This window comes from Argopecten irradians, chromosome 8, assembly GCF_041381155.1.
Source record: "Argopecten irradians isolate NY chromosome 8, Ai_NY, whole genome shotgun sequence".
Lineage (NCBI taxonomy): Eukaryota > Metazoa > Mollusca > Bivalvia > Pectinida > Pectinidae > Argopecten > Argopecten irradians.
Window position 1 is genome coordinate 27,073,691 of NC_091141.1, and position 63,427 is coordinate 27,137,117.

Sequence of the window (63,427 nt, forward strand, 5' to 3'; positions counted from 1 at the left end):
ATTATGCAATTACATTCATGTAAATGGAAGACCACACCTTATAAATTAATGCAGCATTCTTATTCAGCTAATTGGCTTAGTGACTTCGCCACGTTTTAAAGAAATAAATTCTTCCTTGCATTATGTCTAGTAAAGTACGTTTTAAATCAAATTAATAAATACTATTGCTATAACTTGTGATATGTCCTCTCTGTGATATTTTAGATATGAAAGACCATACCTTCTTTCAAACGTTCTTGTTCTGCTAATTGAAGTAATGAATTCACCGTTTTTAAAAAATATATAGTTTGTCATGCATTCTTCAGTATTATTTCTAGTAATGTACGTTTTTAATTAAGTTATTTATACTATTTATGTAACATATGATAGAATATATTCCTATGTTCGTGACATTTTTCGCGCTAGGAATCTAGAATGAAATGATTCACATGCTAAACGTGCTCTTGACATATCCCCGTGTGGCTTATATTCAAGGTCACGAGTAATTGCGATTTCTATACATTATAAATTTCTATATACTTGATTTCGGTCTATATCATACAGTTGTTGACTGAGGTTGAGAGCAACAGATGATTTGTTGGACCCGAAGACAAACTGTTGCCCGAGGCCGAAGGCCGAGAGCAACAGTTTGTGTGAAAGCCGATTGGGCTCATTTTGGTAGAAGAAAAAATAATCACATAATAACGCGAAACTTACGCGAAATTAATGCGTTATTACGCGGAACTTTTGGCGTTATTACGCGAAAGTTATGCATATTAACCGAATCATTTGTATTAGATAAGAATTTTCTCTGAAGAATGTCAAAAGGATTATTTGAGGTGCTTGTAACTAAACAAGAAAAAGGGTGGCCATAAGATAACATTTTATTACATTTGAAATTGGGGTGTTAAATGAAAATGTACATTGTACATTTTTCTTCCATTTTTTTAAATACCACTGGCACTGCATGTATTAAATTACTCGTTATAGACGAGTAATATAAATTTGCATACATTCACTGGTACATGTATCTAAAACATAAATACAGTAACTTACATCATAGATCTACATGTGCGTGTGATATAGGACATCGTCGGTATAGACACGACGTAATAATCAAAAGTGTCTTGTCGTGCTGTACCTATACCATAATTGACCGATTGATCAGGTGTAATATAGCCGCGCCTCGTGCTCACAAACGCACGTGTTTCTGTTCAATGTCGGAGCAAACATCGTAGCATACACAATACAAAATGCAAAGTCACGTGCTGTTTGATTGACAGCTGGCAATCCGTCAATTGGAGTAAGTTTACACACAGGTGTTTGCTTCTGGTTTTGAAAAAAAAAAATTAGCCTACACTACACGTACACCTACTCATAGTACAGAAGGTTATTTTCTACCACAGTACGTCATGTTATTCCACTCTCAGGCCATTGTATAAATGTGCTGGGTGTAGAGATAAGAATTTTCTCTGAAGAATGTCAATAGGATTATTTGAGGTGCTTGTTACTAAACAAGAAAAAGGATGGCCATAAAACACTACCCTGATAAACTCAATGTTTAGATAGTGGAATTTAAGCAAATTTTAAAAGTCCAATATCGATGCGACTATGACGTCACAACACTAATATTAGATTGATGTTTCTGAAAAAGTATAATCCGAGTCCATATGCTATACCTTATGTGGTTGCACGTAATTTAAACAATGTTTCAACATTTATTTTGAGTGAACTTCGGCATTCTAGACATCGTCATGGGTATAGATGACAAAGTTTTCCGGAATCGAAATGTGGCTTTCAAGGGCTCAAACAATATAATTATATATAGGTTTTTTTCGCGTAATAACGCCAAACGTTTTGCGTAATAACTTAAAATTTCACGTAATAACGCCAAAAGTTTCGCGTAATTACGCGAAAATTTCGTGTTATAACGCAAAATTTATTTTTATTTTTTTTTCTACCAAAATGAGCCCAATCGGCTTTCTTAGAATTGCTATTTCGTCGGCTAATATATTAAATAATTTTATTAATTTGCACGTAAAATATACCACAACAAAAAGGTTACTGTTGAGAAGAAATATATTTTTCTATGCAATATGTTAATTATTTTTCGGTTTTTGGATTTTAAATGGCATATTACCAAGGATACTATAATTATCTTATTCATCTGTTTTTGTATTTGTTGCCAGTGATATCGGCCAGTGTGTCTCTTGCTACATTCCAGTCCAGTCTGAAGACAGTGTTCACACCTAGCTGGTCATTCTATGTGGGTGCTGCTTCTTTAGGGTGTAAGGTACTGGCTGTGGTGACATACGTAGCCGCCCTGCTGAAAACCTGTTGTAAGACTAACTCGGTGACGAATGACCAGACTGCCCAGCCTGACTTATCAAAGTGTGAACAGAAAACTGTCATTGGAGATTGAAATTGAATGTTAAAAGATGCAACAATTCTGTCTTTTGTTTGATAAGATCATTGTACTTTAAAGATATACCCACAATAATGACAAAAATAGTTCGAATATATTATGCTTTAATTCCGATTGACTGTTACTGAATAACGTGATGATTTAAGTCTCTCCATACTCTATAGTGTTGCTTTCATACATGGCACTCTCGGAAACCTAGTGGCTAATTACAAACTCCACTACGCTTCGTTTATGCCTTGAGTTAGAAGACAAGGAAATCGGCGGTATATGTCTAAATATACCATCCAATCACAATACTTCACATAGGTGCCGTTATGGAATTAAGTGAAATTTTCGAAGGGACTTCCTTCGGGAAAACGATCGTATCAAGTAACCCAAGGTATTAGACTGCAAGGTAATGTAGGCTAATTACGTGGGTAACCAACGACACATACAAGTGCACGATAATGATACCATGTTGCAATTGTACAGTTGTATATTGTATAACATGTTTGAATATCGACCTTTTCAACGAAGATAAGCAATTTTTGTAAGCAAACTTAAATATTATTTTTATTGAAAAACATAGGTGGGTAAATTTTCTATTTTCATCACGGCGATTTCTCTACTCTCATTTTATACATCTTCTGAAAATGATCTTTTGGAAGGTAGAATAGATCAAAATTTATTTTTTTATCTCTCGAATCCTCTCATTTCAAACATCGCCTGAAAATTATCGATGGAAGATAAAATAGATCAAAATATAAATTTTATATCTCTCGAATCCTTTCATTTCATACATCGTCTGAAAATGATCTATGAAAGGTAGAATAGATCAAAATATAATTTTCATTATCTCTCGAATCCATGCTTTACAACGTAGTTTGTATCATTAATCAGTTAACAAAAAATGTTAGAATATCATATTGCGTATGAAACTTTGCGTTTACATTACATCATTATGTTAGTCTGAATCACCTGTCATATGATATTAGGAATAAAAGGTTATTTTAGTATTCATCCAGTTAAGTATTAAAATGTAGACCAGATACTGTCGCCTTCATTTCCGGTATAATATTACTCAAGTATTACTTGCGATCTCCTCAAATACGTTTGCTAATCAAGTAAAAGTAGAATTGTCTATGTAATGCTAACATTATACCCAACATCTAACGCGTAACTTATCATCATATCATCTTTGTTTCTTTTGTACCTTGTTTTGTTTACATGTTAAACCTTACTATTGTTCCTGTTGATTGTACATTAAAAATAGATAATAAATCAAGCTTCAATGGTAGTCTGTGTTCTTTTTCATTACATCAGGTTTTATATTTTACGTTCTTCGGTTGCAGTAATGATATCACTAAGACGAGCACAGAAAACTTACAATCATATATATCTTTCTAGTACAAGTGACATTTAAGAGCCCACCCTTATGTGTAATACGTAATTTGAGGTCACCTCAGACGAAGTCTCAAGTGACCTATTCTACGCGCCCTTTGTCCGTCGTCGGCCGTCGTGCGTCGTGTGTTCGTAAACAATTTACATTTCTTCGACTTTTTCTCAAACTTTTTTAAGCATATTCAATGAAATTTTTCACAAATCTTTTAAAGCATAAGGCCAATCAATTTTTTTTCAAATTTTGCAGCTACAGTATAGTTGTCATGGTAACCTTTCGGGAAAAAAAGCATACAGTAAGCGGATTGTTTTGCCTATTTTTACCTTTTCTTTTGGATAGTTTTTTTTTGTTTAACAAACAGTAGCGCAATTCTGAATATAAGGTAATTACTGATAATATGTAGGCACTTCAGATATATCTTCAGGAGAAATAAAGTTTGTTCAAGGATTCGCTCAGTGGTTTCTATATGAAAAACTTTGCAAAAATAGACCACAAATGATCAAATCATTTACGTTGCTTAATGCATATTTCTGATGGTTACCATAGTAACTATATCTGCAGTGATACAAGGGTATCATATTAATTATATCGAGGATGAATTTTATATTTGAAATTCAACAATTGAATCACAAATGTCAAAATTTAACAGGTTTGGGGACTTAAATGGACACGAGCTATACTTAGTCCTCCATACTAATTACTTTAGAAAATACATATCATCCCATAAATTTCTTTAAACAAGCAAAACATAATTTGTATTACATTATGTTGAGTTTATTGCTCACATGATTCAGATGTTAATTTTACAATCAAATTGCATAGATCACAATGGACTGGTAGGTGTACCTTAACTTGTTATAGACAATCAAAAGTCTATATTCCAATGTATTCTGTCAAGAGAACCATCTTATACAATATTGTAGTAATTCACATGCCCAAACTAAATATTCATTATCCTGATACAGATATGACTGAGTTTTGACATCGACACACCGATAAACGTCGGGTATGACTAGGAATAGCGACATTTTTAAATTCAGTCATTTCGACACATTACAATGCTGTATCACAGTGTTGTATACCCAGCAGTGCCGAAGTCGACATTGAGCATTAAACTTCGAATTTTGTAACAAGACAACTCGTACACTTTTACACCTTTTGTGTACTTATTCTGTCTGGTTGTATGATGGAAGTGACAGAGAACCTCAAGTATCAAATTTTCACTGGTTGTGTTACAAATACCATTACATATATCGGTATTGGTCTAGCAACATATACTTTAGGTTCACCGTCACAGACCACGACAGACAAGGCAAGTGATGTTGATTTGTCAGTTATTTGATTAATATGACGTCTGCACGTGTCAATCTACTGTTCATGTTTGTTTGACAGTACCAAATTGAGATTTTAGTCAAGGTGAAATCAAAACACAAATACATGTAACAAAGATGAAAGGAGACTGTACCTAGTTGTTTCACTAGAAGCTGGAGATTTAGCTTACATAGTAGTTTCTTCAGAACCATCTTAAAAGCACTACAGATAAAAACTTTCGTAAGGACTTTCTACTTTTTAGTTCCTGTGTTAATTTAAGTCATTATAATTAAAATCAGCTAGTAGTCAAATGAAAGGGCTTTAATGTATTACTTTAAAAAATGCATAGTGATTTCTCTTTCTGGTACAAAGTATCATGGGAAATTACGATGTCAGGAGTCAAATGGCAGCTCTATTGAAAACAAAAGTAAATTTATCAATCGGTTCTGCCAGATATATCAAAATACTTTTAATTGCTTGAAACAAATAATTAGACATAAAATGCCACAATTATGTCATATCTAAGTTGTGACATTTGCTTAGAAATGCAGTTACACAATATAATGACGTTACGCGTTTTGACTATTTTTGTGACGGATAAAGGTTGATATGGACAAGTTTTTCTCCCATACTTCACAGAGATATCCCGCGGTTGCTAGAGAAAAGATATCTCTATCTTACACAAGGGGTGACAGCTCACACGCGCTAAACAATAACGTGACGTCATCAATACATGGGGCGTAACTGCGGCGCGCATTGAAGATGACGTCATCAATTTTGACGCAGAACGACGTTCCTGCGATAATGGCGCGATGAAAAAGCTGGAAAACAAGTGGAATTTCGTCATTTTTCCTACTAAGTATGGGAGAAAAAAAATCAAACATAGGTCTGTGAAGTGGACAGGGATATCTCAACCCTCGTGAAAGATATTGGCCGTCAACCCTCGGCAAGCCTCGGGTTGACCGGCCAAAATCTTTCACGAGGGTTGAGATATCCCTGTCCACTTTACAGACCCATGTAAGATTATATTAATCATTAAGTAGACAATGAATCTCCGCAAGGTTTAGAAGAAACAGCGTACAGTATTAGCCAACTGAGCGCACATCACACTAATGATCTGAATTCTGACATTGCTATGATTTTCCAAGCAGCTTAATAATACCCGTCTTACGAATATAACTAACGTCCTGTAAATCTGAACAGCTCCGTAAACAACTGCTGATAACGCGATTGACGATGATCAAGGTCAAGGACAGATTGCAGTTACAAAGCTCTCTATTATTAAGAGCTACAGATCAGCATTGTGTAAGTGATTAAACCTGTATATGGGGTATAATAACAATGGGTTTATGTACCGTTATATGTTAACTATAGTTCTGCAAGTCACAGGAGGATTTTGATTAAAGATATTGTCAACAAAACTAATTCCTTTATATGTCAACGTCTTTGAAACAGAATAAAATACCAAGTGTACCAGAGAGAGCGTTTTCTGTCTTGGTTTATGTGATATAGTTTTGTTTTGATATTTTTAGTCCTAATATAATAGCCGGTCATTTCCGTCGGTATAACATTCCTCGATTTTGACGTAAAAATTTCAACGATTAGAACTTAGCGATTTAATACTAATATAGGACTTACTTATTATTTCGTAGGTTACAGTTTTCAAGCAACCATTATATTCAACAAAACCACGAAAATATCATCCCCGCGAAAATGACGGATTCACGGTATAATTGGTGTCGCTAACTTAGTGTTAATCAAGGCCACCAAGTCGATAAATAATCTTCTTTAGATTTAGGTGATACACACAGTTACTGTAGATACAGTTAATCATGTCCTAGCGGCCACCTCTGTATAAAGACCACCTCCTAAACAAACCACTATATTAGGGTCACAAATGGTCTATTTCAACACATTTTGCCCTGTTGTTTACTTGGTTATAATGATAAGTTTAGACAGGGTTGATTGTAGCGCCATCATATCAACATTCAATATCATTTCATTTTTCCTGATTAGATTTTTCCTAATTAGGGATATATAACCGTTCTCCAAAGTGTCATATACACGCATTTCAGCATTGTTGCCACCGTATACATCAGTTGTGCTAATCAAGTCAAGAGGACTTTTAACACTCCCATCGATTTCCTACTTGAAGACTTCTGACGTCACGTATAACAGTGTCCATGATGACAAATCGCACGTGACATCAATGCCTGAAACATAAAAACAACCGTTCTTATCATGACAGTAATTCTAGGAATATTCATATCTTGGGCACATTGGAAATTTCACTGCAAACGAAATAATCGTCAACTGCAGGAGAATTAATGTTTGGTGATATACGAGGCAACGGAAAGAGCAAGGATGACGATAGCCTAGAATTGATGAGATCAGTGACAAGGATCTACGATCGATAGAGCACGCACTAGGATGGAATAATCCAGGTATGATCAATTCATATCGGTGTGTGAATAGTGGTGAGGTTTGCTTGCGATCAATGGTGTAAATAAATCCATATAAGATGACGACGGATTAATGATGGCCGCCAGTACTTGACACTAACCAGAGGCAGTAAACATTGACCATTTCCATACTAGATGTAAAATGTAACAGTAAAATGATCATAAACAGGAAGTGGTACACCTGGATGCTATTTGTAAGGTACATGGTTAACACAGAAGAAATTTCTTCGTTTCGTTATTGGAAGGTGTATAAATATCTTCTTTTTGAATGCTGGTTTTCGACTTGACTGTTATCGGAAGGCGTATTATGATGGAACAACAACTTGCCCGTCCTTCTAACTATGAACATGATGATATCAGTTGCCTAGGGAAATGCTATCCAGATATGAGTTCGAAAGGTGAGAAAAAGAAAACAATAGTCACCAAAACATGTATGCAAATAGTAATTATATTATAATAGTATAAAATATTCATGTGATAACTAAAAGAATATTGAATTTTTTTTATTTTTTTTTTTAAATCTATTGATAAAAAAATGCATGTGTAACAGAACTTTTGGAGGGCAGTGTATATGTTATCGAAAGACTAAAAGTTGATCTCGGTCAGTTATGAAATTTAATTTCATGAATATTACATTGGATATAGTTACTTGTATGCAGCTTCAAATGTGTTTAAAATCACTTAAAATCATGATCAGCCTCATTGTTCGTGTGTCTTTCCAGAAGGAAATAAACAAACCGTTCTTAAATGTTTATATAAGCAACCAACTAAGCGACATCACTATATTGTAAAAAGGCAACCTAAGTTATTCACTCGAACTTACAATATAATATCACATTATATTGTGTACTATCGTTCTTATCTCTGTTATCTCAAGTGTTTATTCTATGTCTCTGTAAATACGATTCAGTGAGATAGCACTATATGCGACTGTAACACGGAGAGTCACAACATCAGCATACTGTAATAGCATACACGTTGGAGGCAATTTACTATTATATTTACTTACTGTTTTCAAGTAGCTGAATGGCAAAATAAATTTAAGCTCCTCTTTGTATGCGATGCTTCGTTTACATGTTTTGGAAACTGTGATATATTGGTATTTATTCTGTTGTATTGTCTTTTCATATTTTTAGCTATATTATTTTGAAGCTAATTGTCCAAAAAATATATACTATTTACAAAATTCTAATAATAATTTGATATGTTGGGGTAAAGGTGATTAAATAGATTGTTCTGTCTTCTAGGTAGGATGTTAGAATTGTGCCTCGATACACATTGTATTTGTTCTATTCTTCATAACGTCCCTCCTTTCCTTTGGCGTGTATATTAATATCATATCTAAATTGAGTTCTGTCCACGTTGTCAGTATGATGTAACCGGGTGGGTGTATTGCTTGGTGTCTTCGGCGGCATGATTCAGTCCTTAAATTATCCTGGCTGTAAATAGTACGTAAATATTATAAAAAATGAATATTGATTTAATTCAATCAGTTGTTTAACTTGTATCAAGGCTAAAGGGTACATAAACCACTAGAACAATGTCGGTTCCATCACGTTACGACGACTCTCCATTTTGAATCGAAGCGGGAGTCAATCGTATCACATAGTCTAGGCATTATGCTTCCGCGACTTTGGCGGACGATTTTTGCAATCATTTCTAAATCTATTTTAATTGTTTGTGTTTTTTTATTTTTTTTTCATCTGGATTACACTGTTAATATAAATATTAAATATTGAAATATATGAATTGAAATATAAAGATAGAAATTTGCTTAGGTCGATTAAGTTCCTCTTGAAACAATTTTAACATTAATTGCTTCGCAGTTGATTAATTCAATCCTTAAATGCGAGAGTCAATTAAATAAATAGGATATTTCAAGTATGATGTTTTATCAGTCTAGCAATGACGAGAGTCATTTGATTAAATTCTATATAAGTGTTTTCAATTTCAAGAATAAGAATTAAAGTTTTTAGTTATATTTACATTTTTACTGCAGTCCCTCTATGTAACCTTACCAAGACCAGTTGGCATTTATATAGTCTATGAACTTCCTTCGCTTATTGTAACGTCATTATCACTGTAACGTCATAATTATCGTACCAGCAATAACGGAAAACGGCTGTTAAAATGGCTGTTCCATTCTTGCCGATAACGAATGATTTGTTCATTATAGATGCAAAATCCCTTGGGATTTCATCATAAAATTGTAACCAAATGTAAATATAAACATTGGACGTCTTTCAGTTGGCTATGAATGCCAACTGAAAGACGTTCAATTCTTAAAAGAATACACGTAAGTGGTATATACAACATTACGATTGCGTTTTAAAATAACTATACTATATTTTGACACTAGAATAACAAAGATCTTTTCCAAAACTTTATGGACACAATATCTGCAGCAGAAAATAATCAATATCTAATTGGCGATACGTTGTGCGGATAATAATTATCTAGCATTTCGTTTAGTCAGGATTTCGTATAAATCTCCTTTTATAGATATGCTTACGTCATTCTAGAGAGAATATGTCGTAAACAAGTATCCTAATTTTAATCAAGGCTTTGAGTCTGTCATTATCAATATAACGACTTTAAAAAGCTGACATTTAGTTTCGGAAATATGACTTTATTTGAACAGCTGCCTTTGGCGTCCATTTTCAAAAATATGTGGGATTTTAATTTCATGATTTTTGACTTATCTCATTAGTTTGTTTGGAAGAATTATTCATTTGTAGGAATACATATGTTAATACGAAAATGAGCATTTGCCTTGTTTTTCGTGTAAAAAGAATGGTAACATCATTTACTTTAAAGTTTTTAAGCCTTTTTTGGTGTATGAAAAAAAAATAATTTAAAAAAACGGAAAGAAGTATTTGTAAATTATTTTGTGTGGAAATGTATAAATTTTAATTTCTGGTCATAACACACCTCAAGCAGCTAATAGATGAATAAATAAATCAATGAATATGATAATAATGGCTAAGAAGAATAGAAACTGCACATACTAATGTTATACGCTTCTTTTCTATTTCTCTCTTTCTATTGTCAACATAATCTATATCTGAATCACGAGAAATGTTTTATCCAAAATTAAGTAGAAATATCGAAGCATAATGAAAGCATATACCAGAGAATAAAACCTTGGCAAATATGTGTGTTCACAAACTATTATTTTTTATCGTTTTATAATGTTGTATTATAACAGTGAAATACGTTTATTAGAGCATCCCACCTAAAATGCTGTCTACATTGTGATAAAAACAATTTTAAAGTTAGCTTTAAATACTACACGTGCTACCTTAAATGTAAAAAGTTGCAAAATGTATCGTGAGACCCACTACTAAATGAAACTTTTCTCTACTTTGCCACTCTCCTCTTCCTAGGAACCATTCAATATTATTCTGAACTATACCAAACAACTCACCCCACCATGTCACGTTTTACCGACAAACCAATCCTTCTACAAATCAAATGTGGTGCTAAATATCAGTATCGAAATATTCAATGTAAAGTTAGATTAACGTTATACCACTACGATATAAATGGCATGTCCTGAAAGTTTCTATCTATATTATACAGTCATACTACTGTTATCATTGTCCTGACGTAATAACCATACGTTCTCCCTCCACCTCTGGGTTGCGAGTTCGAATCCTATGGGGCAGTTGTCAGGTACTTTTTTCGCAGGCTGTTCCGACTTCAACAAACATGTCACGCCATTAAATGATCCTGGATGGTAATAGAACGATAAAACAAAGTTATCAATACCATGGTCAAGATAGAATTCCACTGGAATCAACAGTTGCATCTATGACAACTAGCTATCTATGTGACAAAGAAGTAATTTCAACCGTGTGGATAAAAAAATGTGAAATTTTCGAGGCGATCTGTCCCTTTATCATGACACACAAAACGAACACGTTTACTATGATACGAACAATAATACGGGACAATGAAAGTAGACAAATATTTAGCAGCACAATGGAGAGGAATTCTAGAGACATAACAGTCACTTGCCAATAGGAAAAACACATCTATCAATTTAAAACACATCGGTATGGAGAAATAATAAACAAGACGGCATGGAGAAACATAAAACCAGACCAAATTAGCCATATGATCCGTCATGACTAACTTAACTATCTGTAGTATGTATGGGAATACCGGATGTGGTGTGTTTTGTGACGTTTGTGTTGTTAAGTATGGCATTTATGGGTATACTATTAGTTGAAAGAGAAAAATTAAGATCATATTTCAAATAAAATCTGTTCTTAAGTAATTTCAGCTAAAATTATGACACTGTTTCAGAGACAGTGCCATTTAACCTTTTACTTGTCTTATTTGAGTTTAAAAAATAACCTATCTATTTTAGGATCATTCAAAGGTTGTGATTGTAATTAACTGAATCCTTTAATGCAAAAAAGTATAATCCTGACTTTTACTTAAAGGCCCATTACCTTTCCGAAACGGCTTTTAACTTTTTAAAATGGGAATGTAAAACGAGATCGATAATTGTGTAGAGTCGCAAAAGTTATTAACTTACCGTTAATACTACACTCATCGTCATCTCCTGAACAAAATAATTAAAATAAATAAAATGTTAATTTTCATAACGCGGGTCGTCTTATGTTTCCGGCCGTCGTCCTAATTACCGCGCGGTAGTTGAATACTAATTCGCCAGACAGCAAAACAGCGAAATGAATATCAACAGTTTCATATATTACGCAGGAAATCTTGCATATGTTTGGTGTTGTACCCTCATCTTAGGCCATCGATATGTATTTTCTTACGTTATTAAACGTTTTTAAGAAACCTATGAAATTTGCTCCGGAAGGGTAGTGGGCCTTTAAACACATTCTAATGTAGATAGATTCAGAGGAACTTTAATTGTCTTTATAAGGTTTATATATAAGCATATCCCATCCCATTTTTACATGATAATGAATATGTGCGTCATATTAATCTATTTCTATTTCTACTTTTTTATAGCCCGACCAGCTTCATGTCTGTACGAATACACAGTCGATCACCAAGATTATGTTTGATCACAACTACACCATTCTGAGGCCACGAGGCTTGGAAGGAGATCGGCCATTGGTCCAAATTATACCGGAAGTGATTCTGCTCGGTGTGCTCTGGTGTATTAGTGTTATAGGGAACCTACTTGTATGTATAGTAATTTACCGGAGTCGACGTGTCCAGTCTACAACAAACTACTTTGTGGTCACTTGCGCATGCGCAGATTTGCTGTTTATATTCGTAGTTATACCATTGGAATGCGGAAGGATAATTTTGAGTGAGTGGGTGTTTGGTGATTTTATGTGTAGATGTGTACGTTTTGTACAGGCGGTTTTCCCTAACGTCACCCTGTATATCCTCACATCTATCGCAATTGACCGGTACTATACAATAGTATACCCACTAAGCTTTAAAGTCACACGAGAAATTGCAAAGAGAATGATCGTAATGTGTTGCCTGCTGTCTTGTCTCTTGTCAAGTTATAGTTTATATTTTTATAAAGAGATTGGTATATTAAGTAACGACAACGCGTCCAAAAGCGTTTGTCCGACCTTCGTGAATCCTATCAATAATACTAGTCTAGCTTTCACTCTAAGCTCTGTCCTACTACAATACGTTATCCCCGCGGTGGTGGTCGGAGTCATCTATTTCCGGCTGACAAGATTCATATGGCGGTCAAGTGGAAAATGTCTCCGATTTAAAAGAACAACGAATAACGTGCCTAGGACGAAGGAGAAGATGGTCAAAATGTTGATTGTTATGACGATAGTCACTATGGTGCTGTTTCTGCCGTTCTTTTGTGTTGTTTTATGGGTTGCCTTGTATTTACCGACAGAAATGAACCCAACTATTTTCATTGTGTGCCTATTTTTACTACTTCTCGCCACAGTTGCCAAACCCATGATATATGCATGCTGTAACTCTAACTTTCGGCGCGGTTGTAAAGAAGTGTTTTGTATGTCCAACTCTCGCTGTTATCGCAGTAGTACATATGCCATAACAACAGCCTCTGCATTTGGGAAGAAAAATCACGTGGGAATCATGAACGGTAACTCTGTTAGGAATTCCCCAACTAAAGCATTTGACAGATCCAATCATGTAGATAAGAGCGTGTGGCCTATTCAGGGGAGTTTACCCACAACTTATCTCTGACACAATTCTGTAAATGTTTGTGTTATTTATTCCATGTTTAGTTAAAATTGTCTGTTACATACTGATAAATGATTAAATAATATCATAAAATTATATCCATTTATTATTTATTTCCATCTAAGTTGCAGTTTAAAGATGCTCCACCGCTGACAAATGGTATTTTTTCACTATCAAAAACAGGAGCTGACGATTTAGTATTTTTCTTCAGTTACAAAAGTTACTTAGTTTACACCATTACCACCATTGAAAAGTTTGAGCTTCTTATTTTACTTCAAGATAAAAATATGAAAAATAATTAATTGCATCCCGAAAAAATTCCGCAGCACTATATCCTATATGGAACGAAGTACTGAATGCGCACGCACCAAAGGCGAAACAAACTGTTTTATATTATTTTTTGTGTTAATTAGGCATATATATATACGATTAAACACCAATTATTGTTCAAATGATGAATATGATTTATGTTCTGTCGGCGGTGGAGCATCTTTAATATATTTCAAACTTTACGCATGACCACATTGCAGATTCCGTGTAGATAGCTGAAGATATTTTAAGTTAATGTACGCTTTTACTGCTAATACATTCTAAGTAGATGCTATTCTTGTAATATGCTAACTTATGAAGAGAAATTTTTTATAACTAGCTTTGGTTAATTGTTGATAAATTTGTTGATTATCCTTAATCTCCTTATTTTAGTTTGGGAACTCGAAGTTGAAAGACGGCGGCCGTCTTTCTCTGCATTATAAAATTTGATGTATATAGTGAATGAATGTATCCTTTAAAAATGGCGATATGTTGTATTTTGCCTTCTTGAAACAGTGAAATGTAACTTATTACAAAACTTGTAAACTTACCTGATGTATTAATAACCTTATAGTTGATGGACATTTGTTGTGGTCTATATGGTGTTAAACTGACCTGGTACGATCAAATAATGACTTCGGGCTACGCCTTCCTTTAAGTTTAATTCTACTAGGGCGGTATAACACCATATAAACCGAATCAAAGGTCCTTATAAGTATGTAGTTTCTTTGACAAATGCAAATTATCTGATGTGCATGTTAATTAAAAGAAAAACGATGGTCATAGGACGCTACCCTGAAAAACTCAACGTAGATTTAGCTCGCAAAAGTAATATTGACTCGATGTTTATAAAATGAAAACTGGCCGTGCGTTCCATTTGCGGATTCGTACCAGTCCTGCCAAAGTGATATAGCACCGCCTAACCAAACGCGTTTGGATTTTTCTATGATGGCTGCAGCCATATCAGGGGGTCGAACGTGTCTTGGTATGCTAAGGTGTAATTTGGTATGCGAAGCAAATTTGGCGTCGAAGCTCCGCTTCGAGTGTCAACAGTGACTGGGAAATCACTCATGTCGCATTTATGCTTCATGCAACACTCTTATAGATGTTGCGTGTTGGTGACAAAATGATTGCAGTTTCTAAAAATGCAACATATAATTACTGTCCTCACTTAAACAAAAATCTATTGGAGAAAAACCACGCGATTTTCAAAAAACAGCACCTGGGCATGGTACAGGCCTTTGTTTGGCTGAATGTGAAATTGTAGTTCGTGAGAACAGCCGTATGATAGACAGAATACTGTAAAATACCCTCTCAAACAATGTTTGCCCTGTTTCCACTATGAGAAATGACTGAATTCACAGTACCAAGCGTTTTATTTCGGTGTACGCAATCATTGGTATAGGCAGTCGTTGACACCACCGGTTTTGGTATGATGTGATCTGTTTACATTCAAGTGATGTAGATATTTGGAAAGTGGTATAATTGCTTAAATATATGATGTAGGTATTTTAGAGTGTGCAACAATGTTTTTGTGTCAAACATTCTATAATGGACTAAACATCAAATTTATTAGTGAGCCCTTTTTGTCAGGCATGCTCAAGAAAAATCTATTAGAAAAGGTAAAATTGCTCGAAAAGCAAAAGCAAATACAGACATGTTCTTTGCCGACTATAACAAAATAAATTATGATTTTCCGTTCATATCATATTGCTCCATAATCATCGAAACTGAAGTAAATATTTCAATTAAAAACAAGAGGCCCATGGGCCTTAGCGGTCACCTGAGTTCGGATACAGAATGAAACAAAGACACAAAAACACTATCTGTTGGCCCACCAGGCCCTTGAAACCAGTCAGTGATTTTATAACTGACTTTTCAATCTATGAAGAGTATCTGGTTCCATCAAATCTGTGAATTCAGAAGATTTTTTTTTCTTATTTTAGTCATTTTGACCCCTTTTGGCCCCGTCCATCTACCCCTGGAGGTTGGCCAGGACCAATATGGATATGATGCTTAAATTCTATCACAGGGTAATAATTCTAACCAAGATTGACCTATTGAAAATTAAGCAAATAATGCTCATAAACGTATTTTTCCAATATTAATTAAAATAGATTTGACCCCTAATCAGGGGAAAGTCTGAGATGCCAGGGCCATGAAATTCACAATTTTTGTAAAGGGCCTTAAAAAGACCTTCCAATCTATTAAGAGTATTTGGATCCATCAAATTTGTAAATTCAGAAGGAGACTTTTGATATTTTAGCCATTTTGACCAATTTTGGCCCCACCCTCTGGCCCCTTGGGGTCGGCCAGGACCAATATGGATATGATGTTAAAACACTATCTCAGGCTAATAATTCTAACAAAGTTTGACTCATTTCCTATTACACATGACCAAATAATGCTCAAAAATATGTTTTCCCTATATAAACTATAGTAAACTTGACCCCCTCCCCAGGGGGGAACGTGAGACCCCAGGGTCTTATAATTCACAACCCTACATCAGCCTGTCTAATATCTTATAACTATGTTTTACATCGAAAGATTGAAAATTAACAAGATAATATCCTGCCATCCAATTTTAGCCAAATTGACTGGAAATATTTTCGCAAAGTGAAATTCAAATGATTGCAATAATGTGACACCATCATATTTGTGTAGCACATGTATATCTTGGTACAATGTCGTATATAATGCCATACTAAAATATACTGTCAAACATCCTGATTTATCATAAGAACTTTTAAATATAAACATATTTACTAATACTTTTTCGCGGGGCATTGCTAGGATCGAGACAATTGATGTACGGTGTATTACGACATATCATTTCAAATTAAAGAAACCAAATTGAAACCATTTGAAAGTTCAGATATGTTGGGAAAAAACAGTTGGAGTGACTTTTTTATCACATCAACTAAAATAATTACAACGTGAAAAAACAATTATGTACATATTACATATACATGTAATATAGGTCGTTTTAAAAGGTATTTAGTAACCTTGGCCGCAAATGCTCAAAAATAATTCACAACTAACTATTTGATTTTGATCTCTAATTCCAGGAACAAGGAAAAGACTTGTGATTTGAACTCTAAAATAAAAAGTTATGTCAAAACGACCTTTAAATTCCTTTTATATGAATAGCAAGCAATAAAATGCATAAAACATTGCATTTATTCATTACATTCACTAATGCAAAGTTTAGATCAGCTTGCACTCGAAACTCAAATCCAATTCCATAATCCTCTGTCATATATGCAAAACTTAAGAATGTGGGGATTTTCCAGATGACATTTGGAGTACAGTGCTTGTATGTGATTTCATACATGTCAACGATTTCGTCATTGACGAAAATCAATAAGCCTTTCATAGATTATATTCTTAAAAACCCGAGTGGTATCCGCTCTTTGTAGGTATCTCTTTTGGAATCTATTAACATGCAAAATACATTGATTTTATACTTGGATCGTAACAAATTCTATGGAGACAAGGATATTTGTGAAAGACAGTCTTTTGACAAGCGTATGGTCGATTATCAGGTGGCTAATGTGTCTAGTGAAGTAAGCACACTACTAAAAGGCCTGTACGCTAGAGATATATTCTCATTAAGGGTGATCTTCTATATAAATGGGATCATCTTACCGCTAAATCACTTTATTCTTGTCATTCTTTTTAGCATTATAGTCATGGTGCACATGTAGTTTTAAAACGATTTTTTTTTGTAATTAGTTTACAAAAGAAAATATACTAATCAATTTGACAAAGTTTTCTCATATAGCTATTAAAAACTATATTATTATGGAGTACATGTATATGGTCTATATAGATGCCAGAGCTTTGCAGACGATCATCTTAAAATGCGTAAGACCATAGATAGCTTGATGGTTAAATAGATTGCTTTCTGTCAGTGTAATAGTTAAAAAAATCAGTATGAGTATAATTTTCATCTGTACTAAAACAAAGGAATTATATGTAACTGAAAATAATATAAGAATTGTGATTTCAACCTAAATCATTAGAGAATATTTAATTGATACAAACAATTAAAAATGAACCATGACGTTGATTAATCTAATTTACATTGAAGACGTTGTAGCGAGGAAGGTGTGAACTGCACTTATGTTAAAACATATCTTTTGTCAAATACGATATATCCAACGTCATCTATCAATTAAACGAGTCATGAAATGCATGAACTAATTGCTTATCTGTTGAATTAAGTGAAATCTTCAGTTAAAGTTCAAAATATCAGAACTGTTTAAAAAGGCGTCTGGAAAGTAAACAATGCAAATAAATTTACATATGCTTAATAAACAACACGAACATGTATTATGCTTTCTATAAAAAATCGATTGTGTATATTCGAAAATCGTATGTTATAAAAATATATATAATTATATTCTTGTTTTGTAGCTGTTTTTGCCTGTCGATTTCATTGTACGCCTCTTGTCTGTCACATGGTGATATAGTGGTTTCGCTGGTCAATTTCAAGTCTCCGATATGTCCCATAAACAGCTGACATGGTCGCGGCATATGACATGCCATCTTTATGTATCATATCAAACTGACAGAAATGTACCATAAATCGAAAACTGCATGACGTGTTTTATACAACTCTTAATCAAAAAAATAATTAAATATGGGTTGTATATAGAAGTCTAACGCCATAGCTAATTATAGCGGATAACAAGATGCAGTTCATGTATAATGATAATGTTGCAGAGACATCTATAAATTTTACATTTATATCATACACGTCCTTTATGTGCGTTATACATGAATAATTAACAGCTTAACAACTACTGAACATAAGTGAGATTTTTGGACCTCGGTATTCGAGAGTGGTTTTAACCACTTTTTAAAATGTTAATCTGTTAAATATCGGCAGCAGGACTACAACATAATGGAAATGACGTTTACATGTTGGCATTGGAGATACTTGATTCCTAAGTAAAGAAAATAAAGAATGAAGTGAACTTACCTAGAATAGCAATTACATACCTATTTTAGCGGTAATCTTCCTAATCGGGTCTTCTATATAATGTTTACATATCAACTGTCGTATTATATCTGTTGGCCCTCCAGGAGGTAGAGTGTTAAAATCCTACCTGCTGACCCCATTGCATGATTGTAAAATGCGACTAATATCAGGATCTAATATTTACATAGTCTTTAAAATGATAGTGTCTGCATCTGCTAAGTGCTCAGCATACAGGGAGTGGAACAACGTTGTCAGTATAATGTGACTGGGTGGAGTGTGTTGCTCTGTATCTTCGACGGCATGCTTCAGAGATATAGCGTTATAAAAAAGGCAAGAGTTCCACTATACAAGAATACATCACACGAATATACGAATCTCCCTAAACACACACACTTCATACAAGCTACACACCCCAAACATGGCAGGCCATCCTTACATGACCCTGGCTGATAATAGGACGTTAAACAATCAAATAAACAAACAAATGATATTTGTGATTACTTGAATTCAGGTATGTCTCAATATGTTAAGGATTGAATTTGCGATGAATTTTGATTCCTCCCAAAATAACGTGAAAGTGAACGTCTACGTGTTCGATATTTTTTAATCCTAAGCAAGCTCACATTGAAAAAAAAATTCAATCAATAAATCATTATTTATAGTTTCTTAGTAACACACATGTAGTCATGTAACACGTTTGATTGTGTCGCATGTATTTAAGCCTCCCGGCGTCGGATCCTGACCATTTCTTGGAGCCTCCGCCATAGCGCGCGCGGACGACGCACAAGAGAAGAACGATTACGTAGCAATTTATGTTGCTACGTCACTATTCTGTGTGCACATTTTGGAATTTATAAGATATATACAAAGCTTATTTGTTACTGACGTCTGTTTCATCTATATCAAGCACTGAGGTATTTATATCAAATAATATATAGACAGGTTTGATTAATGGACCCACTATCGGTAAGTGACTTTTAGGTCATAGTTCAATATTATGACAGACTTATTAACTGATTACGTAATCTTACATTGAAACGCTATACCATTACACATACAGTACCATGTAATTGTGGTATTTAAATACAAATGTGTCTTAATGATGGAAACACTTCAAAATTCAAGCGTATTTGGATATATTATCTATATATATTGCAATTTAGAACTACATCCAGTATTTTATATTTATTATAAAAGAAAGAAAAAAGAGAAAGAACCCATTGATATGTTAATGTGTGTTTCTCAGGTAAACTATCATCGATAAAATCAAATATTTTGGTTGTGTCCTGAACAAGTCTGTGCTTTTTTATGACAAAAAATAAAGTCAACATCATTAACTCCAGTAATGTTCCTTTAAAAGAGCCGACTTTACAGAAATGGGTTCATCTTTTTCCTTTGAGATCGTAACACCACCACACCAAGGCTCTTAGACACTGACATCATGTCATACTTACATATTGGATAAAACAATGCATCATGTGACTGGGTGGGTTGTGCCGTTCGAAGTCTTTCACAGTGTTTCAGTGGGACATCATGGTAAGACATGGATAAATTCTACTAATATAAAGAAGCACAATATCAAAAGACCACATTCATTATCTACCACACAAATATCGCCACATTTTGCATACCGCATACAGGGGAAGGGGTATCAAATGATCTTAGCAATTAATAAGGTGCTAAGAGGAACCAACCAGCAAAACAACCTTTTAATGCATGATTTTGTGGTTCGAGTAGCATGGCATCTTGTAAAACAACTTAATATATATACCACAAACATCACAGTTTCAAACTTGACCAATGAAATTATCATGAACAGCAAAATCATTTAAGTATTCAATTAGAAGTAAACTCAATGCATTATGGAAAAAAACCCTGAAAACAACATCAAATATATTTAATGGTACCATACAAAACATATTTTATGTCACTCATATTTTGATAATCACATCACATTTGCTAGACTATTCGCGGTAAATGTTTCAGATGAATACTTCAATTGTACAGATAAATCAAATTGATATTCAGGGAAAACTTAATTTCTTTGGGCCCAATTTCACCTGCGTAATACCACAGTTAACTATAACAACCATTTTCTTTTGCCTCGGATAGTTTTTTAAAAATAGGTTAACTTTGCATTACGAAAGACTCATATTGAAATACAAGACATGCAAAATCCAATTTCTTTTAAACAATTCAAGTTTTAAGAAGCATGCCGCCAAACAAGAACACAATTAATTAATTTAAACAAATAACATTAAAACAAAATCCAGCATTCAGTTTTCGTTATTTCTTTCATGCATTTTATTTCACTTTTGATTTTTCAACAATGACAAATGTATACGTTATATGTATCAATAATGTAAATAGTATGAATAGGATTTGATCAATATTCGCAGACATTATGGAGACAATGAATTTTGAAAGAAGATGCATAACTAATTTACATCTATTCCAATTTCATATGGGTAATAAAAAGATTTGTTCTCAAACTGTGAAACCGCGCAGTGGAGTCTCATAAAGGTTTGCATTTGTTTGTTCTTAATTCTTGATTTACGGAATCAAAATGTAGCAACATCATTGCTTGAAATTAATTTGACTACCTGACAAAATAAAATACGTTTTGATGTGCGATTTCGTTGATAATGTCGGTTTTTAATGCCATACTCATAATTGTTTTTATAGAGGCGTGAAAAAATCGGCCAAACAGAAAGTCTCAGATTTAAGATTTAGTATGATAACAAAACTTATTCATGCTTATATCAACTGAACATAATGAAACGAAATAGTAAAGATTAGATTGGATAAGTTAAAACAGGTTAATGCAGATACGTTAATTGGAAGTTCATGGATAAAAACATCACTTTGTCGCTTTTTTTTCTTTCTTTTAAACTTATATCCGGTAAAATGCAACATATTTGATTCGAATCCCATATTCCACTTTAAAAACCGCTATTTACTTGTTATCATTTGAAAGCTTTTGACACAAAGACCACTTAAACCGCGGCATTATTCAAAACAATATAGAAATAGAGAATAAATCGTCAGGGAATTAGAGATTTACCTGAGCTCAATTATCTTTTAAACGCACGGAAGAAAAACTCGTGCTTTCGTTATACGGACAAGAATTAAATCCTTGCCAAACTGACACTTGTCATTGCTTAAGTACCATTTTACTATCTTCCGATGACACACGGTTGCCGAAATCCTGTTTTATTTTCTAAAATAATTTCATATTCGTTGCTAATGAGCAATGTGCACATTTAATACTTTGCTTTGTTGTGAAATGACAGATTGATGCCAAGTTAGATAAGACACCATATTCACACCTAGAAAAGGCGTGACAATACAACAGTATTCAGTCATTATCCTCAAATCCACACACAGATGAAACATTAATTACGGCGTTTATTTCCCATCAGGCAGTGTCCACTAAAAACACACTGACAGTATGCCAAGTGCTTCGTCCTAGAATTGCAGGTCTCTTCCTTGTATACATGATTGTTTATTTGTATCATGTATAATAATACACATGGTTAAGATAAAAACATCTGATACGCTCATTAAATACTTATAACACTAATTAGTCTCGCTCACACTCCTGTTCTTACGGTCGACAAGGACGGTAATCCCATTTAGAGGTAAGTCCTCGTCGTATGAATGTAACACGCAAACGTCCACGGGTTTATGCCAGTTTCCAGTAATCACCATAAATTCAAGGACATCCATATCAAAACACATCACTTGGTATATCAGGTCCCAGTCGGTATTCGGTCCAATGAAAATGAAATCATCCCCTCTCTTTTTATGACACACACGTGAAAAGTTTATGCTTTCAAATATGTTGCAGTAACACACATTGATGAAGAGTGGAACTGGGTTGAGAAATATGATTCGCCTGATACAGGCGCAGTAATGGAAGATCATATTTCGATATCAAACAGTTGATTTAATGTCTTACAGAACACTCTTGGATACTGGTTATCTGAAACGATATGAAGATACATATAATGAACACAGAACCAAGATTACCATCGAAGCTAGTTTCTTCCTTGACCATATAAAATGTCAATTTTTTTCAAATGAATACCACATGATAATTGGTTGTAACATTAACATGAAATATTGCAGACACTTTCATCGTTTACCTGGTTGTGTTAAATCTGTCCAATCATGTACATAAAAACAAAGAAATATAGATTTTTATGGTCCCATATACCATCCACGATTATTTCACCCCTAAACCACAACAGAAAGTACCCACGAATATTTCATAGTAAACAGTATCATCTATCTACTATAGGGATATATACACTTAAAACACAAACAGGAATATTAAACCATCATGAATGTTCTGCTGCACAGATATGAAATGCTGAGAAAGAGCTGAGAAAGAAGTAAAATCAATGGAAACAGAAAAATATGTCTACCGTGTTCAGGGGCCGCCAAGGAATAGAAGAAAAAAATGTACGCTTTCCTAGAAGGATATCTAATTGAATGAATAATGGACTTAAAATAGGATAATTAAAAAAAACTTTTGAAATGATTAGATCAACTAAATGCTATCAACTTACCTAATAACTTATACTGATCGCTCTCAATGGAGCAGAGATACCTTCGACAATACCTCGACGTTTTGGGTTTCTCTTTCTATTCCAAAATGATCTTCTTGTTTTGTTATATACAACATTAAGCCAAAATACGCTAAACGGGAAAGTAATAACTGCTGGGTGTGAAGAAGGGAGAGACACGCGGTGACACATTCGAGTGATTTAGTTTTAACACGTGTTTAATCTGCTCAGTGTTGTCATACAAGCGCACGATGTATGTGATAAATGTGTTTTAAAGGGACTGGACGTTTTTTGGTCTAGTTATAACTTGGGTGAATTTTGTGATGCAGATCTAGTCTTCCTGTTTTTGGTGTTTTTTGTCAGTGTTTTCCACCTTGTTGGCTTCCGTTTACAGCTATATTAATCGTCTAGTTTTCCTTTTCTCTTTTTCTCAACGGGTTTCTTTTAAAATAGGATTTGCCAAACCTACAGTTTATGTAGCGAATACATATAATATTGCATTAATAGTTGTTATTAATGTCGTTTGGATTAGTTTGATATGCAATATTTTTGATAAAAAAATCAATCTGCAAAGTGACATTAGTGTGCTGGTGCCGACATCATATTGTCATTTATTGGTCAGTTATATGCAGCCTACCCTATTCCATGATGGATGCATGCAGTATTACGTCGGTAAAGACCAGCTAAATATAATCAAAATGTCCGTGTCGAGTTAATTAATAAATAAAGTCGAGAATGAAAATGAGAGACAGATTTGTGTTTGATTATAAATTCCGTTACCTGCAGTATGATTAAATAATAGTAATGTTCGATGTTATCTTTGACATGTGTTATTTGAAATTACCTAAAAGTTTACTTCGGGTTAATATTGCTGATGATATTATAAATAGTCATAAAAAGTAATCTATCCAGGATTTGTAATTGTAATACAAATAAAGCTGACAACATACCCAGTGGCCATCCGTCCCATTCTATAGGTCCGGAAGAGGTAGCTTACACACATGTTTACGTAACATCCACGACATAGCCGGCCCCGGAATCGGTATATGTCAGAAAACCGACATCTGATGGGAATCCGTCGGTTGGCCCTTCCACAGGACAAAACAGGACATCCTCTGTTGAGGTACGACTTCGTCATTGCCAGGGACCGACTGCGCATTCTTAAGTGCGACCCTGTTTGAATATAAAATCAATTTGTTTCGGAATGCATCAATTAAATTTGATTCTTCGCAAACATACTCCATTTTGTTGTATTCTTTGAATTCATTATGTTTTTAAGCCATATCTCTTTCTCATATCAGAATTATTTAAAATCCATATTCAATAAAAAAAAAACCAACTCATAATACAGTAAAACCTCTTAAACGCGAACTGCAGGGACTCGGTTAATAATTCGAGACTATATTGGGTATTTACATTTAGTTTTCCTTCATCTTTTCTCTCCCCTTTTCTGCTTATTTGACAGACGATACCATTCATTGAATATGAATTAATTAACCTCCGTCCGTGGATATCATTTCCGGTCTTAGAAAGAAATAACAACAACAGCCCATGTGACGAGGATGAGACATCTTCTCCAGGGTTGTCACATTGAAGTTTTCGTCAAAATCATTTGTTTAAATGCTAATTTTCTCTCTAACATTTAATTAATCAGGAATTAAAAAGTAAAAACATCAAACTTCGACTTCTGCGAAATGACCATGCTTGTGTCTTTATAAAGTGTCTTTATATTTATGTTGTGTCTCCTATTAACCAACATTTTGGTTTGATTAGGTTTATTTACATCCTATCAATAGCCAGAGTCATGTAAGGACGGCCTCCCTTGTATTGTGTGTATCCTTTTTATAGTGCTATATCACTGAAGCATTCCGCAGCAAGTAACACCCAATCCTGTCACATTATACTGACAACGGGCAAAACCAGTCGTCCCACTCCTGTTATGTTTAAGTGCCGAACAGCACTACTTACTTGAACAATTGTACGTCTCGCTCTTATGTGCTGAAAACTAAACAGAAGCCTTCCACTTTAGGCTATTGTTTGTCTCGGTATGTAAACCCAAATCCATCCTACACCGAACTACCTACCACAGTATATACTAATACATACAGAACCATCACACGTCAGCTGGTAATTGTCATTGGGCTTTAAGCATTACTAAACTTAACCATCTGTAATGCTGTTGTGCATAAGAAGACTTTAAATACATTTTTTATAACGACAGAAAAAATATGTTTCAATGTAATTCAAATGATATGTGCATATTTATTTTCTTTGAATTTTACAAGGCGAGACAATCTGAATAACACGTGTTAATGTCAACCTTTATACACCACATGCAAGCTTTACGAATACGGATTGTGTGTGTTGACTTGCTTCACCTCTTTGGAGAAAAGTTTTTGTCGCGGAGTTAACATCTATGTTTTTACTAACAGCTAATTAATATCAGAGTTATCTGAACTATATAGGCAAACATACAGACTAATAAGATACAATACATGTTTCGTTGAATCAATTATGAAGGAAAGTGAATCATTCATGCAATGCAATACACTCTGGAATCGAAACCATAACTGATAGTACTTATATCCAGAAACATACATACATAAAATGTACATAGAGATTGGCAACTCCTCCAATTTTACGATCTGCAGATGTACCTCTGTAAGTGCTTAGGGATTATTAGATAAACTCTTAAATAGTTGAATATAAATGAATAACTTTGATATATTGTAAAAGTTTAGTAATTTTTAGATGGTTTGAGTACGGTTTTGGATAGAAAAAATAATATCTTAACTTATTTATAAATAAAACAAAACGCACTTCCGGTTTTGAATGCCTGGTTTTCGAAAAACCAGGTGAAATTGCTTATTTTCGTGCTTTCAAAAATCATATTAAATAACATCAATGGGGGAAACTGACCACATCAAACCATGATATAATATCTAAACTTTGTGTTGTTGCAAAAATATCATGTTTAAAAGAATACACTTAAAAGTAGTTAGCCAAGGCAAAATGCCTATAAACCGATAAACGGGAGGCCCCTCTGCCTGTCAACAAAGATAAAGAAGGAGTTTACAATCTCTATGTATATATGTTTTTGTTATATCCGAAAAGCTTTGATCCATTCATTTATTACAGTTCGGCATTGATACCTGCATGAAGCATTAAACTTTATTAAGTTGATTGGGTTCGTTTGGAACTTTTCAAATAAAAAATGCGGTAGATCTCGTTGATGTGATATGTCCTTAGTACAGTGTGTAACTGACATACATGGATTAAAAGGTTTGTATTTTATTAAAATGAATATTCTGTAAGTAGGGTTTACGAAGTGCACATTCCAAGTCATTTCCTTCCCAATGTATCATTTGACGTTGACTCATTCTTAGGGTTTAGGTAAATGTTCGCTAATCTGAGGAAGACTTGATTTCGACAAAGAGATACAACTGTGAAGCGTATAGAAATTAATATAATATTGGGTATATTATTACATCATTCATATCAATACCTAAGGTTGTTTCATATGACCTCGCCTTTTTATGTATCTTTTGGGAGGTTGCTATATGTTCTTGTTGTGTTTGCGACATTAAATACACAACGAAATCAGTCTCCCCTTCCAGTTTATGCTTAAAGCATAGCAGGAAAAGAAATAACTATATTTTTAAGGATGTCTCTCACAAACAATAATCAAATTTATATGATGTCATTATATGACAAGGGAAAAAAGGAACATTTTGAAAAAAAAGAACAGAAATATATAAAAGACAAAAGTAAGAATGTCTCGCACAAGCAATAATTCAACTAATCTGATGCCAATGGAAAGGTTTGAAAAAAAAAACAGAAATATATAAAAGACAAAAGTAAGAATGTCTTGCACATGCAATAATTCAACTAATCTTATGTCAAGCGAAAGGTTTGAAAAAAAAGAACAGAAAATTATTAAAGACAAAAGTAAGAATGTCTCGCACATGCAATAATTCAACTAATCTGATGCCAAGGGAAATGTTTGAAAAAAGAACAGAAAATGTATTAAAGACAAAAGTAAGAATGTCTCGCACATGCAATAATTCAACTAATCTGATGCCAAGGAAAAGGTTTGAATAAAAGAACAGGAAATTTATAAGAGACAAAAGTAAGAATGTCTCGCACAACCAATAATTCAACTCATTTTGGCCAAGCCCTATAAAACTTTCTCAGACAGATTTTATTTTACTCAGGGCTATGTAAAATCATATAATTGAATAAAACATCTTTCTGAGAATAGTTTTACAGTACAATACCGGGCCCTGATATCAAGGGAAAGGTTTTTGGGGGAAAAGAACCGAAATTATATTAAAGACAAAACTAAAAATGTCTCTTACAGCCAATAAGATAAACAAACATGATCTTATTTGGAATAAGATTAGATATGTATCAGTGACAAAACTAAGAATCCGCCTTACAACCAAATATGTATCTCAAATGTTGTAAAGGGTAAGGTTTGAGGGGGAGGGGGGAGTTAAAGAAAAAGAAAATGCATATATACTAATATGAGTATATGAGGGAAGGCATATATACAGATATTGATATTGTCTAAAATTTAGGCTCTTGTATAAAAAGTATTTGCTTTAATATATATTAACAGAAATTAATCAATTACAAAAATAAAATCCAATGAAAGACAAGTAACTGTCAATTAATCATGTTTATAATTGAAATGGTTTTGGTTGTTGTGACAAGTAAGTTTGATTTTAACTAGTGTCTTGATGAACCCCAAATCAACGTGGATTAACGCTGGTTTAACGGCAAAACAGGAATGACAATTATAGTTCCATAATAATATTAAACATGATATTAACATCACCAAAACATGATATCAACATCACCAAACCTTATCTGGCTGGTGTTAGATTTAGACAGGTTCATACTACTTAATAGAGTAATAGTTATCCGCTCGATGTTAATGTTCATGTAAGTCATTTTTAACGTTAAAACCAGCCATATGTGCGTGTCGTTTTTCGACATATATGGAATGTGTTTACATTTATGAAGTAGGGATTATGTAAATATCGTCTTATGATAATTCAAACGAGGTTTTGAATGAATTGCACCTAGCTAACTGCACTAGCAGACGGTAATAACTGCTCGCAGGATAGGTTAATGCGACAAATTATTGGATAGAAGATTCATCACGTCCACTTAATAAAATTTTGGGCTGTTACTAGTATTTTCAGCATGTTTAATTATATCTGGTATAGCACATATTCATTCCAGATATGTCAGGTTTTTGGGAAAGCGGTCTATAGAGGAAAATGACTTTTGAACATACCTTTTTATTGATTTTCGTTTATGAGTAAATGAACGAACTTATTAGTATGTTAGTGTAACTTTTTAATTCGATTATTGGGATTCCTCTGTTGGGTTTCGAACTCGTAACCAAAAGGCAGGGGATTATTGTCTGACACGTTATCCGCTGTCATTTATAATTACGATAGATAAACAGGATGTATGTGAAATAAAGAAATTATTTTTTCTTGTTGAATGATATAGCTACTGTCATCTTTATATACATACAGTAACACCTTCAAAACAAAGCCAAACTTTTAGGCTAAATATAAAATAAAAGCGAGAATTTTAATGGCGTGTCTCTGTATTCATTATTTCATATGCGATACCTACCAGACAAATGAAGTTTCATAAATAAAACCTTCACACATTCAGAATAAAATCGTGATAATGCAAAACTATATTTACTCTTTCTAACGAGTGCGACACTATTTAGGGAGATTCACGTGTTGTCAAGTTTCAGGTAAAATTTTCACAATAATATTTTTGCATGGCATTATATGTTGAAAAAAAATTATTCAATGTTATACCATCGATGTTTGAATATATTTAAAATATTCATAGTCTATGTAACCGGCTAAACTATATGAATTTACAAATATTTTATGGGTAAACCCTGTGTCCGCTAATATGGTATATAATTTACGTCTAAATGATGCCATTCTCGTTTGAGTTACAATAAAAATATATCTACAAGTAAATCCCATTTGATTAATGGCTTCCATTAACAAGATTGAATAATTTAATTTACGTGATAATTGGTAAGGTATGTTAACTTACCGGTAATAGTTGAAAGAAAACAAGCTAGGGCTACCACTGCCGCTAACTGTACCTTCATCCTGGCGGGGAGACGGTAGATCCGCCGAGTTGCCTAGCGTCATTATATAATATATCTGGACAGATGTGTCGTATATAAATGACACACATTGCTAGAAAATAAATCTTTCGTCTATTTGAATTATTTATAAGTAATGTCGTGCAGGGTCTTTAAGCCATTTTATGCTATATGATACCTGAACAGGTAATTATGTTAAAGAATGAGTAAAACTTTCCGCTAGGAAAAAGTAATTTTTAACACATAGACAAATTGGAAAGGAATGTTAATAAAATTAGCGGTCAGAGTTTGTTTTTATTTTGATGCCACCAACTAAGGCAACATGACAATGCTATTCTTACGTAATCAGTAATATATATTTCCTGCTTGTAAAAAGATCCTACTTTGTATACATTGTCATACAAATACGTTTTATCATGTTCATTACATCCGATAGATAGTGATACTGACTTCTCTATTTTCAATACTAAACTGAAACATAAGTTTGCCTGTCGGCGGCCTTACCAATGAAGCAATGTGTTAACCAGTAAATATTTTTGGGAGGCTGTGGTATGTTCGCGTTGTGTCTCCTTGTGATAGAGGCGTATTTGTTTTTCTAAAATTACAATCTTATGGGAATTGGTTTGTTGGTTTGGTGGTTTAAAGATTTTTGTTTACCTATTGTAAAACCCTCGGCAAGCCTAGGATATTAATTCATTTTGACACCTCGGGTAGAATATCACTATCCTCCCAGTGTACATATAAAGGCTTAAAACAAACTGATCGTTCAGCGGAGATACATATAAACACTAAGCTGGATACATTTCTCCACTAGCCAATGTTAACATATACCATCACAGTAAGCCTGTATTATTTTTCATACACATAAAACATCTTGGCTAATAAAGCAGCGTTCCAATAAGAGCCCCATATACAGGTGAGTATCTAACAGTATATATTTAGTATCACAGGTTTGACCTAGTTGACTGACAGGTGTATGAGAGTAATTTATAGGCCATTCATGTTACAGTCTGTACAGGTAACGTACTAAAACAGCTGATCCCAAGTCCAGGGTCACTTCTATTCCTGTCATCTCTCTTTATCCTTAAAGTCTTTATTTTTACATTTAATTCGTGTCTCCTTGGGAAAGATATGTTATAATTATGCATCCTATTTTAATTATATATAGTTAGTACTTAATAGGATGAGGACATTCTTCTGCATTTGCATATTACAGTTATCTGCCCTTGCTGGAAGGAAACAATAATTAAGTCATGTTATTGTGAGTAACACGTAATATTTGTCAGGGAAAACGACGCGTCTTTGCTCACAAAATAATGACGTCCCTATCGATATCTTTCCGAAAGGGAGATAACTCTGTAATATCCAAATTCGGAATATGTCTGCGTCTTAAAATTATAAAGACAGTTCAGTAATACACAGGGCTTGGTTGTTTTTGCAGAGAAAAAAAATATGAAAAAACCCATGTTTGTTCTTCTCTAAAGTTATGAAAGACCTACAGATTTTTTTTTCTAGTTGACTTTAAAAGGAATTTTTTATATCGATTTGAAAACTATCGCCAACGATTAATTAGTCTAATAAGATTAAACAACTGTACACATTTCTCAAACGCAATATTTAATATACCATTTGAGAGCGCAGTAATGTCACCAAATAGTATCACATGCATAAGGTTATTATAAATAGAGGATCCTACATGAGTGTCTATGTCATATGAAATTTATCAAACGAGTTCAATAATTTGATGGCGAGTGGCATATCAAATTATTTAACGAGTTTGATAAATTTATATATCACATAGTCACGAGAGTAAAATTTTATTTATCACATCACTTTTATTAATAGAAATAAAAGTAAAACTTTTTAACTTTGTCTCTATATACAACAGTAGGAATCCAGCTCAGATGTGACTTTTCCGTCTTCTCAGACATATAAATTATAATGACGTCAAAACTACCTGTGACGTCACAATAGTGTTATTACGCATGTGTCTTACGATAATTTATGACATAGCCAGACGGGCCAGTTATGTGATAAAGACAGTTTAGATGATATACACAATGTAAATATGAAAGGGATTTTCGTTGATATGAGAGTTTATAATTTTAATTTACATTATAAACAAGGAAATGTACATGCGGTCCATTTTGATAGAGTTTTAGCTGTTAGCCGAACACCCGAAATGTTCTGTATCCCTCCAGTTGTGTAGTGTGCTACTGTGATGACACCCCTGAGGTCCACCCGTATGGATTCTGGCGTAGCTCTCACAGTTGTTTGCACATCCCGACGATCTGATAAAGCGTGACATATAGTTCTGGACACACAGTGAGGAACAGTGCATATCTAATGCACAGGCCATAAATGCTGTAAAATAAAGATACTTAACTTGACGTTGGATTAATTTCAAGGTGTAACAAGAGGACCAATAGCTCTAACGGTCATCTGGCTACCTTGGCAATAGGAATTAATTAGATATTGAGTCATGGTAGCCATCTTCTATTTAGGATCAACCAGAGATGTAACAACACTTTGTCGGGACCATGCCAGGATCATTTCAGGCAAGTTTCAGCCAAATCACACAGGTAAAACTTGAGAAGGTCATAATGCGTTTTCAAGATAGCGGTTGTGGCGGTTCGCCTGTTATCAGTAAAGTGCGACCGAGTTGGGTGTGCTTGTTCGGTATCTGAAGTAGCATGATTCAGTTAAATAGCATTATAAAAAGGGAAGGGGTCCACTGCTACAAGGAAATACAACACAAGTATACTACAGCCTCCCAAAACATTCAGACATCCACACATCGCAACACCACAACTCCTCCTTAATATTGTTTGTTTGTTCGTTTGAAAAAAAAACATCCAATTAACAGCCAGGGTCATGTAAGGACGACCTCTCATGTCTGCGGTGTGTATCGTGTATGTAGTGCGAGGTGCATGTTTAAGGAGACTGCGGTATGTTCGTGTGGTGTCTTCTTGTATAGTGGAACTCTTGCCCTTTTTATAGTGCTATATCACTGAAACATGCCTACGAAGACACCAAGCAACACACCCCTCCCGGTCACATTATACTGACAACGGGCGAACCAGTCGTCCTAATTCCTGTATGCTAAGCGTTAAGCAAGAGCAGAAACTGACTCTTTTATAGACTTTGGTGTGTCTCGGCTTCGGGACAGAACCCAGAACCTACTTCACAGAGACGAACGCTCAACAGAAGGCCAAAAGTGAGGCGGTGTCAAGGGAGACGTTAGGAAGAACAAAGTTGGTTTGGACGAAGAGAAAAGATAAAATTCTAAATTTAGTCGTCTTTTACGATCATGCAATAGGGGCAGCAGGTACAATTCTTACGCCCTACCTGCAGTGTATAATAACTATTGTGTGGATGGGTCAAAAGGAAGATGTCGAAGGCAAAAGGACAAAAGGTACGATAACAAAATTGGAATCGGGAGAGCACTTTAACGTTCTATCTGCATTTTTCATATGGCATCTACAATTCGGATTGGCGAAACACCATCACCTGGGTGGTTTAATGTGTTGTTTTGTGTTTATGCTGAAATAGTCAATGTTTTGTATAACGTTCCTATTAGAGATACTCACATTAAAGTTGTATTGCTGCTAATTTCACTGTAACGATATGTAACTTAAAGTTGTATGGTCTATCACTTTCGCTCTTTTTGTCATAGTGAAAACTGTTTAAGTGTTATACACATTTTCCCCCGTCTGTCCGAGGTTTAAACTTTCTACGTTTACCACTTTTTATAAAGTTGCAGCACTGGAAGTATCTTTAATTATAGAAGTAAAAAATCTTTTTAACGTGTACACGTCAAAAATAAGCTCGAAAGATGCCGAATCATTCCGAACTCTTCCGAACATCGTCGCGACAATCTCGAAGTAACACGAGAGTTGTGAAACCAAATATCAACATTTTTTTTTCATAAACAAAACATGCGGTCGACCTCAGCAGACTGGATCTACAAAGAAAATAATGCTTGCACATTGCAATATTTGATACACACAATATTGAATTACGGCAATGTGTGAATTAAATGTTTCAAATACTCGCTCTGTGGACATATACCAGCACGATTTGCTCATATTAGCCAGAAGGAAAACGTAAACAAACACATGTGCGCTTACGCTAGTTACCTGGATCACCACGTGCAGGACGTGTGGACATAAGTCACGTGGTACGATTAGGAACGCCGACAAAAGCCGAAGGTACTGAACATGGCGGTGATTGAAGGCGCTGTATTCAAAACCAGGAATATATGATCCCTAGATTTCGGCGCTCTTATAGGCCGACATATTCTTTTGGGGAGCTTAATCAATAAGTTACATGTGCATGTTCAAATATCAAATGTTTAAGCAATATATCGTTACAGTGAAAATTACCAGAAATACAACTTTAAACATTTGATATTCAAACATTGAAATGTAACTTGATGATTTAGCTCCCCAAAAGCATATGTCGGCCTATAAGAGAGCCGAAATCTAGGAATCATATATTCCTGGTTTTGAATAAAGCGCCTTCAATCACCGCCATGTTCAGTGACTTCGGATTCCGAATCGTATCACGTGACTGACGTTCGACACGACCTGCACGTGGTGAGCCAGATAACTAGCGTAAGCGCACATGTGTTTGTTTACGTTTTCCTTCTGGCTTATATGAGCAAATCATGCTGGTATATGTCCACAGATAGAGTATTTGAAACATCCAATTTACACATTACCGTAAAATATTGTGTGGATCAAATATAGTAATGTGCGAGCATTATTTTCTTTGTAGATAGAGTCTGATGAGGTCGACCACATGTTTTGTTTATGAAAAATTGTTGATGTTTTCTCTTGGTTTCACAACCCTCGTTTTACTTCGAGATTGTCGAGACGATGTTCGGAAGAGTTCGGAATGATTCGGCATCTTTCGAGCCTTTTTTTCACGTGTACTCGTTAAAAAGATTTTTACTTTTATAATTAAAGATACTTCCAGTGCTGCAACTTTATAAAAAGTGGTAAAATTAGAAAGTTTAAAACTCAGGCAGACGGAGAAAAATATGTATAACACTTAAACAGTTTTCACTATGACAAAAAGAGCGAAAGTTATAGACCATACAACTTTAAGCGTTATACGTATACAATATACGAATTGAAAGGGGAGAAAACGACTTCAAAGTTCAATCTTTAACAAAGAAATCCAACATCATTAACTATTTTCAGGTTTAAACAATACGATATCTAACTCATAAAAGGTACGTAATGTTTAACTATAATTTCATTCAGCATCATCTGTTTGCTAGCTTTGTCTTATCGGTAGGGTGTTGGAATTTATATGTTGTACATAATAAAAGGGATTGATTTTATCTTGTATCTTCCCTCACTGACTTTCTTCTTCCTGACACCCCCTCAATTCTGGCCTTGAGAGGAGCGTTCGCTCCAGTGTTCTGTGTTATGTCCCCTGGTCGGGACACACCATAGTCTATAAAAGTGGTACCTTTAGTTCATGCTTAGCGCTTAACAAAAGAAGAGTGGAACGACTGAATTGCGCTCGAAATAATGTGACCAACTTGTACTTTACTTACATCCTCCCGGGCTTCCACAATCGTTCCAGTACTCTTCCTTTAACTGGAAATACCCACACGAATTGGCGTTCACGTCCCATTTACATCCAGCAGGTATACAGCCAGACTCATGCTGCAATATATGAAAACTATAATTCAATTTTGCTTGTTACATGCATTTTCATTTGCTTAAAAATTTACTTTATCAGCCCATTAAGAAAAAAATGGCGTAGCCGTTTGTAACGTTGCTTCTGATTGGCTAAGATGACGGCGTAATGATTTCATAGACAAAAGAATCCCAAAATAAATTTTGAATATCGAAGAGATTATTTTTAGGTAATTTAATTATAAGGATTAATTTGAATAGATTTTTTTTATGTTATGGAGATATAACACACAAATCTGAGTGTAATCTCACCATAAACCACTTCGCACGGTTTGTTTAGAGTACACTCAGATTTTTGTGTTATATCTCCATAACATAAAAAAATCTATTCAAGTTAATCCTTAAATAAAGTTCATATATTATAATTATTTTTGTAATTTAGTGAATCAGTGAGGTAATAATTAGGAAACTGATTTCCGAGCTTTTACGTACTGTTACAAGTACAAATTGAGTTGTGGCGCATTGGCATCTAACACAAAAGTTCGTTTGGTCAATGACTGTCCTGCTTTAAAAGATTCCCGCGGTTTTTTTTTTTAAGTAATAATACTCGACGTAAACTTCATTCAGTTTATGCAAAAGTAACTTCGAACTTCTAACATATACAAATAAGTGTAACAAATGAAACGAAATTATTTCTTTTATAAGAAAACTACAAATTCACTAAAAGTCATATTAATAGTCAACACCTGGAACAACAGTGTTTCATTTTCGGGTTCTTACCGATTCGGAGCTGCTGTATCTGCAATAGAACGCGCTGTACCAGCCGAACCGAACCGGTACAAATGGTCCGTTTCGTTCCATTTGTATCTAAGATGGCGGACCCGATGTATTTCATGTAATCATCGAGATTTCCTTTTTGATGAAAACAAGACGTAACAGATTCATATTCTATGAAATTTGATTTATTATGTTATCGAATATATTTTGAAACGTTTAAAGCATTGCTTTATATCCGTAATATTATTAAGATAGAAAATAACTAGTCTTTGAATTTGAAGCGTATTTTTCATAGGGTGCCGCCCTATTGAAAAACCCCAAACGCGTTTCATTAAGCGGTGCCGTATCAATTCAGTACTACTGGTACAAATCTGCGGAACGCACGGTTTCAAAATTCCAAAAAATTACCGTATAGCTGCTGATATTCCCGTTTTTTTAAATTTCGCTAACTTCACGGATTCATCCAAATTCAATGAAATTTACCAAAATCATGTTTATTACCGAAAGTGCCTATCGTATGAATGCCGCTTTCAAAGGCTACACAAATAATTCACGAAAATAAACACCTGCGAATAAGTTTCAAAGAGTTACTAACGAAATATCACACCCACGAAAATTTAGAACTAAACAGTATATTTAAGTAAGCGATGAACAGAACGCCAATAGCTTTTGGGACTCTACAATATAATCAAACTTCTTTACCGACTTGTAAAAAATTAAAAATCGTTCCGTTTTGAGGATTGTATCTTAAGGCTGCATACTTAACAGTATTAAGTGAATGTTGTACTAACATTTCAAACTGCGTGAAAACTGGCAAAGTTGTCACATTAATGATTGCAGCAAATTCTGATTATGTTCGTTTCTGGTGTCTTGGAAACCATCTGCTGATATATAGATATATTAAATTAATGAAAATGCATAAAAGATATATATATATATATCTCAATATTCCAGTTATTTCCGGATAATGTGACATTTTATACCGATGAATCACACTAAGGCAAAATATGAATATACATTATAAATTAAAAATTAGTTTGACTTACATGACATATACAATCAAGACAGTCTTGTGATACAATACCTGAAATATAATATCCTTCATTATCATCTTAAGACATTCATTTTCGTTAAAAATTTTCTCCTTAGATTGTAAAACAAATTTGATATGTAATATATAGATTAAAAGTAATTGAAGCTCAATGTCCAAACCAATCCCTTTAAAATACATCGGAAATAAAAACTTTTAATATTTATCTTTTATGTTTATAATTTCGATTCAATTAAGAAATCGTGGTTTTTTTCTAAATTGTATAGTATGTATACGTGTATCATTAGTTCAAGAAGTCCGTGTTAAGTCTTCGGTTTATTATAATAAAAACTCAAATACATGTGTAATTGATGAATGGGCATCTATTAAATGCGAATGATGTTAATAAAAGTCAATAATTAAATCAAACAATAATAATTGTTTAGCATAAATGTTGGGTAAAATATCAAACGACTAGCGTTAACGTCACCAACTTGGAGGGAAATGACAACTAAATTGTCTCAAATAAAAGTCGGAGAAGAATATTTTCATTATATAAAATAAAGAAATTGTATAAAAATGTAATGTAAGGTAACTAATTTGAAGGTGAAAAATAGCATCTTAAAATGTTTTCAATTCGTGTTGTTAGAAGAGAAAATGCTGAAAGATAACAAGATCGTCATTAAACTACATTACACATTTATATTCATATTTCTTGATTTATAGGAAACTTCAGAATTCGGAGAATAAAACGTCACGTTTTTCTCGCTTTAATTTCTGCATGCTTTATTCAAACTCTAAAATTGTCCTTAATAATTCTGAACGGCAACCAAATTACTCAATTTTCAAATTTTAAGAGACAAACTTCCGCGATGTGCCGTAATTAGCATACAGTATCAGATTTGATAATGACAATTATTACAGGTTTGTTCTACAGATTTATTGTAATACCAATTAACAAGACACATTGTGGTCAGGTGTCGCCGTTGTTCTAATAAGCCGATATTATTTGTGGTTGACCCGAAAGGGTAATTCCTGTCTGAACAATTGGGATTAGATTGTTCATCTCATTAAGCCGTCATAACGACAATAAAGTAGCAAGTTATTGCCACGATTATGTGTTTGATATATCTTTTGTTTAATCGTATGGTTTAAAAAATTCTGAGTTGGAGTCAATGTATTGTGAAGTGAATAGATCTCTTTTATCTATTTCCTGTCACCATATCAACTTGTAAGATCATGAAAAAGTCTAAATCAATCAACCAACCACATTAAGACTCAAAAATACGTCATTTTGATTTGATAAATAATCCTTTAAGTCTGCAATTGTTTGATGAAAGCCGTCTCATTTAACGGAAACATTGGTTTGAAAGCGTATATCTTTTAGAGGAGTGTATTATATTTTTTTGAAGATGTCTATATAAAATATTATCTTAAACTAATCATATTGTCGGCATTTTTATTATCTATACCATATCGGGGTTTTTTTCTTCAAAAAATATTTGGATGATGTAATCTGCAACCGCCATTTGCATTTGCATGGTAATTTCAAAAAGGACTCGATATGTATGTTTTTGTAAAGTCCAGTCCGGTCAAACAAGCGCTCCTTATGCATGCCTTAAACTCTTATTAACAAAACTACATGGCTATTTGGCGACAGAACTTTGTACCGAACCATGTGGACTTGCTAAACTCAAATTTAAAAGGTTTTGCATATTTTGCCAAATTCAATAGTAGGCTTAATATCTAAGTTTAGGCGTCATGCATGCATGTTGTTTAAACAGGGTATAAAGCCTCAAACACCATTGAAATAATGAAATCATGATATATCCTGAAGTTGATGGAGCAAGTGCAAAACCTATCAACCTTACGGAATATTTTAAGCTTGGATCACAGAACTATAACAACATACATATCGGAGAAAATACAGCGAAGGCCGCCAGTTTGCCCCGATGACCTCATATCCTGGCGTCATATCATAATTGATCAAGGTTACATAACACTAACACTAGTGACGTAAACAAACATATACGTTCAAATTTGCTGGGTATTAGGCGGAGTATGTGATAAAAATAGATTTCGAGTTAATGAATTTTAACTTGTGAAACTAACGAGCTCTCCTTTGAAAGTAAGTAGAAAGTAATTCTGCGCTTAGTAATTGTATAAATACTCCAATGTGCGTTGAAAGGGAGGAAACTCCTAATGAAATTATAGTAAGGTCCATTTTTTCTCACAATCCTGATCATCTTTTTATAAGTGATTATAAATATATTCGATTCGTGATCCATTGAAATAATTGCATATGATGAGCACACATTTCTAATATTTACTGAAAGCTCAAAGTTGGCAATATGCTGCATTAAAAATACAAATGGGATTAGAAAAACAAATATGCATAGAACTTATAAAAATTGAAGCCCAGCCCAGTTTTAAAGCTGCCGCGTGCAAATGAATGGATTTGAGAAGTAAAATCAACTGATGACTGGATTACAAGATGGAAACATGTTTTTTTTTAAATTTATTTATATTTTAAGTTCAACAACAATTATTTCAAAAAGATTATTTGGAAAAGGATTTAACAACGGGCATCGCCTATATGAGTTCTCTCTCAAAGAAAACAAGTCACATGAAAGTAAATATAAACCGTAATGCGAGTAAAATATAACCTTTATAAATGCTTCTACCAAAATTGGATCCAAGCTGGAGTGAGAACACTGTTCAGATTACCTGTCGCGTAGGTATTAGGGGTTCCACTATTACTCGAGTTAAAATGGGCTCCACCGCTGATTCCACAATGTGAGGCTGACGACGTCTGAAGGAAGTCTCCTGCCACCCATGCCGTCTGGTAAAAGACAAGTAAAATAGCACTTATACAATCATATAATTTTCAATTTGATTTAACTACCGATACTTATGACCACTCCATTCAATAGGAAACGTAGTGATAATAATATCTTTATTTTAATCTGATTGCAAAATTGTTTTAGGAAAAATCTTTGTGTTGCATATTGTACCTGCCGTCCTTATTCCGTAAAGGCAACTATATTTAGGAACTTGACTTTTCCTTTTTTCTAACTTTCTTTCCTAACGTCACTCTTGAATTGACACCGCTTCACTTTTGACTGATTGTTAAGCACTCTCCCCTGTGATGTAGGATCTGGGTTCTGTCCCCCTGTCTGGCCGAGACACACCAGCGTTTATAAAAGTGATAGTTTCTTTTCCAGCTTATGGGACGACTGGTTCTTCCATTGTATAAACTATAATGTGAACGGGTGCAGTTGGGTGTGTTGCTTGGTATCTTCGGCGGCATGCTTCAATTATATATAACATTATTGGCATGAGTTCCGCTATACAAGACCAGTCTCCGGTCGCGAGAACACGCACCTCGCACTTTACACACGCATGACACCACATACACGAGAGGCCGTGCTTAATTATCTTAACAGTTAATAGGACGAGATGATAATATACCAAACCCGATCAGACCAATGGAAGACTTATAAGTATTTGTGTTTTCTTTGTGGATAAATGAAACTTGTAGGCACTGGCAGAAGTCTACAAAATGTACATTGAACATAAGGTGCTTTAATATACAGAAATTTGGAAATTTTGCAATTGATATGCTTTTGGTACAACTGGAGATTGTAATCGGTTCATTGAAAGGTTTGATAAATCCTAGCTGCAATATTTTAGCTCTTTAGACAGAAAAAGGTGTCGTCTTTAGAGCTACAATTGGTGGCTATTACTGGTAATGGAGCGAAGTAATGATTATGCAAGCATGTTTGCATTTTATCGTACTTGTTTGATATCGCTTACCTACTAGGCAATAACACTGAACCGCATACAATATCAAATTATCATCGAGGCATTTTTTTTTTTACATATTACATATGAAGGTCTTTCTGAAGGGAATTCATACGGCAAGTCCACTAATTGTGAATTTGACGTCTTTTGCGTGATACGTTATGTTTGTTTTGGACAAAAGTAATATGTAAATACATGTATACGCATAAAATTAAGGAAATCTGCACAAAAGTATAAACAATTGTACCCGAGTGATTTTCGGAGGCAGTGCTCCACTTGGACACATAGGGACCATTTCGTAGCCGGCCGAAAGGTTTAGTAGGCCGAGGACGTATATTCATTCTAGATAAGTCCTTGGTGTGGTGAAGTTTTACTGGCTATTTTTTATTGTTATGTTCAATAAAGGAGTACGTTGTTTCTGCCGAAAGATAAAATAACAACACATCTACTTACTCGATGTCCGTGCACGTTCTCGAGCTCGTGCCAGTGGTAGCCATCATGCGTGACGACATCACCAGTTGGACGGAAACACTCGCCATGGTTCAGTGACGCTATTATGGAGTGGCTGAGACCAGCTGTAATTTAAAATCATGGACGACAAATACAAACCCCATATTAGGATTCCTTTGCTGTAAACAGTTTGTTATTGAATAAGGCGGTTATTCAGGGAAACTACAACTGGCCTTCAGGTATGGCGTAAGAATGGCATTTGCTGCCCCTATTGTATGATCGTAAAAGGCGACTAAATTTAAAGCTGACAATGCAAGTTAAACAATGTACATTTGAGATTAAAAAAATAATGAAATTTCTTATTTCAAAATTTGTTTCTGAGACAGCCCATTGCGTTACTAAGGACGGGCAGACGCCATTTTGTTTGAACTCAGCTTGGATACGAGACGCCTGCCGACCCCTATATAAAGCGCGTGAATCGACACACGTGCGCTCAGTCATGTACATATACACCTAGCAGTTGTCCACTGTGTATCACTTACTGATACATAAACAAAACACCTTACCTGTAAATATCTGTAGGGCTGGTTTTAGCAAGCAAACATGTCAACTCTTCTAAGCTGTATTTAGAGGTTTCACAAATTTAACTTTCCACACAAATGAATAAAAATCCTGATTATAATCCGTCCACATATCTCCATGTATGCTATCGTACCCGATGTACTCGATTGGCCACTTGCACGTGACCACCTGCCCCGAACAAGTGACGCTTCCATATATAAACTACCAAAGGCACACACGTGTACATGTGCGTGTAATATCTAATATGTTGAAGTGTTTTATTTGCTCGTATTTGACATATTTTGGGATCTAGCTGACATTATTACTTCAATGAAACCTTGTCAGGTGAGTACAGTATTTATATTTAGTTTGACAATGTTATCTCCTATTAGAATTTCCGTGTCTGTTTACGTTATAGTCAAAATGGATCTCGCACGTTGAAAGAAAGTATGAATTCATGCATTACTTTTAATTTAACTGTATATATCTTTATATGGTTCATAGAAACTTTATTTGAGAAAACATTGAAAGTACTAACCATTTTATCATCATTACGTCTTGGGTATATAGTGCAGTAGATCTAGAGCCGGTGAAGTGTTAGTAATGTTACACCTTGAACAACGAGCGTTCGACTGATTGCACGCACAGGGACCTGGCACGATTTTTTAAACTAACAGTATACATATATATATTATAGTATCAAGGGTATGAACTCGGCGGTCGAGAAAAACGGACCTATTTTTTTAAAACCATGATTATTTTAATAAATGGGTTATATACAACATTGACGGATATCTTACCTTAAAGAGAAATAATTTATCTTTCCATTGAGTGCTTGATGAACAAAATTGGCCAAGTATTGACGAAGTTATGGCTTGATGAATCAGGAAATTTACGAAAAATATGCTAGGTAGACATTTCCCTGTCCTGTCGAAATGTCGTCTCGGCTCTAATGGGCACCTCAAAAACCAAGCCAAAACCACAAAATCTACGCTTGTGGTGGTAAACAGTACCCATAACTGTGTTCATCCACAACCTCCTTTGGAGGTGTCATGACCCGTACTTTGTAGAAACTCCATTTAAACATCGTGTAGCTCACTTACTTTAACCGACACCGCCATGTTCATTTGTTTTTCGGAACGCTTCTCGAGTTTACCTACAAGCACAACATTACATAATTTGCATAATGTAGTCACGATATGTAAAGTCGAGAAGCGTTCCGAGAGAAAAATGAACATGGCGGTGACGGTTAAAGTAAGTGAGCTACACGATGTTTAAATGGAGTTTCTACAAAGTACGGGTCATGACACCTTCAAAGGAGATTGTGGATGAACACAGTTATGGGTACTGTTTACCACCACAAGCGTAGATTTTGTGATTTTGGCTTGGTTTTTGAGGTACCCATTAGAGCCGAGACGACATTTCGACCGGACAGGGAAATGTCTACCTAGCATATTTTTCGTAAATTTCCCGATTCATCAAGCCATAACTTCGTCAATACTTGGCCAATTTTGTTCATCAAGCACTCAATGGGAAGATAAATTATTTCTCTTTAAGGTAAGATATCCGTCAATGTTGTATATAACCCATTTATTAAAATAATCATGGTTTTAAAAAAATAGGTCCGTTTTTCTCGACCGCCGAGTTCATACCCTTGATACTATAATATATATATGTATACTATTGGTTAAAAAAATTTTCGTGCCAGGTCCCTGTGATTGCACGTATGTGTGGTTCACGCGCTTTATATAGGGGTCGGGTACCCGGTGTTGTATCCAAGCAGAGTTAAAACAAAATGGCGACTGCCCGTCCTTAGAAACGCAAGGGGTTGTCTCAGAACCGAATTTAGAAAAAAAATATTGAAAAAAACTTTATTATTTTTTTTATACTCAAATGTATATTTTTTAACTTGCATTGTCAGCTTTAAGATATTATATTTTCTCTTTTTCCTAACTAAATTTCTTCTTCCTAACGACTCCCTTGACACCATCTCTTAGTTGGCAGTCTGTTCTTGAGTCTGTGTAGAGTCTCCTACACGCGATATGATGAGTGTTGCGAGTGCTAGGGAATTATGGTATTTGTGTTTGTGATGTGTCAGGGATTCACGATGCATCCAAGTTATTTAAGGTGAGGCTCTTAATCTAACTGGCCATGATGAGAGTGACCACGTGATAGTATGCTTGCTTGACCTTCCCACACGTCATATAAACAGCAAAGGCCTTTCAAAAAATGAGGACAACTTTCATCATATGCGACGTGCAGGAAGATCTTATCTGGCTCCCGGACTAAAAGACTTGCAAATGTCATATCTGTCAATCTATGACTCAATGATAGTAGGTTTATCTCCCTTTACCCGATTATGTATGAATCTGAGATATATTTCCAAGTTATATATTAATATCGATATCGGTACTGTAACAATCCCACATACACTATTCATTATACATGTATGTAACAAGAAAACCTTAATGCTCCGCATCAATATTTGCCTGTCAACGCTTCTTTTGTTATGCCTTACCTGATTAGTGTTGAAAAAATAAAACTTGTGCTACATATTATAATTGCACTATTCTTTTTTATTATATTGCTCTGTATTCTGCATGTGTTACGTCACATAAATTGGGTAATGTGAAGCTATATATCGCTTCTAATTTAGCGTATCAATAAAATATGACTGAATATATTATTAATGAGATTTAATGAACATATTTGAAAAGTATTATACTTATAACATTTTAACAATATTTTCGTATAATGATGATATTAAACTAAACTTTATAATCACTTCCTTTTTAAATAACAATACCCATAGCTCCGCCAAATTGCACATTTACATATATTAACATAACATGACTGGAACATATTGTACATAGTTACTTCACCCATTGTAATAGTATCAATTACAATTCGGTAAACCCCCCTTTGGACCCATGTGTATAAATCCCTGTACAGAAATAATGATCACACCTGTCATTTGGTTCTCACGAGTATGTTAATCTCAGACGACTAAAGGGATGACCAAACTAATGCTTGGAATAATAATTGTTCCATTTTATATTCATTATCATATTTCTTTGCGCTTATTTGAATTTTAAAATTAGAACAAAGAAACAAAACCCCAAATTAGTTGCTTGGGAGTGTCCCTAGACATTACCTCCAGTCCTTGCGTGCACTCGGTTGTAAGTCAGACATTCACAGGATCCGGAAACGCTCGCTGCAGAAGTTCCACGAAAAACTAAACTTAAGACTGAAAGAAGTGTCACTGGTTTCATTGTAGACTGGCTGTCGATAAGCAAAAGACAGCTGAAATGAAATCTTATCTTTCTGATTGCTGTCTTATCTTCTAGATAACAATTGACATAATTCAATAATGAAATTTAAGTACTTTTTAGTTTTTAATTTCGCGAAGAGAAATGTTGGCGATTATTTCAGTGATACCGACTTGCGGGTAGTTTGTTTGATTAGTTAATTAACGTCCTATCGACAGCCAGGGCCATGTCAGGACGGCCTACGAAGTATGCGGTGGTGTGTAGTATGAAGTGCGTGGTACGTGTTTTGAGAGATTGCGGTATATTCGTGTTGTGCTTTCTTGCCCCATTATACTAATTATGGGCGAACCAGTCGTCCCACACCCTTAACACTGAGCATTAAGCAGATACAGAAATTACAACATTTATAGACTAGTGTGTCTCGGCCAGGTATGGTATAATATATTAATGATAAGAATTTTAGGGTTTGAGATTTGGACTAATATATAATTATCTACATTTACATGTGCGGCTTTCAAGTATGTTACAATGTGTAGGTCAAGCACAAGTGTTTCTTATTTACAATAGCATGTAAAGCTTTATTGGATACCATCTTCCGTTAGGGTCATTGTAAAACTACTAATTACATAGCCATGTTGTTAATTATGATACAGGATAAGTCCTAATGATTAACCATGTTTCCCCATGTTTATACAGAAGCTACATTGGTATCAAATGTTTCATACCCAAATATTGACATTTGTTATCCTGGTGTACTGCAATATTAAGGTCTTTCATGGGTAACGAAATCGTAACAAATCGGGTATTTCCGTTGCGCTTCGGAATTAGGGGAATCACCGTTTGAATTGGGCGCGTTTATTTACCCCATACTACCCCATACTACCACATACTACCCCATACTACCACATACTATTGTTTTTTAGTCATTGTTGATTGAATATGACATAATATTGCTATTTTTGTATTACTTGAAGAATATTAGTAGCAATATTTTATAAGATTTTTGTACCTCTGTACATAGTCGACTCTTAAGACTCCAATAAACGTATCGTACCATCCACCCAATCTGCGTTGGTGTTCTACATTTCCACAAGATACATTTATACAAGCTTTTCAATATTACACAGGGGACATAACCCAGAGCGTACCTCACTAGATTGAGGCGGAGTCAAGGAAGGCGTTAGAAAGGAGAAAGTGACAGTAGTAAGGAAGATTAAAAAATGATAAGTTCAAAAAATTGAGTCGCTTTTTACGATTATAACGCCCTATCCGCAGGGCCGCTTTCGGTGAGAAATATTCACACCAGTTGCATTCTCAAACAGTAATAAGCTGCTAAATTGTATGTAGGTTATCTTACTGGTCATTCTCTCCATTTCATTCGCGGGAATAAGCTTGGCCGCAAATATAACGAAATTTGATTTCCGCGAATAAACAACAACTATTATACAGTATCTCATTTGTATGTTGCAGCATTATGCGGATACCGATCGTGATAGCTATCTGTAAGGGCAAGTAATATTTACATTGCATTGAAGGATTAGTTTAAAGTAATGGTAATACAAATAAAATATATATCCAGTTTTTTATTACTCGCAGGAAAACTAGGTATTATCTGATATCGCTTAAATTTTCAATTGTTTTCTGGTATACCCTGGCCGAAACACCTTAAAAGTGGTAGTTTCTACTTTCTGCTTGGCACTCAGCATAAAGAGAGTGGAACGACTGGCACGCCCGATGTCAGTATAATGTGACCGGGTTGGGTGTGATGTTTGGTGTCGCCGGCGGCCAACTTCAGTTACAAAACACTATTCCGTCTTTGCATATTACAGAGTTAGCTCCCTTGCGGGTAGGTATCGCTCATTATTTTATATTTACACTTGCTAGGCTTGGTCACTATACGCTAATACTAGCCGATTTTGTTAACTATAACTGCATGGTAACATTGAACTTTGAACTTGCGTAAGGAAATGTTCTGTGCAACGTAAAAGGACTACTTTTTTTTACATTTTGACGCAACATTACGTGTATATTGTTGTTTTTCATAGAATTTTGGAAAAATAAAAACAATATATACATGTTTTATATTTATATATGATTCAAACAATTTTAAAATTAACAATTGTATAAAGAAACGGAAAAATATCCCGACCGGGGCGACGTGCTTTCATTTTTGTTAAAAATGATGGGTGTCAAATGTAAACATTACCTCTGTGCCTATGTTCGTCCTACGATCGAGCCTTTGGGGTGGACGGGTGTGAGACCCTCTGATAGAGGTAAGTTATAAACATATCCTCTTGTCTTTGTTCTTTGAGTATTTAATCATGTGTATTATAAAACATGCACCGCTAATAATCTACGTGTTGACAGTTCCGCGTCACCACAAATACATTGTATCCATCGAACACAAGTGAATTTGTTTCATCTATCGATGGCGATATGGATCTAAGCGTAGATTTTATAATCACATGGCTCCCAAGGATGTAATATCGTCAAGTCAGACGACATCTCAAACACATTGAGCTACTTGAAAATCGGTGTTTTGACAACTTCGGCAAATTAAAGTGTGTAAGCGTGCGTCAGCTTCGCCTCGCTGCACAATAACGGTCACCGAGTTCACACATGTGGCCGTGTACAAATTCTTTATGTTATTACGCTATATATTAACTTTTAGCAAAATTGAATATATATTTAAAGTTCTGATCTGATTAAATAAAATTGTCTCTGAAATTTACTTTGTTTGTCATGTTTATTTTACACTAAAATAATGAACTTTTTTGTCGTCGCGGATGAATAATTCTACCTTACGTGAAGCGTCATCATTCGCTGTTCAATTGAGTATGCTCCTCCCACTTTTGACCGACTTTTATTGAATAATTACATCACTTTCAAATGACGATTTTTTTGCATAAAATATAAATAAAAAGTCGTGTGACTGTAAATATAGGGATTGGATTTCGTTTTTATGTTAACCATGCTTGTATGGAGCAATTGCTCCATACAAGCATGGTTAACATAAAAACGAAATCCAATTCCTATATGAGCGCAATTCACGCCGTTTTCTCCGAAAAGTATAACGTTACGCTCGCAAACACATTTATTTCATTTCATTTCAAAATATTTTTATTATATCATTAGATTTAATAGGGATTGGGCAGCAGGCTATGCCTATATAAGCCCTCTCCCTGTGGATACATACATGTACATCTCAAAATCATATATATAATATACGTAATTTTACAGACAATATTGAAATTAAATATATATTTAGGATACACTTGTAAGTAATACTATGATAACACTCCAATAATGATCAGGTATAAAAAGCATGTTAAGTATATATATAAATACATGTATATATGCATACCTATGTTTTTGTTTATAGTTAAAATGTGGATACTGTATAGCCAGATAATGATAAGTTGAAACTTATAATGGATTCATATCAGTTCAATATATACAGTTTCTTGATTTAAATCAGTTGATATTTGAATTTAATTTGAATTTGGTTTTGGATCCCTCAATATCAATCCCACACAAGCTATTCCTAGTGGCCGGGCAGTACTATAAAGTCCATAGTGTTACCACTGAGTACTGATCCTAGTCATGAATGTCCAGAAAAAGAGCCATGCTGAGGGAGTATATTAAAGCATATGCATATGAATTAATTATAACATTGGAAAAAATGGGTTTATACATAATGTAACATAAAAATATGAGTGTTCTAAGGGTTTACCTATGATCTACTCCTGTCAAAGAACTTGGTACAGACAAAGGATAAAACTTGTAATATTATATCTAGGTAATTCATTATAATGAAATGTAATATCGCAAACACATGATGTCACAATCAATACCTACCTGCAAGGGCAGATATCTCTGTAATATGCAAATACGGAATAGAAAGGGCAAGAGTTCTACTATACAAGAAGACACAAAACGAATACACCGCAGTCTCCCAAAACACACCAGCTCTCTGTGCTTATACACGCAACACACTGCTTACGTGGGGAGACCGGCTTACATGACCCTGGGTGTTAATAGGACGTTAATTTAATCAAACAAACATATAAACATAATCTTTCGGTTAAGCTTAATTAATAATGATTAATCTACATCACATTATCATCAGCTGATGTCATGTTGGAACAGTGTTCTATTTACGATTTCTTATAAATTGTAAAATTTTGTTTGTTTATTGCATAAGGATATTCATGAAATCATTCTGCCGAAGATATGCATATTTCTACAAACGGGCAGACACCGTGTATTGTTGGTTTATTATGCTCAGTTTCATTTATGGCCTGTCTCAACTGTGTGCATTGTTTTTGGAGACTGCGGTATATTTGTGTTGTGTTTCCTTGAAAAAGCTTTTTTATAGTGATGTCTTCTTGATTCACGCTTCACCCGCTCACTTTATACTGACAACTCCCTTTAAGTTAATCATTAAACTGAGAATCTACCACTTTCATAGAATATGGTGTATCTCGACCAGGGAACAGAACCCAAAGCCTTCCTCTAGGGCAAACGTTCATCTCAATTCCAAATTTGAGACTGTGTCAAGGGAGACGTCACGAAGAAAAGTCAAGTAGGACGAAGATAATATCCTAAATTTAATCGCCTTTTATGGAATAGGGGCAAATTCGAACGCCCTACCTGTAGGGTCGTTATGAGTGGTATTCTAGGGAAGTAACAAATAGCGTTCCAAATGACCAATACTGTCCAGTGGTAAACGATGCCAAAGATTAAAACCATTATTCGACTGCATCGGTTTAGTTTATATGCTCTCAATCTAACATAAATCAGATATTTTATTAGTGTACATAGATAGTGTTATAAAAGGTTTGATGATAATTAAATGAATTTGCACCGACTTTGAATTTGTCTTATGATGCAATTGATGCCATTTTGAGGCAACAACAATCTTTAAAACCAAAGCACACAATTTGTTCAACAACCTTTCAGCAGAAAAACAAGACAAGATTCCAAATATAGTCACTCGTAATTTTTGACAATCCCTAAACAAACCTATTGACCTATCACGTAATACCGCCAGGCGCACTAGGTTCCGTTTTAATGAAGACAGAAAGGAAAGCCGAAAATTCAATAGGCAATGGTAAGCCAATAGGACAACAGGTAAATTGTGTGACTTATCTGTGTGGAGGTAAATGTCACGTTTATATCTCTTCACGACTTAGACCTCTTGGGGTCTTATCTGCTTCCTGGAATATGCAGGTGTGTATTATCGTGTCTCTTCTTGTGTAACCGCCACAATACAAAGTTTCTTTCAGCCATAGACATGTTACCAAAGTTACTGTGTTTTTTTCTTCTTGTTGGGATCACCTCAGCAAGTTTATCTGGTCACATCGCATCTGGAACATGTGTTTGTCTCACAACGAGTGGCGTGCATGCTCGTAATGGAGGTGCAGTATTCATTAATGAAATAATGTAGATTTCGTCATCAAGTCTTCTTTGAGCTTCATATCGCATTGTAGTTTAAAATGGGAATGCAAAACATGATTGAAAAGTTTGTAGAGTTGCAAAAAATTATTAGCTAACGTTCGTTAATTCTACACTTATATCATCACCTTCTGGACAATTAAGTTAGTATAAATCAAGTATAAAATAAATTCTCTTGACACTGGTCATACAATGTATCCCGCTGGCGTCATAATTATCGCGCGTTGGTTGACTACCACTGCGCCAGACGACAAAGAGTGAACATTTTTCTTCACAGTCAACATAGATTACGTAAGGAATCCTTCATTTGTTTGGTGGTGCTACATAATTTTAGGCCAATATTTTGTGAAAATGTTCAGTCTTTATTTTACGTTGATGTCCTCGCTTATTGCATAGCAGTGAGCTCTGTGTTGGATCCAACAAGAACTTTGGCACAGTTTCATTTTCCAGACTCCAATACCTGCTGTCTGTATACCGTTATTGCATATTACAGAGTTATCTGCGATAGCAGGTAGGTGTTGATTATGACGTCATATGTTTGCGAGCGTTACGTTCACACTTTCCAACGACGAGAAAATGACGTGAATTTCGCTCCCAAAAAATGGCGTCACAATGGTTACCTGCCGCATGGGAGGTACAATAATGTAACTCTATAATATGCAAAGACGGAATAATGTGACCTGGTAACGTGTTACATGCTTATAGCGTGAGATAGGCACAGCCTTTTCATTTTCATTGAGCAAGAGTCCCTTGCTCATTTTTTTCTAGTTTATTAGTATTTAGGAGAGGGTTTTTATGATGAAAAGGATGTAACGACTGGTGATTGTTATGCATTATGTTTATTTAATATTTTTTATGAAATTTTCAAAACGTCTTTCAACATGTATGTGGTCTAAACAAATAGCCCAATCATATTGCATAAGCTACAGTTGATCGTCTTCAAGCAAATGATATTATAATATTTCTCTCCATGATTAAAATGTAAATAGATAAACAAAAGGACCATTCATCCATTTAAAGCTGGTCTAAGCCATTCTGTCGTGGCCACCTTGGGCTCCGGTGAGTGCTACAAGTTTAATGGAGGGACCCTGACACACGACGGATACCATTGGTACGAACTTCAGGACGTGCATGGACATCACGTGAGTTCCAAACACGCTTGAGAAATAATAATGTCTTGATGAAATAATCCTATTAGTCCTCTGCCGGTGAAACCTGAGGGGACGATAGTGTTTGTTCCCGTCCGTTTTTTTGTGTGTCCAGATTTCGTTTCCAGACGATAACTTGAAAAAACATCAACGGATTTTAATCAAGCTTCACACAATGGAAGTATTTGAGAAAATACAGCTTGGGATTGAAATTGGGGTCCAAAGGTCAACTATAAATGTCACTGTAACTAAAAATAGATTGTTTCACAAAATATTAGTTTCCAGACGACATTAACTGATTTTGATCAAACGCATTGTTTCCCTGATGAATTAAAACATGTTTTAAGCAAATGAAAAATGCTCGTTACATATGTATTCCATTATCCTCGTTAGATGGCAATGTAGGTTTCCCATAAAGATATCTCATCAATCCATGTGTATGTTAATATTGAATTATTGTTTGTGGTGTTTTATCCCCCGCCTTCTCCGAAACGTGGATATTAATTTTGGTTCGTCCGTCTGTCTGTAACACTTCGTTTCCGTGCAATAACTGTAACAAATGTAAACCGATTTTCTTCAAACTTAGTGACAAGGTTAAATGCCTTTAGGGGTCGGCCAAGTTCGTCAAGACTGTCGATGGACCTTATTTAGCGGAGTTATGGCCCTTTGAATTACTAAAAACGTCATTTTCTGCCATTTCCGTGCAATAACTGTAACAAATGAAAACTGATTTTCTTCAAACTTGGTGACAAGGTTAAATGCCTTAAGGTCTCGGCCAAGTTCGATCGCGACTTTCGATGAAGCTTATTTAGCGGATAAATGAACTTTTAAATTACTGAAAACGTCATTTTCTGCCAATAACGTGCAATAAGTGTAACAAATGTAAACAGATTTTCTTCAAACTTAGTAACGAGGTTAAATGACTTAAGGACTCGGCCAAGTTCGATCGCGACTTTCAACGGACCTTATTTAGCGGAGTTATGTCTCTTCGCTTAAATAAAAAAGTCATTTCCGTACAATAAGTGTAATAAATATTGACCTATATTTTCTTCAAACTTGGTAACAAAGTTGAATGCCTTAAGTGCCAGGTTCGATCAACTCTTTCAGCGGATGTTATTTATTAGAGTTATGACCCTTTAATTTACTACAAATGTCGTTTTTCTGCAGTTTATGTGTGATAATTAACAAATGTTAAATCTAATATTGTTAAAACTTGGTAACAAATTTAAATGCCTCAAGGGCTTAGCCAAGTTCAATCGCCACTTTTGGCAGAGTTATGGCACTTTGATTTATCCTTACAATAACTGTAATAAATATTAACCGATTTTCATCAAACTTGGTAACAAAGTTAAATGTCTTACTTCCGAATAATATTTTTCAAGTTTTAACTAAGGTTAAACCTAACCTCAATAATGTATACCTACAAAATGAAAGCGAGGGATGGAAATTCCACGAATTTGCTTGTTAAATTTGTATTTGTATAATTTCTTACAGAGGGTATGGGTTGCCGGAAACTTCCTCAGTGTATCTTCCTCATCACACTGTAGTGGTAGTTCCACAGGGTCAGGAGCTGCCGTTGGTACCTTTGCGACAGGTAAGACACCCTCAAAGTTCCAGGGGTTACTATCACTCGTTACATTCATCCCTTGACTATGTGAAACAATTCTGAATGCAACATCAGATGAACTTGTAATTTGTTTATCAAATCAAAAGTGTTGAATAACGGTAAAGCATCGTTGACAGGGTGGCTTTGAAGTTGGGTGTCGCCGACACGGTCGGTAAGCCCTCCTCCCCCAGAGCTGCCTTTAGCGTTGCTATGGCATATTCCAGTTTTGGATATGACGACAGTGATAGTAAGTCCTGGAGCATGAAGGATACTGGTAAGCATAACATCAAACATTTATCTAGATAACATGTCCTTAATTGTACACATTGTTGCCATATTCTTTGAACTTTTTATGTTAGGCTTTGTGTATCAAGTTAAAATGTTTCAAAGATCTTGTTATTTTACAATAGTTTAAGAATGATTAATATACATCCTCAATACATTCAGATTAATTAGTGGTATCTAAATCATTAAAGATATTTAATTAGAATTAAATGACTTAAACGGTTTTACAACATTTACACTTTGCACCGATAACCATACCTTCGATAAAAAACGTCAAGATATTATTACACGATTCAGTTGTTATTGAACGAAAATGACGTCACGTCGTATTGGCAGAAAGAGAATAGATAATACCATTCTTTTATTTCGGATACTTTAATAGTCGATGTGTTGCTGTGTTCCGCTGTGTTCTACATGTATTTGATAACGAGATGGAGAGAAGATCAAGTCAAGGAAAATTCAGAGTTATCTCATGACAAAAAGAGAGAAAAAAGTCTTTGTTTACACTGAAAACTACAATTACAAGAAATAACCTTAAATTTTGTTTTGGTTTTATTGAACACGTGTAAATTATGTAATCCAGCATTCCCTAACAAATTAAATATTATTTATTAATAATAAAAACAAACAATACATGATAGGACAATTTAAGAGATGAATGCAATGCATTAATATTGAAATGTATAATACCTTTATGATAATAAAGCAAGTATTTAAACCTCTTTAATTTGTGTCTTTATGTTTCATTAATAAATACTAATTACGACCATTTTATTAAATATTTCAGGTGTTGTTTCCCAGCACTGTCTACAGTGTATTTGCCAGGTAGCAGCAGGTGAATTAGTGTTTTTCTTCTGATTGCACAGGCAACAAAAGCAAAACAAATGACTTTATATGCATTTTTGTGTTAATTAGACATATATACACACAATTACACATCAATTATTGCTCAAATGAAAAAAAAATAGTACTAATGCTTTATCAACAGTGGAGCATCATTAATAAAACTCATGAAGGTTTAATTTAATACAGTTTAGTATATCGTCCTTCCCCTGCGCAACATTAGTAATGTTCTTTTGTACAAAGTTACATTTTCCTTAAGGTTAAATATGCCAATACAACCTTTTGAATTTAGGTAGTCTATAATTGTCCATATCAGTGACATAAGGCAATAACTTTATCATATTCTAAATTTGCCGAAGACCTAATTACGCTTATTTTGGTCGAAATAAAATCAAACAATAGTAAATTCTATAACATTTAGACAATCTGCCTGTGTTACCTAACTAGTGATATTTCAGACAGTATTTCATACACTTTCTTGTCACTGTGGTAATCTTCGTAAACATGTCCATTGATAAGCTAACGTACAATTGGTATCACATCATGTTAAGCGTCTTATTAAAAGCTAGTGTCATTTAAGACAGTTTTCCGTGTATGCGATGTGTTATGAATATCAAATCTGTACGTATTTGTATATTAAAATAATAATTGAAAATGATTTAAAATGAAGTATAGAATATGTTCAGCTGATTGCATTATCTTTCCCATTGCTATTAAAAAATGGCATTTACTGTAACAACCCAATTGAAAAAGGAAAAGTAAGGGAGTTAACTCAAATAAAGAAATCAATAAAAACCTCGTAAATGAGCCATGCCATATTTGACTACTCTTGAAAGTCCATTCATAAATAAGTCGGTAATTGAAAATAGGTCAATAATCTTTTACTAATAAAGAAAATAAGCCGCGTCTTATCTTCAAGTTTTTAGTGTATGTGTTTTCGGAGACTGTGGTATACTCCTGTTGTGTCGTCTTGTACTAGTAGAAATCCATTTTATAGTGTTGATAAAAACTAAGAGTCTTCCTGATAACTCAAGGTCAGAAGTGAGACAGTTTCAAGGGAAACTTTAGAATGAAAATTATATAGAGAAAGTACAAAACGTCATGAATCATGTAATTAGAACCGTATACCAGTCACTATTCTAACATACAACATGACATGGCAACATATTATTTCGCCAGTTTTGGTTGTTCCCAGAAACTAACGCTAAAATCATCACCCGCATTCAACACTACTTTGTGACTGTCCTTATAACCTTATGTGTTTTGTTTCAGCACGAATCTGGCTGCAGACCTTTAGGCTGTTCCTGGGATGTGAATTCGAACTCCTGTGGCTATTTCCAGCTGAAGCAGGTTTATTGGGAGGACTGCCATAGACCTGGCGGATGTAAGTATATGTATATTTTGGAGTACCAAATACTGAATAGTTGTTTTAATTCGCGACCAATTTAATATATGAATAAAAGTCATGGAATGACAAAAAAGATACCTCGTGGACATGTATCGCCGTCAATCTGTGTCAAAGCGGAAAGAGTTTCATTTTTATCTCCACATTATTAAAAAATTACACATATACAGTATATTGACACGAAATATTTGGAAGCAATGGCCTTAAATTAAAGTTTCCTAAACATCCCTACCCAGACATGTACTCAGTGATCAATTATGCATTATTTCGATGGCATAAACTTTTGTGGGAACAGTCAATTGTACACTAAACATGAACATACGTAAGACAGAAGACAAAAATGTTGTTCGTACTTGACGTCTTAAACAACTAAGTAAAATGACATTATTGGTATCCGCGCATTTCCGTTATTGAGATTAATTCAAAAGCAATGATTTAGGTTGGTCATTTGTAAAATCATTTTATTTAATCTTTTAAAGACACCAATATGTGCGATATGCTGCGCATGGTGCATTCAATTATATAAAAAACCGCTTACTATTTCGATAGGGCGGGGAAAAACCCCAAGAAAAATGAAACAAACCCTGCCAAATAACAAAATACGATATTATATACTGTATGATTAACATGAGGTGTCAGCCGATACTAAGGCTAAGATAATTTCTCCTGCATCCATTGTTTGATGACCGTTTTATCACCAGTGTATACGAAGTGATACCGAAGACACAACACGAACATACCGCAGTCTCCCAAAACACGCACCTCGAATTTGACACACGCTACACACTGCATACATGCATGGGAGGCCGTCCTTACATGACCTTGAGTGTTAATAGGACTTTAAAAAAAATTGAAATACGTGCTTCTGTCACTTCAGATTATAGGTTTTATGTTAATACAATCCTATTATATGATGAAACAACATGTGGGACTGCCTTATCTTTTAAACAATATTTCATTTGCTTATATCTAATCATAATCCATTTTCAGCGTTGGCTGCTTGTGCCGCTGACAAGAATTGTGCCTCTAAATGCGTCCAGGATTACATGGCCAGATATATAGGACATTCTGGGTGTGCTCATAATTGTGAAAGCTACGCCAGGATCCATAACGGTGGACCTAAGGGATGTCAACATAGTTACACTCTTGATTACTGGAATGGAATTAGAAACGAGGGGTGTTCCGCCAACAGCTAAATATCTTAATATTACAGAACGCTCAATAAAATATAATTTGTTTACAACGAGTTTTAATTGTAATGGACACCTAGAACATGATCAATATTTCTTACCTTTTATCTATTTTATATCGAATTAGAATATCATTACTGCGGTGGCAGACATTAACAACAAGCCGTCCGCCTCAGGTTCGCGAGCTTGAAAGCGCGAAATTGTAGTATCTCACAGTACGTTTGTGAGATTTCTCCGGGTCCATTTCCTAAACCTGCCGTAATTGACCCCGGTTGTTAAAAGGACGTTGCAGCAATCAATCCAAACCAACTGTTATGATGATTTATAAAAAAAAACCCAGATCAGATAACTTGCAAAGAAAAAAAGACAACATTTTCACTGATTACATAAAAGAAAAAAATGGCTTCACTGTTAGTTCACTGCAACGTCGCTTCTGATCTGCTGACACCACGGCGTAATATTTTATAGAAAAAAGAGTCCTTTTTAAATATAAAATTTCATGAAATTATGCAGAAAAGATTGATCATTTGAATATTTTATTGAGATGTTCTCATCAAAGCCATGTAGTTTGTTCGTACATTATTTTCTTATTCTTGTGTTATATTTCCGTCAGATAAATACCATTTTGTAATTTGGCATACACGCGTTAAAAACTGGTGAAATTTTAAATACATAGTACATATATGATATCAAATGCAATATTCTAATGTGTATAATTTATTAAAACTTATGTCTGTTTATTGACATGCTTATTGTCATATTAACAACTAAGACCATTTGAGACCGCCTTTTTATATTTGCCTAATGTCTGTTCGTAATTGCAAAACGTCAGTCCATTAATAGAGTTTAATAGCGACTTCTCATAAAAAAGGGCATTAAACAGGATTCCCTGTGTCTCAACTTGGAGGAAGAATCCATAGTCTTTCCGGTAAAGGCGAACGCTCAGCTCAAGACCAAAATGACGGCTGCAGTAAGGTTGACGTAAGTAAAAGAATTGCGGTAAGAATAAATATATTTATCGCATAACTAATCCGTCCAGCTATGTCATATGGCCATGTCATAAATGTCGTAAGGCACACGTGTTATAAAACTATTATGACATCACATGTTGTTAGGACGTCCTAAACTAAATATGACGTCGCATGATTGTTTCAGTAGACGGAAACGTCATATCCGAGCCGGATTTCTATTGTTTTATATAGAGACGAAATTAAAAGTTTTACGTATATTTAATTATTATGATAAAAGTTATGTGAAAAATATAATCTTATGCCCGTGACCATGTATTATGAAATTTATCAAACTCTTTAGATAATTTGATATGCTACGAGCCTTTATCATTATTGAACTCGTTTGAAAATTTCATATCACATAGCCACTCGTGTAAGATCCTCTATAATATAGAAGACATGGTCAATGTCTTAAAATACATTTTGACAGACAAAAGTGGCCCGTCTTCTTATTTTCTTTCTGACCTAAGCCAAAAATTGCTTATATTTTAAGACACCGGTCATGTATACTTTTTTTATCCTAAAACCTTTATTCAAAACGCGCACATTTAAGGTGACATATGACATCACTGTTGCAAATGTGTCCGTCTTTCAAACTATGTTTCGCATCGGAAGTAAGTAGTGGAATCGGTCACGTGACGAAAATATGTGTGCTAGGTATATTCCAACAATACCAATGCTGATTGCAAAATAAAAGAAAAATATTTTTCGCCTTACAATCATGAAATAAGGTCAGAAAGTAAAGTTCTTGCACACTGTTTGATCCCTTAAGCAGAAGAATAGGGAGTCAGAGTTATATCTGCTATCCCTATTGCATGATCGTAAAAGGTGACTAAATTTAGGATCTTATCTTTTCTTTTTTCCTACCTTACTTTCTTCTTCCTAACGTCCCCTTTAACTCTACCTCACCTTTGTACGGTTGAGTGATCGCCTCTGTGAGAAAGATTCTGGGTTCTGTCCCCTGGCCGAGACACCGTAGTTTATAATAGTAGTAGTTTCTGCTCCTGCTTAGCGCTCAGCATAAAGGGTGTGGGACGACTGGTTAGCCCGTTGTCAGTATAGTATGACCGAGTGGGACGTGTTGCTTGGTGTCTTCGACGACATGCTTCTGTGATAAAGGACTATATAAAAGAACAAGATTTCCGCTACACAAGAAGACAACACGAACATACCGCAGTCTTCCACTCTAAAATAATGGTCGGAACCAGATTCTGAGATCGAAATCCCGACTTTTTTTTCGTAATGATGTGGAAAAAAATAAGGGTCGGTGGTAAAAAAAATAGGGTCGGTCGGGTAACCCTTAACAGACATATCATTTGTTATGGCCTTATATATGATATAGAAAACTGAATCATACTGAGTCACGGGGAGACACAGTATGTATATCCCAAGTCTCACAGTCAGCGCCTCAGAATTTAACTCTAAAAGATACCAAACTAATCGTGAGAGGAGAAAAATAATATTTCAAATGTAAGTAACGAAGCTTTGCAAAATCATAAATGGCCTTTGACAAAGCGTATGACATAGCAAACAAAAACGGGAAAAAAGGTTTAAGAAACAAGCGTATGACATAGCAAACAAAAACGGGAAAAAAGGTTTAAGAAACATGCAGGGAGTTATAATTGCGCCTATTCTCGTAACAAGAATCGTAAAAAGTGACTAAATATGGAATCTTATCTTTTCTCTTCTTCCCAACAGATAATTTTCCTTTCTTTTTAGCCTGTAGTTGAACACACACCCATGTGAAGATTTTGGTTCTGGTTGCGACACGCTATAGTCCATAAAATGGTAGAATTTGCCCCTGCTTAGCGCTCAGCATGAAATGGATTGGGACGCCTTGTTATCGTTGGCAATATATCTATATGATCGGGAGAGATGTCTTATTCAGTCTTTTCGGCATGCTTCATTGCTATAACACTACACTAGAAAAACAATTCAACTATACCGCAGACTCCCAAAGCATAAAGATTTTCGCACATCATATTGCATACCTGTAAGGCGTCATGAATTATTCTGGCTGATCATAGGTCGTGCCTTACCAGCCAACAAAACGCGAAAACAAAAATGCTACATGCATGATAACCAATGCTACATGCATGATAACCAATTGGTTTTTCTACAAAAGAAATTTAATACCAAAGTCGATACACTTCAACAATTGAATTCAATGTTAACATAGGAATATTTCAAAAGTATCGATAGTGTCAGTAAGAAAAAAAAGAATAGATGGAAATTGTCTTAAAGTTGTGTATAGGTATTCAGTTATTTGAATCAAAATCAAATGAGCTATTGTTCTGTTTGGCAATGCAAAGAACGTGCTGAGACACACAACTGTAATTGTTTGTTTTATAAATCACCACTTATTCTTTCTCGTTACAAACATAGGAACGTCTTCTGTTACATAACCAGCGTTCTTAAATGAAAGTAAGGGCCAAGTCACTCGTATGATTTTTATTTTTGCCGTACCGTCAGTTTTCAGCCGGATGTCGATAACACATTTTTCTTCTCGTAATTGTGTGAAAAATGTTGTGAAAATAAGTGGGTGAGTCGGGTTATTTTTCATTCAAATAAAGTATAATCCGTTAGAATTAACCTTTACATTATAAAGTGGCGGATATTTGATATTCTTGCTTATAAAACAAAACTGCACTTTTATAACGATCAATTTCCACCTACTATAATTCGATTTCACGTGCGAAATTCCATTTAATTACAAATTTTTCAGTTGCTGATTGAATTATGAACTATATCATCTTTTAAGAGTTATTTCTTGACGAGATATTCATTCATGTATGATGATATTACAACATTTATTTCAACATTTTTATTCTTTGTGTTAAAACATTTTATCAAATTTTACATCAACTAATTAAACTATTATGACAGATTTGATCATTAATGATGTCTAAACCTGTATTATCAAAAAATTGATCATTCGTATAGTAGTATGCCATTTGATAAAAGTTGTTGCATTGAGCCATATAATGTCAATCCAAAGGTGTCCAATGTCATTTACTTATATATAATTAAATAAATTTGCGGAAGTTTGTAAAAACTTTATTCTATGACGAAGAAAATATTTCATCAACTTAAAATAAGAACTTACTTATTTAATATGTGTAAAATGACAATATAATCAACTAACATCGATTTACATGAAATTAAGAGAAAAAAATATTAACACATAAATAGCGCATAATGTATCAGGGTTTCATTTACATTTCGTTTTAATATGATATTGACAGTTCGACAGGCAGATTGTATCTACGCCCCATACTTACACACGAGCATTCGTGTTTCCATACACAATTTGAAATGCAGCGGTACCTTGGCGGTTTGGTTGACAGCTGGCGATCCGTTAATTGGTAGAAAGGGTTCTCGTGTTATCTCAATAGATCATAACATACCCACTATAATTTTCATGTTACCATTGTTTTTGCTCGTTCATTTAATATAAGTATATTTACTGTTTATTTATTAAGTCGTGTAATTGTTTCTTTCAACCTGATGATTATTTTTTTGAATTGATCCGCCACCCCAATTTCTGATTTTATATGGATATATTTGAATAATTTTAATGAATTTGCTGCTGAATCTTTTGTTTTGTTGGAAATGATACGATTCATTTTTCTGTCTTTGCAATGTAAATTAGAAACCTAATATCATGTCGCAGTAAGTACTTTCAGTACTTTGAAGTAAACACACACAAATAAGACAGCGAAGGGTATTCAGTGTATCCATATTAAAGTGAATAGTCGGGCAAAGAAAACCAGTCTAAATGCGTTCATTGGCCTTCCAAAAGTTCTCACATATTAATACGACGGTCAAGTTCTGCTTAGTTTCCCAGTTCTGACCATTAAAGTACAGAAAAGTTGAAAGCATTGAAAACGAGGCTGCGTGGAAATGTACCCACGGACATAGTGAGCCGGGAGGACGTTTTAGGATTTCCATACTTTAAATTAATTTCTTCGTACGCAGACAGATTTTGACGAGAGATTTTATTTTTCCATTTCATAAGAAATTATACTGGATACATTCACATCATTTTTACCGACTTTAACCATCCTTGCCCGACTGTTCACTTTAATATGATCCGCTCTGGTAACCTCATTGTAATGGTGGTCTGGTCACACATACTCGAACTGGTACCATCGGTATGACGGTGAGCGGGAGCAGGTGTTTCTGTGAACAAAGACAATATATTAATTGATACATGATCAATGAATGTTTTAATTAACTCAACTATACGGATGCGTCATCGTAATATATATATATATATATATTTCTAATTTTAAGAAGAAAATAACTATTGTATTCTCAAATTTAAACGCAAACATTTCTATCGAGACACTTTTATGGAATTTTCAACTGATAAATAACCAAATTTTATAGCAATATTTGGTCACGCCTTGATTCTAAAATTGCAGTAGGTTTTTTTTTACAAAAACTATATAGCATACACTGTAGCCTGAAAATAGGTTTATATTATTATTTTGTACAGCATTCATCTCTTGCTAAAATCCCTGGTAAAAATGAGTTTCCGTACATTTGCGCTCAATTTTGATATTCTAATTTTTGTATTTAATTTTATTTTAGGGCTTCATGATTTTTATATTTGAGAAAACTGACTAATGTCTCACCTGTAACAGCCCACACAAATATTCCTGTTGTAAAGGTAAATAGTTGGACGTAAACAGCGGCTTGGAATGTACCGTACAAATGTTGGACAATTTTTCCGAGGACATATACTCGGGTTAAATGTTAGAGACGTCGGTCTAGAGGTGGTGTGTTCGGTCTTTGGCACATAATAACCTGCAAACAAGTAGATATGAAGGAATAATTTTTTAAACACTGAATATTCACATGACAGGAGTTTGTAGTTTACAGTTATTATGTGGCATAACAGGGCAAAAAATTCAACATACTTTTTTTTTCTTCAGTAATTTATTAAAAACCCTCAGCTTTGATGAACAAAGCTATGCAAATTCAAAGGCACAGGCAAAAATGTATGATACCTTAAGTTAGACCTCAGATTTATTTTTTGCACTATAAATGTTCTTGTTTTTTACGCTTTATGTATGTGTAAATGAAGTAATATTAGCAAAACTCATTTTACAATTACTATAAATAATAACCCTGCGAAAATGTTAAATGAAATTGTAGCCCATAATCTGGCTTCATGGTCTGA

At 34.5% G+C, this 63,427-nt stretch overlaps 4 protein-coding genes across 4 annotated transcripts in view; 3 read left to right on the plus strand and 1 right to left on the minus strand.

The window, feature by feature from the left end:
* Window positions 1-3,669, plus strand: part of LOC138330012 (uncharacterized) — a 7,214-nt gene extending 3,545 nt beyond the window's left edge. The window contains exon 3 of the mRNA XM_069277355.1: window positions 2,169-3,669. Within this exon, the coding sequence (XP_069133456.1) occupies window positions 2,169-2,401 (233 nt within the window). The 3' untranslated portion in view covers window positions 2,402-3,669. The remainder of the gene's footprint in view (window positions 1-2,168) is intronic.
* Window positions 3,670-7,309: 3,640 nt separating this feature from the next.
* Window positions 7,310-13,822, plus strand: LOC138328869 (probable G-protein coupled receptor 19). Its single transcript, XM_069275584.1, has 2 exons — window positions 7,310-7,953; window positions 12,548-13,822. The coding sequence occupies exon 2, from the start codon at window positions 12,596-12,598 to the stop codon at window positions 13,727-13,729; it is 1,134 nt and encodes a 377-aa protein (XP_069131685.1). The 5' UTR covers window positions 7,310-7,953; window positions 12,548-12,595; the 3' UTR covers window positions 13,730-13,822.
* An 18,018-nt stretch (window positions 13,823-31,840) lies between these two features.
* Window positions 31,841-45,370, minus strand: LOC138330013 (lysozyme-like). The gene is made up of 6 exons (XM_069277356.1): window positions 45,181-45,370; window positions 41,469-41,590; window positions 39,939-40,053; window positions 37,228-37,265; window positions 35,320-35,431; window positions 31,841-32,114 (listed from the first exon to the last, which is right to left on the minus strand). The coding sequence occupies exons 1-6, from the start codon at window positions 45,296-45,298 to the stop codon at window positions 31,909-31,911; spliced, it is 711 nt and encodes a 236-aa protein (XP_069133457.1). The 5' UTR covers window positions 45,299-45,370; the 3' UTR covers window positions 31,841-31,908.
* Window positions 45,371-50,546: 5,176 nt separating this feature from the next.
* Window positions 50,547-57,282, plus strand: LOC138330014 (lysozyme-like). The gene is made up of 6 exons (XM_069277357.1): window positions 50,547-50,715; window positions 51,773-51,894; window positions 53,395-53,494; window positions 54,579-54,616; window positions 55,907-56,018; window positions 57,030-57,282. Exons 1-6 carry the CDS (start codon window positions 50,592-50,594, stop codon window positions 57,233-57,235), a joined length of 702 nt encoding a protein of 233 aa, XP_069133458.1. The 5' UTR covers window positions 50,547-50,591; the 3' UTR covers window positions 57,236-57,282.
* The last annotated feature ends 6,145 nt before the right edge of the window (window positions 57,283-63,427 follow it).

Bases quoted from the DNA above. Each gene is read 5' to 3' on its own strand.
- LOC138328869 (XM_069275584.1), top strand. From the start codon at position 12,596: ATGTTTGATCACAACTACACCATTCTGAGGCCACGAGGCTTGGAAGGA.
- LOC138330013 (XM_069277356.1), bottom strand. From the start codon at position 45,298: ATGAAACCAGTGACACTTCTTTCAGTCTTAAGTTTAGTTTTTCGTGGA. The intron at 41,591-45,180 runs GTAATGTCTAGG...TTTAAATTACAG, and splicing joins AGTGCACGCAAGGACTGGAG to CTGGTCTCAGCCACTCCATA. The intron at 40,054-41,468 runs GTAAGTAGATGT...GTCTTTTACCAG, and splicing joins AGAACGTGCACGGACATCGA to ACGGCATGGGTGGCAGGAGA.
- LOC138330014 (XM_069277357.1), top strand. From the start codon at position 50,592: ATGTTACCAAAGTTACTGTGTTTTTTTCTTCTTGTTGGGATCACCTCA. The intron at 51,895-53,394 runs GTGAGTTCCAAA...AATTTCTTACAG, and splicing joins AGGACGTGCATGGACATCAC to AGGGTATGGGTTGCCGGAAA. The intron at 54,617-55,906 runs GTAGCAGCAGGT...GTTTTGTTTCAG, and splicing joins GTCTACAGTGTATTTGCCAG to CACGAATCTGGCTGCAGACC.